Source organism: Rhinichthys klamathensis, unplaced genomic scaffold, assembly GCF_029890125.1.
Source record: "Rhinichthys klamathensis goyatoka isolate OS25496 unplaced genomic scaffold, OSU_Roscu_1.1 h1tg000176l_1, whole genome shotgun sequence".
Taxonomy (NCBI): Eukaryota; Metazoa; Chordata; class Actinopteri; order Cypriniformes; family Leuciscidae; genus Rhinichthys; species Rhinichthys klamathensis.
The window spans coordinates 11,048,836-11,110,000 of record NW_026606705.1 but is presented as its reverse complement, the minus strand read 5'-3'; the positions used below and the strand labels follow the sequence as shown (position 1 = coordinate 11,110,000).

The window sequence follows — 61,165 nt, the reverse complement described above, 5'->3', positions numbered from 1 at the left end:
GCCTAAAGTTTAATGTTCTGTTTCATGCTCTGTTTTTAAAATGCAAGAACGCATCCTGTGTGTTGTTTGGAACCAAATGATGCCAAAAAATGCTGCTCGCGCCTTAAGATTCACGTTTGTCCTAAGACATTCTGCCCCATAATGCTTTATTGGTATGCAGCTCACAATGTTTTGAGACACCGCCAGTGTGTTTGGCGTAATACTGGGATGTAGCAGCAGCACTACTCGCGTAATAAATCAGCGTTGTTTAATATCATGGGCGGGAGCTTCGCTTCTCCCACGCTACTCACACACACACTCACACACAGTTATTCCAACGCTCTGGAAAACACTGCTGGAGAACAAGAGCAACAATGTGGACTACAGCTCTTACGTTATGTAAGTTTTGTTTATCAGTAGGCTATTCTTCCATTAATAAATACAACCGCCACTGGTTTTCATTTGATACAGCTTATGTTTGACTAAGAGTTTGATTTTGTCCAAGATTTATTATTGTTTTTAACATTACCAGATGTTTTGGATTTTGGGTTCTGTAAGGTAGGCTACCAGTACATGGAGTACAAAGTTGTTTACAGTGCTTAAAAGTTCTTAACAGGATTCAAAACAAATTTTAGTTCCAACCTGAAACTTTATCTCACTCATTATCTTTTTTTTTTTTTTTTTCTAAAGTAGAAAAGAAGGGAAAGAAAGGTCCAGTATGCGGTAGATTTGTAAAGTGTGTGGTCCAAAATCAGTATTCAACAATGTAAACTTTTTAAGGTTTGGTGTTGCATAGTGTCAAGTTTGATGTCTTGGGTTCTTATAAGTATTCAAACTATTTATAGTTCTAATTTGAAACTTTGTTTGTCTTATTATTTCTAATTTTAAGTATAAAAGTAGAGGAAGAATGGTTCAGTATGCAGTATTTGTGAAATTTTATTTGGTCCAAAATCAGTATCCATTATAAATGTATTTATATAGTGTCAGGTATAGTGTTTAAAGATTTATGTGCGTCTCATCCGTTTTCCTGCCTGCCACATTTAACTCTCCATCAGGTCAATAAGCGTTCCCATGTGATATTCATTTCAATAACTAGGAACAGACTCTACTAGAAGCCAAAATGATTAACCATGCATAGTTCACAAAATGTTTCAGTGATGTAATAGTTTACACATTAAAATGAAATAGAATGGATGAGTTACATAACTATCTTACTGTTCTATCTATCTATCTATCTATCTATCTATCTATCTATCTATCTATCTATCTATCTATCTATCTATCTATCTATCTCGATCCATCGATCTAGACTTTAATGTAAGTGACTGTAGAAATATTCACAGAGGCAATATGTATGACAACTGACCTCAGTCTGCCCTATAAATGAACTTTCATTGTACTGTATTTTAGCATAATGTGATAATACCTATATGATTCCCGTAGCCATTGCTTTGCACACCCTGGCACAATCACCTGATCACAATGACAAGTGCGCAGAGGGGAGCTGTTACCCCTCTACGGGTGATTTGCTGATAGGGAGAGCACATCGGCTTACTGCTTCCTCCACCTGCGGACTGGATGGACCGGAGACATTCTGCATCGTGAGCCATTTGCAGGTAATGCAACAAACCTACATCATGTACTATAAAAGACAAACATGCAAATATATCACAAACCCATGATATGTTAAATTGGTTTAAATACAAAATACTGATAAAATACTATATATATATATTGTTAAATACAAAACACTGATTAAAAAAAACAATATATATATATATGCACAATATAATGATAATGTGAATAATAATGTGAACTCATGTGATGCTTAAACTTTTCTGTTATATACACCCAGATTTTTTAATATAAATATACTTGTTTTCTTCAGTTATTTTCTCTGTCTATCGTACATGACTTATATACAAAAATGTTATTATAATAAATATGAATGATTGTATTACAATGAAGTGAATCACAATTGAAAATAATGAGAAAAACACAAAGTAAAACATCCAAACGCATTGCAGTAATGATCGTTTTGGGGTAAGGAAATCTGATTGGCATGAAATAAATGTTACAATATCTTTCATCAAAGTTATACATGAATTTTGAACAATACCCGTTCTTGTCTTAGGACAACTTTGATTAACTTTTTTGATCCGCTTTAAATTTGACTAATTTATATATATATATATCTTTTTCAGTTATTTTCTCCATGTCGTACACATGCCGTATATAACCTAAAAACATCTGTGTGATTTGATCATAATCTTTCCATATGTTGTTGGGTGGGTAACACAGCATTCGTTTTGTCTTCCCACATTCACTGTCTGATGAACAATCGAATCACTGTGTGAAGAGTATGTGGTGGGAGGATAAAGGACCCTGTCAGATGTTCCAGACCCCTTTAGGCCACTGTTTTGCACTTTACACTATCTGTGTGGCCATCAGAATAAAAGTCTGACTGTAAAAATGCCAACAAGTGATATGCTTGTGATTTAAACTATGTGTAGGCTAGATAGGATCTGGAACTCAACCGTCCAACACATCTAGCATACGCAATTTTGGTTATCTGGATTTGTAAATATTAGATGCTATCAAACCTTAAAATTTAGGAAATAGTTTACACAAAAAGGAAAACATCTACTCAGCTTTATGACATTACAAATCCTTATGACTTTCTTTCTTCTGTGGAGTGCAGAAGGAGATGTTTTGCCCTGGTTGCTCTTTTCCTTATAATGAAAAGTATCCAATGTATCATTAATTAGTCCATGGGTTCATGCGCTATATTTCTTTTGAAGTCATACAATATAGGTTTTTGTGAGAAAAGGACCAAAATTTAAGTCAAAATCTTGCCCTCTGCCATTGATTTCAAATCTCATTTACACTTAAGCATACTCAAACTTGTAAACAGACTTATAATTATGAATAATATTTCAGAGCTTCAGTGGGAGGGAATGTCATCAGTATCAATATCACAGCAAAATACAGACATGGTTGAAAGACTTTCACTTCCATTTTCACTTTCATTGAAAAGAAAATGACCAGGAAATTCTGAAACCTTTTCTGCTTATGTTGTTATGCGTGACCAAGTTAGTTAGATTTAGCCTGTGTGAGTTTTGCCGTGCACACATGTGTTTATGTTGGTGAGTAATGCCCATGAGAGGGTGATAAAAACAGGTGCACATCAAGAAAAAATCTGGATTCCTGCTGTCCGCATAAATGCGTTTTTCATTCCGCCAACCCCCAAAAGACTCTATATGTCTCACATGCTCCAATAACATCTGCATCTCGATCTCTGTCCATTGTCAGGAGAAGAAGAACTGTTTTGAATGCGATTCCCGACGGATGTACAATGAGGTCACCTCCCCCAACAGCCACACCATCGAGAATGTGGTGACAGCCTTCACTCCCAACCGCCTCAAAACCTGGTGGCAGTCCGAGAACGGTGAGTTCTCGCACAACAATAAGAACAATCACAAATAATCTCATCGGTATTTCAGTTTTTTCTCCTACACAGATTCCTCAGATTTTCATATGTCTCTTTTAGACATTTACAAGTGATTTCAACAATGTCTCAAACTAAGCTCAGATGTTCAAAGATAGTTGCATTCAAAAGTTGGATCTCATATGAAATAAAATATTTCTCATCAAATTCTTCCAAGGCCAAATTAACTGAGCTTTGCTATTCACGTTTTCATGGCTCTGTATTCTGACTGTATGCCAGCAGTTGTCTCATTTGTGTGTATTTTTACCAGGAATTTTAAGAGGGAACACCTGATACAAAGTTGATACTTTAAGGGATACTGTAGTTCACCCAAAAATGAAAATTCTATTTTATATCTATATTTTGAGAAATGTCTGTGTTTTTTGAACATGTGTAGTCAATGGTCACCAAAATTGTTTCCTTACCAACATTCTTCCAAAATATTACCATAATGTTACCAAAATGTATTCTTTTGTGTTCCAAAGAAGAAAGAAATGCATAAAGATTTGGAATGACATGAGAGTGAGTAAATGATCATTAATTTGATAAATGAAACATAAATCTCCTGAGCTATCAAGGATCAATAACATTTTCAACTGTCACTCAAATACTCGGAAAACTAATAATATACGCATTTATATGTCACAATTCTCATATCATTGGTCCCAAAAAAACCTACTGTGTCTCATGGCAGGAATTTGGGTAGACAAATAGAGAAAGGAATGGAGAAAAAGGAAAAGAAATAGTTCAACCCTGACAGGAAGTAGTGGGAATGAGAAAGTGAGAGCTGGGATGAATGCAGCCGCTGGGCGTGGGAAACAGCTGGCCTGCTCTCTCCCTAGCGACTGGCTTCCACAACACTCACGCTACCAGACTCAATCCATGGGTGTGGCATGGCATCACTAATTTAGGGAATTTATGATTTTGGATGCTTTATTTGGCATAGTGCTGCACTTTTGTCACGCCCTTGTTCCCTGTGAATGTCAAAAAGAAAATGTGATTTTTTTTTTTATACTGTTTCAAGGATGTTTGTTGTGATTTTAAATATAAAAGCACTGTGAATTCACATGAATGTTTTTTGGTCAACAGTGGTGATAGTTTATTAAAGGGGTCATATAATGCCATTTTCATACAAGTTAATTTGATTCTTTAGGGTCTAAATGAAAAGTTTGTAAAATACTTTATTTAAAATTCTCATTCTCATTATTGTAAGAAAACACTAATTTTACCTGGTCAAAAACAGCTCTGTTTTCAGCACGCCGTTTCAGTGCATATGCCTTTAAATGGATATGCCTCGCTCACTCTGCCCCTCTGTTCTGCGGGCGTTTTGATACAACGCACGTGGAGTGTTGCCTTGACAACAGTTGAGGGTATATTTTGGAGAGAGAATGGCAGCGGGAGTCTCTGAGGACACATCTGTGTCAGTTTGAACCAGAGTCAGACCCGGTGTTGTGCCTAATTTCGACTCCCTGCCAAATTATTACCCCCCTCGTTGAAGTCAGTACCTGATTGCCTAATCCCAACCCCGCCCCTAATCCTACCCCCTCCCCCACAACTAATCCTAAACCTACCAATGCTAGGGGGGTAATAATTTGGCGGGGGCGTCGTACATAGAAAACATGCCGTAATGTACCCTGAGTGTAAACCTTAGCCGCATTCATCGTGAAGCGTGCAAGCGATTTGCAAAGATTAATATAAAGGTTAATAAAACTTTACACTCACTTCTTCTGGAGGTGCAGCAGGGACACGAATAGTTGGTACCGATTCTTTTTTCGGGAGCAGCTTCTTAGCAAAACCAGCTTTATACTGATCCTCGTTTATAAAGCAGTCTGGTGAGAAATGATTCGCGCAAACATGAAAGCATTGACGTTGCTCGTGGGGAATATTCCCTTCGAAAACAAAACTCTGCCACTGCGTCTTCAGCGGTTCGGATTTAGGAACATCAAAATGACTGCTGTGTTCGTTATTACACCCAAGAACAGAACACCACAATCGCTTAGACGCCATTCTGCTCCAGCGTATCAACAATGGCGGACTATGATGACAGCTCGCTCAGGGCGAGGATGTGTTGAAACGCTGCTGTCAATCAACAATCGTGGGAGGGGCGTCCGACCGTCCGACAGGCTCGATTTGAGGCAGGGGAAAACATATAAGGAGATTAAAACAAAAACACTGGATATATTTTTATCATTATATGATGGTTGTGTACAGGCACTGCCAACACACATTTCAGTACAATCAACTTGAAAAAGTGCATGTACCATTATATGGACCACTTGTAAGTCAAGTACTTGACCACAATGTAAGTCAAGTTTCTTGCACTTGTATTTATTTCGGTTTTCATGACCGTTTTCCAGTATCTGATTAATAGAATTAAAGAGATTTTCTTTTTGCTACTGTACCTTTAAGAACATGATATGTAGATTACCTCTGTGTATGGAGCTCTAAAGGGACATGGTAATTGAAAAAAATGCCATATCTTCTCAGCTTTTGCAAAACTTTTGCGTTCCCTAGAGAACGTTGTGTTCGCTACCAAAATTTCTGCGTTCCCTAAGAAACTTTACGTTCGCTTGCAAAACTGTGGTGATGGAAATGATATGAGGTGGGAGGAAAAAATATTATATAGTTTTATCCTAATATGTATATTAGGGGTGTAATAATATATTGTATCACTATATAGCGCAATACAAAAATGCAACAATATGTAATCGTGGATAGTGACAATATGTATTGTGTATTGTTCACCCAAGATAAAATTGTGTGAGGAAGAAAAATTCAAGTTTACAGAGTTTTAGTGTCAGTACTAAAATAAACGTCTATATATAATGTTGATTATAATGTATAATAATGCAATGGGGGAATATTTGTGGGTGCTGATAATGCCAAATATCTTATGTTATTACCACCAGTAAAAAGTGGCATTATTTTAAATATATCTAGTCAGTGACAGAGCGCAAGCATATTCGTCTAAAATAATTCTGTATTTTCAGCTTCAGAATCATGAATATTTTTAGTCTGGTGTCACCACTGTCCCGTGCATTGGGTTACCAGCACCAAGTCCAAGCCTATTCATTTCCATCCAAAATGTAATATCGAATTTAGCATTTTAATCAACAGTACATTTTTTGTAAAACTTGTATCATATGTCTCGCAATAATATCGTATCGTGAGTTTAGTATCGTGATATGTATCGAATCGTGACATGAGGGTATCGTTACACCCCTAATGTATATAAATGTCCATTCGCCGCAGGGCCCCCTCAAGCTCCAGTTGCAGCGCCCTAGGGTGGCCCTGTTTATAGTGAATTTATAACAGCCAAGGGTCCATGTAGCTTACATTGAATAAGAAATGAATGTTGCGACTGTTAAAAATGTGCTTACTATATATATATATATATATATATACATTGTGCCCAGTATGTGTGTAGTATGAAGGTATGAATGCAATTTGAATGTACTACAACCTCCATGTTGTCATTGACATGTGACATACAGCATCATGGGTTGCCAGTGTCTATTGGATGCACACTTTAGAATCTCGGCAGAAGTAATAGATCCGTTACATTTCGCCTGCTGTTTTAAAAATACTACAAATTCTGACACTACTAATTTCATGTAATGTTTTGCACCTACAGTATACTAGCGAAGCAAACATATCCCGGTACAGGAATAATCTTTTTGGACTCAGGAGGAAGTTTTGACTTCTGAAACTTACAGTATGTTTACATAAGACAGTGAACTCTTTTGTTTCAAAAGATCAAGGAAATTTCTTTTTCATTAAACCACACCCTGTCTTTGATATTTTGAGTGAGGAAACTATTCGTGCCAGATTGCTTGGAGTAAAAAAAGATTTATTTCTATGCTTTTCTAAAACTGTATTAAAAATGAGTAATTTTGTTGGAGCCGATAGTCTTGTGGGCAGCGTTCCAGCATGTAGCCATTTGCGCCCCGTTCATTTCTTTCCTCGCTCATTTATCCATTCCTCTCCATCAGGAGTTGAAAATGTGACCATTGAGCTGGATTTAGAGGCCGAATTCCACTTCACACACCTCATCATGACCTTTAAGGTGAGATAGACACTCTCTCTCACACACACAAACTCACAGAACTAGAACACAGTCTTGTGGAATTTTGAACATATGTGTAGATATGTTTGAAGTGTTTTCCTTTGAATCCAGGGCTGCGTCTCCCAAAGGCATCGTAAAAAGATTGTAGAAACCTTTGGCACCAGTTGTGTCTTGATGTACTTCAGCTTTCTGCTTTTGGGAAACTTTTGCGGGGTTTTGCCTCGGTAAATGTAAACTTTTTGCTGTTTTCCGCAGACCTTTCGGCCCGCAGCCATGCTGATTGAACGTTCTGCAGATTTTGGGCGGAGCTGGCAGGTGTACCGATACTACGCTTTCAACTGCTCTGAATCCTTTCCGCACATCCCTCGGAGGCCAATCAAAAATGTGGATGATGTCATTTGTGACAGCCGCTATTCTGGCATTGAGCCATCAACAGAGGGAGAGGTGTGTGATATACATTCATATAGACAAATATACATATAAAACAAAGTTCTGTCATGAAACTCTTGCAGGCTGATAGGTCCTTAACTCAATCTTCTCGCAATCACATCATTCTCAATAGGGCACGGCTGATTGGTTCCTGCTGTATCTGTAGCCAATGAGCTCGCTAAGGGTAACTCATGTACGCTATATTGTACAGCAGCTACTTGCTCACATTAGCGTGTTGTGTATGTTTTGGCAGTAGCAAGTCCCGTACTTGCTCTGCAGCAGCAGTGTAGCAGATCTATTCCACCAAGACCAAACATATCAACATTGTCACAACCATTACCATGCCAAAAACTCAGAGAGCTGTCATGACAGAAGTGCTTATACATACTATTTAAACAGTATCTAGATACTTATATATACAATCCTGAGTCACTGTTCTTGTGTACTTGTGAACAGGTAATTTTTAAGGTACTTGATCCTGCATTTAGGTTTCCTGACCCTTACAACCCACATACTCAGAGTAAGTAATTAGCACATCACCACAGCAAATCTCTTGACCAGTTGAAAGCTTTGTGGTGCTATTTGTGCCTGGCAATTTCACTGAATATCCCATTTTTAAATTATCATTTTATTTGAAACTTTCACACAAAAACAAAGGTTCCACCTCAGTCCCAAAGTACCAATGAATATGGGCTCAACCCCAATAGACATTTGGGGCCCGTATATGTCCCCTCCCCAAAATTCTTAATAGTGGTCTACAAAATAGGGGTTTTCATTGGCCAAATTTATGTATAGACTTTATAAAAGAAAAGTCCAACATTTTATTTATCATTATTAGCCCTTAACTCTACAGTGCTATAAACTGTGCAACCTAGTGATAAGGCAGTGGTTCCCAACACTGCACATATTTGAGGTCTGGGAGTACTCCAGGACCAGAAACTCTGAGCCAAGGGGACATGGTGATGGATAAATACGAGATTGGAGAAAAAATTATATTTCAATGGTTTTGCGCTTACTTGCAAAACTTTTCAATTCCCCCAAAAAACGTTGTTTTCTCGCAAAAGTTTTTTCCTCCCACCTTATATTAATTCCATCACCAGTTTAGCAAAAAAGGTTTTTCTCGGGAGAACTCAAAAGCATTGAAATATACATTTCCCTCCCATCTTATTATTTTCCCAATCACCATTAGGGGCCCCGTATAGACTTCATGTAGCTCCGCCCCTTTTCAGCATTGCGCTCATTGTGTTCTGTTTTCCGGTTTGTATTTCCACAGCATGAAGGGAAGATCTTACGGATTTATGAATAAACCGCTCGTTTTAAAATCTTCCCGGTCTACTGACATTTGTGATGACATCCGCTCCAATCATTACAATTCTCATGATAACTTTTCGTTAACTCTACAATAAGTAAATCCACTTTATCAGCTAATTACTCTTCAACAGCGATGTCATAGAAATATACAGGGTCAAGTTCAAAGACAAAATTCTAAAGATGGTCTATAGAACAATAAATTGGTATATTTCATTCACATAATTTAATTTGAATAGGCAACTGACCAAATTTGCTTTTACAGCAAATTTTTCAATGTGCTTTGCTTTCTGAAAATAAACACTACACTATAAATTTTCCTGTAACAGCCTTGAACGATCTATAGCTTATCTAGGCTAAAATAAGTGTAAACATAATGAAAAACTGGGGGAAATGACATAACAGGGTTGAACACAGGGTCAAAGTCAAAGAAAGATTCAGGCATTTTTCAGGAAAACACATTAAGCATTTTATATAAAACTCATTTTTAATACCAGGAACATTTTGGTTGATTTTCTAACCCATTAAGATTTAATAGTGATATCTGGACTGGTGTTCAACTGAAAAGCACATTTCAAAATGTAAACATTCATTTTATTGAAGAAAAAGAAAACCGTTTTATTTTCATAACACACTAAACAGAATTAACCTGATTAAATAATGTGACTATATCCTGTAAATATTTTGAAGACACAAATGTGGCACAAATGGCATCATTTTCTATGAATGACTGACTGTTAATCAAGTGGGAAATTTAAAGAAATAAAACTGTTGTCTTTGAGTATGTGTATATTTGTTTTTGTCTGACTACTGATATATCTTTGTTCATACAGACCTAATGAAGATCACAAATCTGCGCGTACGGATGGAAAAGTTGCACACTCTAGGTGATAATCAGTTTGATGACCGAGAGGAAGTGAGAGAGACATATTATTACGCTCTCTATGACATGGTCGTCCGTGGCAACTGTTTCTGCTATGGCCACGCCTCCAAGTGTGCACCAGTCGGCAATGAGGCAGGGGTTGATGGCATGGTAAGTAAATGCAACAACAACATTCACAAACCAATCAGTCACACTGCTCACCTGTGTGTGTGTGTGTGTGTGTGTGTGTGTGTGTGTGTGTGTGTGTGCGCGCGCAGGTTCACGGTCATTGCATGTGTAATCACCACACTACTGGACTTAATTGTGAGGAGTGTGAGGACTTTTACCAAGATCTGCCCTGGAGACCAGCAGTGGGCCGAGAGACAAACGCATGCAAGAGTATGTCAAACAGCCCACAGTTAATCACAAAAAAATAATTAGATCAATTATAATAATTATATTTATTATATTATATTATTCAGAAGCCATTCTGAATATTATTCACTAATGTGGTGTTTTTATCTTTCTCATTCTCTCAGGATGTGAGTGTAATCATCACTCACATTCCTGTCACTTTGACATGGCGGTGTATCTGTCATCGGGAAACAGGAGTGGAGGAGTATGTGACGACTGTCAGCACAACACACAGGGCCAATGGTGTGAGAACTGCAAACCCTTCTACTACAAGCACTCTCACAGAGACATCAGAGACCCCAGGATCTGCGCGCGTGAGTGTGTTTAACCCTCTCAAAATGGATACATTTAAATCTGTTCCTATGCAGAAAGGATGCTGTAAAGTGTTACTTGAAGCAATGTTACATGATAAATGAAACATGATAAATCTGTGTTTGTGTTTGGTGAACGTGATTTCACCAAGTACAACATGTTCCTGGATCAACTTTTTTTTTGATCGTGGAACAACATTCCAACCAATCAGATTTGAGGAACAAGTTTACGGTGCTTCTACTTCATCAGTGTTATCCACCTATCTGATATTAGGGAAAACTTATGGGTATGGGTAGGGTTAGGGATAGGGATAGGACTAAATTTTCAGACAGGAATGTTGTCCCAGTATCAACTAAATATGTTGAGTCTTACTTGGTTTGTCTTTAGCCTGTGACTGTGACCCACGTGGTTCTCTGAACGAAGGCTTATGTGACAGCGCTACGGATGTCCTAAGAGATATGATTGCTGGCCAGTGTCGCTGCAAATCTAATGTGGAGGGACAACGTTGTGACCACTGTAAAAAGGGACACTATGGCCTCAGCGATGACCCATTAGGCTGTCGGCGTGCGTAAACACACACACATATACACACAAACAGCTTGTTTCATGTTCTTTCAAGGCTTTGACCTCTGAAAGACTTCCTGTTTTCTGGAGTCAGTGTGTATGATCATGTTTGTCTTTCTTTTGTGTGTGAACCCAGCATGCAGCTGTAATCCTCTAGGCACACTCTCCGCAGGAAGTTCCTGTGATATTCAGACAGGAAGCTGTTACTGCAAACGTCTTGCGACTGGACAAAATTGTGAGAAGTGTCTGGTAAGAGAGCATTATAAGTATGTGTGTTTTGGGTTTGGGTTTTTGTGCTTGTGCATAACACAGTTTTCCCTTTCAGCCTCAGCACTGGGGTCTCAGTAATGATATGGATGGCTGCAGACCATGTGACTGTGACATAGGTGGCGCTTTGAATAATAAGTAAGTACCCATATTGGATTTGTTATTAGATTTGTATTAGATCATGTCATTTAATTTAAACATTTTTTATTACAAATTAATTTATACAGGCCAACATAAATATTCTTCCATATATTTTGTTTGCTCTGTAGTTGTTCTCAGCAAACAGGGCAGTGCGCTTGTAAGGAGCATATGTTTGGTAGGCGTTGTGACCAAGTGCATTCTGGGTACTACTTCGCAGCACTGGATCACTACATTTATGAAGCTGAGGATGCTTCCTTTGGACCGGTAGGTGTCCAAATGAATGAATGTGAAATTTAACAAGAATATTCTTATAAAGAAATAAAGTGCAAAAATGTACTTAGATAATTTACATAAAAATAGTTTTGTACTAATTGAACCATGAATGAATTAAGGACAATTTATGTCTTTTGCTTTTATGAAAAAACTGAATAAGAAAATGTATGTAAAAAAAATAGTTTTATGAAAGATGTACACTGAAATTTACTTTGCTCATTCTGCTGTTCTGATACCCAATGAGTGTTTAAGTTCTTCACGGTAACATGTAACAGAACCAAATTTATTGGTACGTGTAAATGCGAGTCTTTATTGATTGTATGCAGGCAGTAAAAGTGGTTCAAAGACCATTACCTCTGGATCGTAAACCCTCCTGGACGGGTACAGGATTTGTCAATGTGCCAGAGAGTGAAACACTGAGATTCAACATTTACAATTTCCCACGATCAATGGAATACAACTTAATGATCCGCTATGAACCACTGGTAATAAACACGCATACAATATTCAATTTATAACTTACATACATGGTCACAAACATGCAAGCACATGTATTTAATGCATTTATTGTAGTTGCCAGATGAATGGGAGCAGGTTGCAGTAAACATAGAGCGGCCCAGAGCCAGTTACCCAACAGCACACTGCACTTCTACACACAATGATGAACAGACCATCTCACTGCACCCTGGATCCAGGTAAGGTTGCATTAGCGTGTGTGCAGTGTTTTGTTTTGTTTATTGTGTACCTGACTCCTGATTGTGTGTTTGTGTGTTTCAGATATGTAGTTCTGCCTAGTTCAGTGTGTTTGGAGAAGGGTCAGAACTACACAGTGAAAATTAGCTTCCCACAGTACTCATCATACAGCTATCACTCTTCTCCTCACACACTTGTTGATTCAGTAAGGTTATTTAATTTTCACTTGAAAATTCCAAGTAAATTTCAGAAATAATTACAAGTAACGCATTAAATTAAACATGACATTTGGAAAAAAAAAAGACTGAAAAAGTATCTTTCTAATAATGTTTTATTTACAATTATGAACAATATTTTTTTACAGTGCATGAATATAACATAAGGCAACTAACATTCGCAATTACACACATTTCTACTTATGCAAATAAACGTTTCCTTTAGCTCTCAACCATCTAACACAGCGGTTTGTTGCTATAATCATGCCTAATGTCTTGAACCTTTTACTTCTTCTAATTTCTGTAGATAGTGCTTCTGCCAGAGGTGCAAGACCTGGATCTATTTTGTGAGGGAGCCCAGCAGCAGGAGGACTGGGAGATGTTCAAGAAATACAGATGTATGGAACGGAGCCAGAGTGTTAATAAAATCCCCTTGACGGATATTTGCAGAAACTACATCTTCAGTGTGTCGGCACTACTACACAATGGAGCTCTGGGTGAGACAGTCAGAAGAATAACAAATGTTGCGAAATTTATTTAAGTCCTCCTGTGGTGAAAATCAAGCTTTTAAAGTTGTTTATATGTCTATGTGGTGTTTTAATATGCTTTAAGACAAACTGTGTGCAAATTCATCATAAGTCAACACCATTGCTGAGTATTTTCATTGCTTAAATATGTAATTATTTAATATTATAATTAAATATTTTGGTGATGAAAGATGAGTTTTAAAGGATAAAATGATTGACTACAGAGGGACTTTAAAACTAAGCATGAAATTGTCTAAATAGTTTGAGAAGGCATTGCTTGATTAGGCAGCGAAGCTTTTGGTGGCAGTCATTGCTAGTTAGTTCGATGATGCTGGTGGTGCAGAAATTGCACACTATAATTTTAAAAGTACATTCTTTATCATCAAAAGCAAGTACATACTTTTTGTCCTTAACACAAGGTTGCCAATCAAGCATATTTTTGCTGCCTATCTGATTAAAACCCAATTGTCTCTCAATTATTTATCACTGGCAGAGTGTAGGTGTGACCCACGAGGTTCTCTGAGCACAGTGTGTGACGTTAACGGTGGGCAGTGTCAGTGTCGGCCCAATGTTTCAGGGAGGAACTGCGACGCCTGTGCCCCGGCCACCTACCAGTTTGGACCCTCGGGATGCAGACGTTAGTGAACACTACACATATGCACAACAACGCAACACCAACATATACATTTAGCATTGAATAACATTAACGGCGTAGCTTTCCGATCACTTTCTCATCAGCGTGTGACTGTAACCCGCTGGGCTCTCAGAATCTTTTCTGCCACCCCACCACGGGCCAGTGTTTATGTGTGCCAGGGGCATATGGGCGCCAGTGTGGCAACTGTAAGCCCAACCACTGGGGCTTTCCTCACTGCAACCCCTGCTCCTGTAACGGGAACAGCGAACAGTGCCACCCGCTTACGGGCGAGTGTCTGAACTGCAGGGGTCACACCACAGGCCACAACTGTGATAGGTAAGAGAGGATAACATTGTTTAACAAGTTTGACACATTATTTTGCATACGCTACACTTCACCATGTGCTCTACTTCTTGAGTTATTAAAAAATAAAAACACTTGTGTTTCCTGAAACCCTCTGTTCCAGGTGTGAAAGTGGTTATCACCGTAACGCATTGATGGGCTTCAGAGAGCCGTGTCGCCCTTGTATGTGCCCTAGCGGACCTGGAAGCGGAATGCAGTTTGCTGAGAGCTGTTACCAAAACCCCAACTCTCTCCAAATGGTCTGTGTCTGCAGCTCAGGCTACAAAGGTAAATGCATCAGTTGGAGAAATGAACAAAACAGAAACAATTTCTTAAATTTCTCACATAAAACACTTCTCACTCCTACTCCACGTTCTAGGACCTAAGTGTGAGGAATGTGCCTCTGGTTATCATGGTAACCCTCAGGTACCAGGAGGGCGGTGCAACCCATGTCAGTGTAACGGAAATATTAACATGCAGGACCCCGAATCATGCGACACCCACACTGGTGCCTGTCTCAAATGCCTGTTTCACACCGATGGCAATGCGTGCCAGCACTGTAGACGTGGTTACTATGGAGACGCCCGTACACAGAAGTGCAGGAGTGAGTATGCAGTGTAAACAAGCGCATTACTGCGCTGCATCTGATTGGCTGCATGTATGCGCATGCAGTGTGTGTATTTGTGTTTAAAAATCCATCCATTCTTCCATGCTCTTTTTAGTATACTCTTGTTGTCCTTTCCTCCATGACGTCCTTTCTTCGGCGAAACACAAAAGATCTTTTTGAAGAACGTTTTTGTCCATACAATGAAAGTCAATGGGGTCCAAAACAACATTGGACTCCACTGACTTGAGATATTTTTCTAAATATTTTTGTTTGTGTTCCACTGAAGAAATTTTAATTTTCAACCTAGTTGACAGTTTAGCAACGTAGTTATACACTTCACGTATGCATTTTATTTTATTTTTTTAATAACCGCAAGGCCTTTTTTGTATCGTTTTGTATTCAGGATGTATGTGCCATCTTGTGGGAACTTCCAGGCACAGCTGTGTTGATGGCCTGTGTGAGTGTGACAGGGTTAGCGGGCAGTGCCCATGTCTGCCTGGTGTGGAGGGTCAGACCTGTGACCGTTGTGCCCCCAACACATGGAACATCAACAGTGGCAAAGGATGCCAACATTGCCAGTGCCACCCAGAACACTCGTATAGTTCCTCCTGCGACCTGGTATAAACACAAAAACCTACATTTTTCACAAGTTCATGACAAAATCAATCATAAATCACGTTGAATTATCCACTTGTCTCAGCTGTCAGGTCAGTGTTCCTGTAAGGCTGGTTTTGGAGGCAGGACATGTGAGGAGTGCAGGGAACTGTTCTGGGGAAATCCTGAGGTCCAGTGTCACGGTGAGTTTGCACTGCGTCATCGAAACTGGCCCGCGCCGTGGGTCATGTGAGTGGAGTCCGAATACTGCTGCACTAATATTTGTGCACAATGCAGTTCAGTTGAGCATTTTTACCCTTAATTTCTTGGTGCACGTGTACGTCGCACTACATCCTAAATAGCAGAGTTTTCTTCAACATATTTTAACAGTACAGTGCATAAAAGTGAAGATGAAAATAAATATACCAAAATACGGACAAATAAAATCCCTAACAGCTACAACTTTCCTTTTCATTTCTATTTTGATTCTGTTTCTCAGGAAATGTTTCCTTGAACACATTAAATGGAAACAATGGTTTATTCGCAAATAGATTTTTGGTGATATAGCGAAAAATTAAATCTGCAACTTAAATTTCTCATGCATTTGTTAACATGACCTGAATGCCAAGTGGAGATTTCTGAACAGACTTCAAACCAATTTGTCATTTCTTTGAAAATTACGACTTTGTTCTCTTGAACAAACTAAATGGAAATGCTGATTTTTTCACAAATTGTTCCTCCGATACAAGGTTAAAATGTTACCGGACAATCTTTCTGTGGTACGCTGACAAAGTTTCCCTTGTGAGATTCGGCTTCTACAAACAAAAGAGCGCAAATAAACTCCCAGAATGTTTGGAAACTGGTTGGAAAGTATATACAAAAGTGTTTATTTCTGCCAGTGTGATTTATGCAATTCTCTCTGATATTCTTCAGAGACCCAGAGTTTATTTGAATAAGGGTCTGCTGTTACTTTAAAGCATAAGTGTGTGTGATTGTGTCTTTCCTTGCTTTTTATCTTTCTTGTGGACTTAAGTAAGCACTTATGTGAAACATCATATGCTTCAAGTGAATTTGAATGGTTTGGGAATAATATCTGCGTTTACATGCACAATCTTTGATTCGGTCAAATAAACACCTTAATCTATGTTCTTTTGGCAGAGGGACAGTTTAGACGAAACCTGAAATAAACCTAAAATTGAATGTTTATGTTTCGAGGTCAAGAGCCAAGAAGATTCCAGTATAAAGATAAACAAGCTCTAATCATCCCAAAAAGAAAAAAACATTAAACTTAAAATGTAACTTAAAATGTAAACAAAAAATCGCAGTTAAAAGCAGCTGTTTTCCCTGGGTTTTTTCTACCTTATATATCATGCGTGGCAATAAACAGATGTTTTCTCACACATTCCAGCACACACACACACGCATACAAAAATTCACTGTTCCTTCCAGCACTCACATCCAAGATTTTAAATCATATGAAGAATTTTGGCACCATTTAATTTTTTTAATCAATTGTGCATGTTTGTGTTCCAGCATGCGACTGTGACCCACGAGGCATTGCCACTCAACAGTGCAATAAGATGTCTGGCGAGTGTGTGTGCGTAGAGGGCGTGGCCGGGCGAAGGTGTGACTCGTGTGGGCGTGGCTACGTGGGGACCTTTCCTGATTGCGAGGCGTGTCATCGGTGTTTTCACGAATGGGATGTAAATGTGGGAGAAGTGACCAATCAAACGCAGAGACTGGTGAATACAGTAGAGGAAATGAAAGAGACGGGCGTGGCTACGCCCTATAAAGACATCATATCAAGTCTGGAGGATGAAACCAGACAGCTCAGAGAGATACTAGACGATGACAAGGTTCAACAAACTCTCACAAACACACAGAGGATGCTGCAGCAAGCTAAGTATGTATAACATATCCACATGCTCATTGTTTTCCTTTTTATATACTCTCTTCTCTCTTTTAAAGTGAATTTATTCATCCTCATGTCATTCCAAACACATATGAGTGCAACAGTCTGGTTCTAGAAGTAAAAATCCCATTCTTTTTCTCCATAAGGAACATTATTTTTTACAACTTTTACAACATTAAAGACAGTTTTAAAATCTTTATGGGAAAAAAGCTTCTGGTACTAACTTCACTGGACAAACTGGGCCACTGTTGCGCTCTATATGCATCTCTGTAAAGAAGTTGTTTTGTAGAATGTTCACGCTGCTCTTTTCCATACAGTGAAAGTATTTATGGTGACAGCATCATAAAAGCCATCATCATAGGTCATATATACAACATTATTAAAAAATATTGTCAGATACATATATTTGTAGCCAAAAATGAAGGCTTGAGGGTTTAACCTGGACCACCTTGTAGTGCTGTGACAGTGTGAAGAAATTACAATTAAATAATATTATTCTAATATTAAATGTATTATTATAATTATAATAATAATTTATTTAATTAATGTTCTATTTATTTAATTAATATTTTAATACATTTTTATTTATTGCTATTTGAATTATTCAATCAATATTTTATAATTAGCCTGCATGTCTGACATTTAAAAAAAATAGTCTTGAAATCCGCTTTCTTTTTACACTTCTTCTAGCAAGAATGCAAGAATGAATCTTATGTAAACACCTACCAAGATTGGGGTCAGGTAAACCCAAAACCAATCAGACATCCCACCAACTAGTTGGTTTTAAAAATACATATAAAGCTGCTCATACTTAAAATGAACACACCATTCATATTCATTCCAACAACAAAAACAACAACAACAGTGTGAATGGAAAATGGACTGAGTCCCAGTCACAAATTTCTTTCAAGACCAGGGACAGTGTGAATGCTAAGTTCTTTTTCACACCGTTTACTTTGATACACTTGGATTTCTTTCTCCTGATCTTAGTGAGACAGCATCAGTTCTGAGAAAGTCTATGGACCGATCTGAAACAGATCTGGAGAAAGTGTCTGCTGACCATCAGGAGGCCGTGGAGAACCTTGAACGTCTGACCAAAGAGGCCCAAAACCTACAAGAGATCTCCTCTGACAAACAGCGGCGAGTTCTGAACATTAAAAATTCAGACGCCAGAGGTGAGTCGAGCACACAAACATACTGGTTTAAATTCAACACACACATGGTGTGTCAGAAGTGTGTGTCGATCATCTCCCGTAGGTGCGGCTGACAGCATCGGAGAGTATTACAGGGAATCTGGCGGGGCGGAGCTTCGTGTCAATCGAGCCGTCTCTGACTCGAGAAGTACGGTCAATGAGTCTGCCAGGCTGAGGAAAGCTGCAGAAGCCAAACTAGACGCCACAGAGAAAGAGTTTAACCTCAAACATCTGCTGCATATACAGAGGCTGGACAAAATCGGATCTGAAATGGACTCCACAGACCTTTCACGACTAAGCCGTCAGGTAAATAGAAGACGTTTTTAAAAAATGAGTAGTCAGTTGGTTACTTGAATGGCTAATCAGTTGGTTAAGCCAGTGGTTCTCTTAAACACAGTTCTCTTAAACACAAAATCCAAACAATGTGCTCATTATTTGAACGTATTAAAGCTATATTCTCCTGGGTTTTAATATCAGATGTGTAAATGTGTGTGTAGGTGTGCGGAGGGGTGTCAGGTCTTGATGGTTGCGGTGACTGTGGTGGTCTAGGCTGTGTGAGCGAGGATGGCGTGACCCGGTGTGGTGGAGAAGGATGTGAGACTATTGTGAGCCAATCTCAAGAGGCCTTGAAGAAAGCCAAAAACATAGACCAAGAGGTCCTGCACGCTTTAAAAGAGGTGGACAAGCTAAACAAGATGGTAGGTATTCACAACAATATTAATTATCATAACTTACTAATTTATTTTAATTCATGTACCCCATATATACACATTATCATTCAAAAGTTTGGGGTCAGTAAGAATTTTTATTTTTATTTGCAAGAAATTTGTATTTTCATTCAGCAAAGACACATTAAGTTGATCAAAAGTGACAATAAAGACTTTTACATCATTGCAAAAAAAAAAACCTGTTTTCAAATCAATGCTGTTCTTTAGAACCTTCTATTCATCAAATAATCCTGAAATAAATGTATCTTGGTTTTCACAAAAATATTAAGCAGCACAACTGTTTTCAACATTGATTATAGTAAGAAATGTTTCTTGAGCAGCAAATCATCATATTAGAATGATTTCTGAAGGATTTCTGAAAAGTCAGCTTTGCATCACAGGAGTAAAATGGTTAAGCATATTCAAATAGAAAACAGTTATATTAAAATGTAATAATGTTTATTTTGCAATGCGTGCTGTCTGGTAGGTGTCAGATGCTCGAGGACGTGCAGATGAGGCTAAGCTCAGTGCTCAGGGAGTGTTACTGAGAGCCAATCAGAGCAAAGCACGAGTGGAACAGACCAATGATGAGCTCAGAGACCTCATTCAGCAAATACGAGACTTCCTCACAAGTATGAAATGTTACATATAGTAAACACTCACACATTAGATGAGTTTAGAATACTAACAATATTTTCTTCAAAACACTTGTATATACGTAGATCTGCATGAAATGTCCTACTACGTTTGTCAGAACTCAGTTTATACCCACCCGGTTTGTCTTTTTGTTACCTACCATTGCTTATTAGATATAGGAGCATGGCATATCATATACATTTATTATTATGCAGTGTCTCAAATATAGTGGAAATCTAAATTTTGATGCTAGAAACTTGAATGCGATTGTCTGTGTAGACGAAACTGATCCGAAGCGTATAGAGGAAGTATCTGATGAGGTGATGAGATTGAGTTTGCCAGTGTCACCTGGAGCTCTAAAGAACATGACCGTAGAGATCAACCAACATGTGGCCAGACTGACCAGTGTGGATGATATTCTTACCCAGACGGCAGACAAGGCCCTCGCTGCAGAGAGACTCCTGCAACAAGCACAGGCTGCCAAGTGAGTAACTTCTGATATTAAACTTTAGAAAAACACTTTTAAAACTCACTAGTTTATTTAGTTTGCCCACTAACAATGTCCAACGGGGGGATATAAAGCGGGTTCTCAACCTTTTTGACTTCTTTCTTTGAGAAAACGGACGTCGAGGCCTCCTATCTAATCTGATTTGTACTTTTGGTACTTCTGGAATAAAAATAATAATAATAAATATTAAATGTAGTAAAATAAAAAGAAAACATAACATTCAGTGAAAATATGTATATGTATGTATATATATATATATATAAAATTGCATCACTGGAGAATTGTCGTTCTTTAAAACAGAAATTATATTTAAAGAATTGTCAAAATTACAGCTTTTATTGCATATAACGCACAAATATTGTGAAAATAGTGATTTTTCTTTTGTGTTTTCTCACAGCATATGTCTCATTTTTCATCTCAAGCTTGCGCTTCATTGGCACTGTTGTCTAGTTGGTAACCAAGTAGTACACTAATTTAACAACGTTTTTGTGGCAAAATTGTTGGTTGTGGCGGTACAACTAAGGAACATTCATAATTTGTGTAAAAATTATGTCAATGATTTTCACACAGTAATATTAAAATAGTCATATTGCACTCTTTGTTTATATTATCATAGGTTTAAAAAATAATAATAATAATTGGGTCTGAGGCAAGGCAAAAATATTTAAATCTCAGTATAAAAGGCATTTGAAAAGTAGAAAAATACATGTCGGTAAGGTAAAAAAAATTAAAACGTTCAAATCTGTCACCTGTACTGTAATAAAATCAATCCATGCAATAAAAAAGGCCCATAGTTGAAGAAATAACCATAAAAACAGGATCCCTTTTTTACATATATTATGCGGTGTGTGTGTGACAGTGAGAGAGCTACAGCACTGAAACAGGCCACTGATGAGGTGAAGCAAACTCAAGAGGATACCGAGCGCGCTCAGACTGCTGCCAGCGGAAAACTGAAAGAGGTCAAGAGTGACATGACCCAAACAAAAGAACAAATCACCGCTGTGAGTATACATATCTTTAAAAAATCCTTATGTGCCTTCTGTAATTTTATTGATTCTTTTTAATGAAATCTTTGTCTATATAGGTACAATCAAACACTGAAGCGACGGAGTTCAAACTGAGTAGCAGCACAGTAAGATTTTTGGATCTTGAGAGAGACGTCAACGAACTCCAACAGAAAACTGTAGAAACGTCCAGCGGTGCAAATCAAACTCACAGACAAACTGACGACATCACAGCGGAAATTGAGCACACTGAACGGGTAACTGTCTTTTGACTGTGATGTTCTGTTCATTTATTCAAAAAATACTTTCAAAGGAAATTTACACATACGATGACTGTACCTCTTCTATGTTGAAAATGTTTTTATTTATGGGGGGGGGGGGGGGGGGGGGGTGAAGATAAAGATAATATCTTATAATCTTCAATTATATAACTGCTTATATTAACTTATATTAATATAAAATTTGAAAATACTGTGGTCACCAACTAACATAGAAAAAAAGTAAATAATGACAAGGCAAGGTTAGTAGAGGTTAGATAGATATCATGTAGTATAACTCTCCCAAAACTTGAAAGAATTATGAAATATTAATTAACACCATGATATTTGTGAAAGACTTTTTTTGTGAAAAAGATTTGTGAAAAAAATCTTTAAGATTAGTGCTGTCAAATCGATTAATCGCATCTAACATTAAAGTTTTGTTTATATAATATACACTCACCGGCCACTTTATTAGGTACCCCATGCTAGTAACGGGTTGGACCCCCTTTTGCCTTCAGAACTGCCTCAATTCTTCGTGGCATAGATTCAACAAGGTGCTGGAAGCATTCCTCAGGGAGTTTGGTCCATATTGACATGATGGCATCACACAGTTGCCGCAGATTTGTCGGCTGCACATCCATGATGCGAATCTCCCGTTCCACCACATCCCAAAGATGCTCTATTGGGTTGAGATCTGGTGACTGTGGAGGCCATTTTAGTACAGTGAACTCATTGTCATGTTCAAGAAACCAATTTGAAATGATTAGAGCTTTGTGACATGGTGGAAGTAGCCATCAGAGGATGGGTACATGGTGGCCATAAAGGGATGGACATGGTCAGAAACAATGCTCAGGTAGGCCGTGGCATTTAAACGATGCCCAATTGGCACTAAGGGGCCTAAAGTGTGCCAGGAAAACATCCCCCACACCATTACACCACCACCACCAGCCTGCACAGTGGTAACAAGGCATGATGGTTCCATGTTCTCATTCTGTTTACGCCAAATTCTGACTCTAACATCTGAATGTCTCAACAGAAATCGAGACTCATCAGACCAGGCAACATTTTTCCAGTCTTCAACTGTTCAATTTTGGTGAGCTCTTGCAAATTGTAGCCTCTTTTTCCTATTTGTAGTGGAGATGAGTGGTACCCGGTGGAGTCTTCTGCTGTTGTAGCCCATCCGCCTCAAGGTTGTGCGTGTTGTGGCTTCACAAATGCTTTGCTGCATACCTCGGTTGTAACGAGTGGTTATTTCAGTCACTGTTGCCCTTCTATCAGCTCGAACCAGTCTGGCCATTCTCCTCTGACCTCTGGCATCAACAAGGCATTTCCGCCCACAGAACTGCCGCTCAAATCACCTTTCTTCCCCATACTGATGCTCGGTTTGAACTGCAGGAGATTGTCTTGACCATGTCTACATGCCTAAATGCACTGAGTTGCCGCCATGTGATTGGCTGCTTAGAAATTAAGTGTTAACGAGCAGTTGGACAGGTGTACCTAATAAAGTGGCCGGTGAGTGTATGTACCTATATGTAGATGTGTGTGTACACACACCTATTTATGTATGCATATATATTATATATGCATGTGTGTATATATTTAAACACACAGACACAAGCACACAATATATATATATATGTATATATATACTACACATATATAAATATAATAATATATATTTGCACATGTATCATATAAAAAACTGTGATTAATTGCGATTGATTTGACAGCAATTATTAAGATGTACTGTATATGCTGTAAGGAAAATGTATTACTTTTAATCATCATTAACCACAGGCATGTTAAACTGTTATTTTTCTTGAAAATAGCATATGATTATAGCTATATAAATAAAGAGAATATAGCAGGTTTTTCTAAACCTTTGGTTACTTCCTTTGATTTATTTTTTAAATCGGGAACACTCTTATACATCATGGACTCTTAGACACTTTGAAATAAGCGTGCTTGTGTATTTTTGTGTATTTTAGGAGATTGACTCACTGCAACCTAAGTACCAGCTGGTCAGCGGTCTGATAGATCCAAAAGCAGCAGGTGTGATTGATGCACGTCAGAAGGCCGAGCAACTACGACAAGAAGCAAAAGATCTATTAATAGACTCCACCACCAAACTACAGAGACTAAGAGGTAACAGTGCTCGAATATGAGATTACAGATTTAACTATGATTCCATCCTGATGTTTCTTTCTCTTTATCTCTTCCAGAGCTGGAGAGATCATTTGTGATAAACCAGCACACTCTGCTGGAGAAAGCTCAGGAACTGGATGGGCTGGAGAATGAGGCCAGAGATGTTCTGCAAGAACTCAGTCGGAAAGTCACCATCTACAGCACTTGCGCTTAACGACCAAGAAAGCTCAGATTATAATCAGTCGAAAACCATGTAAATGCACTTTTGTATTGTCTAAAATAAGTTACTAACTGCACGAATGCAATTCATCTAAGAAATTACAATGAAAAGCAATATAAGATTTTACTAAGACCACTTAATATATTATGCCCTTTCTGAACTATGAAAAAGTTTATGTCGTCCTATATATGATATTAGAAATCCTGCAGGGTGCAATAATAATACAGCTATCTCAACAAACATTCCTCTGAAACGAGAGGAAGCTCCTCCATTGTGGACAGCAAATCAGGTTGGATTTCAACTGTCGACGACAGGTCGCCTGTCTCGTATGCTTTCCATCTGCCCATCTTCAACAGTCCAGACATCTAGTCAGAAACTACATTTCCCAGCATCCCTACTGTCCCTCACCTGCACTCGCTCAGCCATCACCCACACTCCAATCAGCACCCGGGTAAAAGCACACACCTCACAGTCACTTTTTGTCTGGTTTCCAATACGGATTACGCACTATTATCTGTGAAGTCTCCTTGTAATTCTCCAGCGATCTCCTGTAAGCAATTTATTGGAACATTATACTTACCTCTGTCTACTCACCCTACACCCAGTCGTGGGCAGTCTGTGAGAGAGGCAGGGGCAGTCGTGGGATAATGGTTAGCGAGTCCGACTGGTAATCCAAAGTTTGCTGGTTCGATTCACACTTGAGCAAGGCACCTAACCCCCAATCGCTCCCCGGGCGTCACAATGGTGTGTCACGGTTTGCAGTGTGTGCACTACTACTAATGTTTGTGCACTAACTTGGATGGGTTAAATGCAGGACAAATTCTGAGGATGGGTTACCATAATTGGCCTTCACATCATGTCACTGTCACCCTACACCTGCCAAGCAAGAGGTGTGTGCTCTCTCTACTCTTCACGCTCCAGTCACCACCAGTCCTCTGTTACCCTGGTAAAAAAAAAAAGAGAGACTATTATTCAGTATTCATCTGCTCCTCATTATTCGGACTGCTTCATTACTCACCTGATTAACTGTGCATATCATCTGTCAATAAATACCTGTTTGGGTTGAACTAACTCCCTGTCTCCGTGTCTGGTATTCCCTGACAGTGACATGTCAAAATGAAAATGCCATCAGATTATCTGATCGCTAAGCAATAAACCACTGTTTTCATTTCATAAAACTGGAAATGGCAATATGATAAACTAATATACATTATATAGAGCAAACAAGATTATGACCACCTGCCTAATATGCTGTTGGGTCCTCAACATGCAAAACAGCGCCGACCCGCCAATGCATGAACTCTACAAGACCCCTGAAGGTGTGTGTGGTATCTGGCACCAAGACTTTAGCAGCAGATCCTTCAAGTCCTGCAGGTTGTGAGGTGGAACCGCTGTGGGATCAAACTTGTTGGTCCAGCACATCCCACAGATTTGGAGGCCAGGGGGCACCTTGAACTCTTCATCATGTTCATCAAACCATTGAACAATGTGTGCTCTGTGGCAGGGTGCATTATCCTGCTGAAAGAGGACACTGTTGGTCTGTACCTGATCTGTAACAATATTTAGGTAGATAGGTATACAAATAAATGTGAATTGAATTGAATTGAGAGGAGAGGGGAGGGGGGCAAAAAAAACCTATGGATATATAGGAATAAATATATATTAGTTCTTTAATAATACAAAAACTACTTAAAGTTAATGATAGAAAATAAGCTGGATTCAACTGCATAAATTAGGTGGTGACGCAATCTTCTCTAACGGTCGGTTTCATCGATGATGATGATGATGTCGCAGTCGTTCAATCATGTTGTTGCTGAGAGTAGCTAACATAGAGACGGAGAAACCAACCCTAAAAGTCAAGAAAACAGGAGTGTGAATGGCTAATTCTACATAAAAAGAAATAGTCTTGACTGAAAACGTTTAACCAGTTTTGGAGTAGCTAAGCAGCGACGCTATTCTACCAACAGGTATAACGTTAGTAGTTTTTTAACCGTTTTCAGCGGTCTATCCAAGTTACACAAAACGTAACGTTACAGTATAGTTTTCGTATTTTTAGCCGGGACTCCTGTTAAATATAATGGCGTGGATTGTCATTCCGCTTAGTTTATTATTTTACTGATACGGAGTCCGACGATATATTAATTGAAGCTTTTTTCCATAGTTTCATATCGGAGTTCATCGTGCTCCGTTTCCTTCATCAACCACAAGAGGGCGACAAGCATCTGAAAGTGAAGCACAAGCGTCATCGCTGTAGTCTCGCAAAGGATTATCTTTCAGGTAACTAATATCAGAGAATGTCTAATACAGGGTTTGCTAATATCAAACAGCACAGATAGAGATGTAGAAAAGAAAAGAAAAGAAACGAACATAGCTAACTTACATTTTCACAAAAAATAGTATCTTAGTTCACAACAAATGGTTCCACCATATGAGAGATTAGTTTCATGTGGTTGAATAAAGACAGAATCATAAAATAGAGAAACTGAGGAGATTTATTTTTTAGGTTTTGACGATAATTAAAACCAGACCAGTTTCCTACCGGATGGACACAGAAGCATGTATAAAACAAATAAAATCACTTTTCCCATGCTTAGAGAAAAAAAGGCCTCCAAAACTCTAATTTTACACAACCACTTAGTTCAGGTTCATGGGTAAATTCAGATGTTGTGGCTTGTATAATTTTCAGTCAAAACCACAGGCAGGCACACGCACACTCAAAAGGGACAGTTGTAGTAATGCTTAAATCAGTTTGCATTGTGGGAATCATTAAAGCTTACAAGCTACTTAAAAATATATAAAAATAGTAATTCTAACTTCCACAAAGAACAGTTCAGAATGCATTACATAAACTTAACATTTGTTTCCTTCTGTTGTTCTATAACCCCCAAGGCATTTCTATTAGCAAACAAAAAGAAAGTGTTTGTTTCCATCTTTTGTGGTCAGTACAGAGCACCGCTGATCAGACTAAAGAACAATAATAATTAAAAAACAAAAACAGATTCTCAAACTTTTTAACTGTTTAAAGTGTCGGTGAAAAGAACTTCAGGCCATTTCATTAGTACAAATAATGCAAGAAAACGTAATCTTAGTAAACGAATGAAACTCACAAAGCATGTCAAAAACATGTCTGGTTTGTATTTCACCCTAAATTCCAAAATATATATATTTTTTTGCATAAAGAAAATCAAGCCCTTTAAGACAATTACATGCTCTGCATTCTAGCATTATTTATAATTAATCACATTTCTCCAAAAATCTCATTACTGCAATAAAATCTCATTCTCATAATTAAAATGAAAAACATTGTCCTATATTAAAATTACTGTAAATTGTTTCCAGATTCACATTCTTCGCAGTAATAAGAACCTAATGAGAATCAAGAATAATGACAAGTAGTCAGAAGTAAAACACCCATAAAAACATAATTATGACAGTCAGTGCAAAAAAAAATTAAAGAATATCTGGTCCCTAAATAGTCTTAATTTTCTTTATGCTATATATATATATATATTTCTTATGATTGTGGGACGAAATATGACCCAGATTTGTTTTTGTGAGCACAAACATGCCATCGCCACCTAGGAAAGCACATAAAATGTGTAGAAAAGGTGGTAAACCTTTACTTTTAAGACACAGCTGACGAATGGAAACATGTTATTCGAAAGTATAACAATACAGTCACTGAGATGGACCCGTTTATGCTACAGTACATCATGAATACTATCTCGTTCACTTACACACAAACACAAAATGGACCAAAAGTCTATGTTAAAGCCATTGTCTTATGAGTCACATTGTGAAGGGAAGATCCCCGGAGGAGCACTTTATCTGACGCGAACGTCACTGAACACGCATGTTTTACGTCCCTCATCTAGGCAGTAGCATTCGTTCTATTGCGCACTGCAAGTGCTCCCAGTTGCTCCAGCCATACACCAGTAGACAAACGCATACGAAAGTCCCGAAAACATGTAGACGACTTCTCATTAGTGGAGCGGAAAACTTAGCAGCCGTGGAGACGCACACCAAGATCACAGTGACGATGGCCAGCATGATGTTAATGCATTTTCCCAGCAGCACTTTGGCGTCGGCACCTTCCAACTGCAAGACCTGCTGCTGCTGCTGCTGCAACTCCAACTTACTCACTCGCGTCTGACAAACTTCCAAAGCATCCTGCAAAGAGGGAAAGACAGAGATGCAACAATTCCAGTTGTCAAATCTGATTGGCTAAGCAGCGTTCCAAGATTGCTGATATTTAATAAAACTGTTCTATATTCACTCCAGGTTTCCAGCTGCTCTTTAACCAGGGGAGGAAATTGCTGTCGCTGCACTTAAAGTCTGTTTTGTAAAGCTTGATGCTCTGGCTTCTTTTGGATTCTTTTGTTGAAGGAAACATCTATAAACTAAATGGCCAAATTATGTTTAAAAGGTAAGTGTTTAACCAAAATCAATAAAATCACACTTTGCGATCATCAGCATCCCAACCTGGTATGCTCTATGGTCATTATCAACATAGTTCAGTGATTCTGTGTTTCCCAAAACCATAGTTCCAATGTAAGTTTGCAAACAAAAACACAAAGTCGTATGGTTTGAACTACAGCTCTTGATTTGTGATTAGAAACAGATTCTTGTTTCTCATGCTAACATGCTATACAATCTATACATTTCATTATCTCTCTCACTATATATACACACTGCCCAGCCAAAAAAAAGTCGGTTTGGATTTAAATTGGCAAATGCTTATGAATCTATGATTGGGTTATTATTGCAGTGATTATTATTTTTCTAGCATGTTATATGTTTGTCAACAGTTTTTCTAACCCTAATTAATGGAGTGTGTAGCTTTTCATGTAGGAAGACGCATCATGGCCATATTCTAGGATGACAAAGCCAAGATGCATCAGGCTCAAATTGTGAAAGAATGGTTGGGAGGGAGCATGAAGAATCATTTTCACACATGAATTAGCACCTCTGAGTCCAGACCTTAAGCTCATTGAAAGTCTTTGGGATGTGCTGGAGGAGACTTTACAGAGTGCTGGACTCTTGCATTGCCAATACAAGATCTTGACCAAAAATAACATCACAACATTTATTTCCATCAAGAGGTGTATCAATTTTTGGTAAAGATCTTGTATTCCATCAATTAGGGTTAGAAGAACTGATGCAAACAAACATATAACATGCTAGAAACATAAATAATAAATAATGATCCAATAATTGACTCTTAAGCATTTACCAAGCAGTTTGTGTATGTGTGTATGCATATAATATATACATATATAAATAATGTAATCTCGAACCGATTAATTATGTGAAGTTATTACCCCACCACTTGCATGACGTTCTATATTGTTGGTTTGAACGACAGATATGCAACTAAGCCACTACAGTTTCTAGCTAGACTAGCTAGATCATTTCTCCAACGATGCATCACATACTACGGTAGTACTGTAGGTGGCAGCAAAAACGCAGCCCAGCTTGACATCTCAACTTTGCCTCAATCAATGACGTGAGTTTGGGACGGGATTATATGCACAGCCACAGCCAATAGCAAATAAAGGGACTGTTTGAGAAACCTGTTTGAAAATCCGTTTAGTACAACGAGAGGCACAGAAATAGCCTCTCACTTAAAAGTGATGTGGACTCACTTACGTCTTGCGGGAAGCAGAACAAAGCTCCCAATTTCTGGACTGGGTCACCCTAGAGAGGGTGTGTGTAATTTTATCATCAGCACAGTAAGCGTGCCGTGCAGCCCTTCTTTTTTTTTTTTTTACATATTGGTTGGTCCACAGTGTGGCAACACTGATAGAGATACCCGCAACTAGTTAGAAATATTACAAAAACATGTTTATCTGTCATAACTTTTGGAGAGAAATAGCACAGACACTGGACAAAGATAAAGCTTTCTAGGGCTCACGTGTCAGCTGTGCACACTATCGAATGAAGTGTACTTTCAAAGGCTATGCATTCAGCTCTGCTTGCGTACACTAAGCATTCACATCAAAACTGAAGTATCGGGGGTTACCGTTGAACCTGTAGTGTTTTGTAGTACAGTTACTATATGTGGAGTAAGATTTTACTGTGGGTTGTTGTGGTTGTGGCTGGTTTTGACTAAAGCTCAAATTAACATGGAAAAGATCATTTCATTGATTTATCACGTTGTGGCTGGATAGGACAAGGAATAACACTAGGCTGGTATTCCTTATGAGCGCTGTACATAACTTTAGGATAGTACATGTCATTGCATGTGTGTGTCTGTTTTTACCTGTATATCTCTGGCTCGTTCATAGGCCTGATAGGCCATTTTTTCCTCAATGCTGGCTAGTTCCTGTTTGAGATTTGCAGTCTCATTTTGATGAAGCTCAGTGAGGTCATTCAGTTGATCTTCCAATCGCTCACACCTTACAGAGGAACAACATGAATATTAATTTTGAGATTTGTGAAATATTACATTTAACAGTACTTTTAAATTATAGTGTTTTTAAAGAAGAACTTTAAAGTGAGATGACGGTGAAGGTAAAAAAAATTCTAATTTAAAAATATGATAAATGAGCATACTAAATATCCATTGTCGAACATTACTGATAAATTAAACTAGTATTATTTTTAATATCGCTAATATTTGCCAATAACCGATATGCTACAGATGTATTGTGTATCCCTATTAATACTATATTGACACATCGCAGTTGTGTTAAACATTAACATGTTTGCATTAGAAAATAGAGTATGAAAGACAATTAACCTGAACCGCTCCTCTTGTAGTGTTTGTGTAATATTCTCAAATTCACATTTAAACTGGGTCTTCAGAGTGTCAATGTCGTCTGCCAGTAGATTCTGAGCTTCCCTCAACTCCCTTATCTCCTCCCAGGCTTCCACCAGCCGGCTGCTGCTTTCCCCTTGGCCTCCTACTCTCGCAGACCCGCTGTGCTGCCCTGTCGCACCCGATCCAGTCACATGACCATTACTCTCAATCGACACCGATGTCCCTGTGGAGCACTCGTCATCACTCGGGTATTTGGGTTTAGGGGTTAGCGTGGCGCTGCCGCTCAGAGTTCGGGCTCCCCCTTCCGCCTGCAGCCCGCTTCCCGTCTCCATGGAGCTCTTTAGCTGTGCTATGTTGTCCGCGCTACCAAACTTGTTGCGAATGAGGTTTGCTATCTCTCGAGGCTTGCTGAAGAAGAACGGCGGCGACAGCGAAACTCCTGGGCCAACAGTTCTGACTTTGTCTAAATGTACGTGGCGCCCACTTCCCGTGACCACGCTTTCCTTGAGGTTGTCTTTGGGCATCTCGTTTTCTTTGGAGTGTGTGGGCGTGTGCTTGGTCCCATTCGAGATGTCACACTCCTTCATCTTGCGTTGGTACTGCTCTAGCTTCTTCTGCAGCTGAACAATATTGTGTGCCGTTTTCTGGTTCTTTTTCTCAAACACGTGTTTGATGCGGCCGCTCTGCTGCTTGTCGGCGCTGTTAATGAGTTTGAGATACTCTGCCACGTTTTCATCCTGTAAGTTTTGCTCAATTCGCAGCTGCTCTTTCACTTTTAGCACTTTCTGCTGCAGGGTGTCCAGACCAGAACGTGATCGTGGGGTGTCCCGTACCGCCAGATCAGAATCCAGGTCTAAACACGTCTCAGAACCACCTCTGCGCATGACCGTCGGCACACTAAGTGTGTACACGTCACCGCCTCTCTCCGCCTGAAAGGAAACAGAGAGAGAATACAATTTTAAACTTTAAAAAGGATACAATGAAAATGTGCCTATAAAAAGTGCTTGTATTCAGTTCCATATATTTCATATTAAACTTTTGGTTGTATAGAAAAATGTTTTAGTATTTTTTTATATACTATTATAGTATTTAGTCATATTTTGAATTAGCATTTGTTTTATTAATATTTATTAATATTTTGAATTAGCTTTTTGTGTTTAGTTTACTTTTTTAAAAATGGCCATTTTAATTTCTTTATATTTCAATTTTCTCTTTCAGTTTTAATAATTGTAGTACTTCAACTTACTTTATTTCAGTTAGTAAGTTTTTCATCTAATATTTATATTTTATTTCAGCTTAATTTCAATGAACGAATTAAAAAAAAAAATAGTTTGTTATTTTTTTTTATTAGCGCCATTAAGTTTTAACATGCCTGCACCTTGTGTTTTCACTTGTATGAAAAAAAAGATAAATATCTGCACATTTCAATTAATTAAAAGGTATAACATTTTTGATTATCTATTGGAGACACCATATGTCTAAAGGTAGTCAATTCAAAGAAAAAGCTTTAATAAATATTGTAGCCAGCCAATAGATGACAAAGGCACAAAGGTGGAGAAAATCCAGAAAAACATGGCCATGAAACTGCCTCAGGAACCAAAAGGATGCATAGTTTATTAGAACAGGAAATAAGCCAAGGAGCCAATTTTTCTTTTTTAATCACAGTCACATGACATCACTGCTCAGAACTGAAAACTGGAAGGAAAAAAAAACACAAGCAACATAACGGTTCAAGATTTCTCAAATATAACGACCTTGGATTAAGAAAATGGTTCTTCTTTTTACCATAATAGTAAAGATTTAGGTCAGCATTTTTTGGCCTGAAATAAGCTGTGGACCAACTGGAGTGTAAAGAATCAGATTAAGCCAGAAAATAAAACTCTTGGAATGAGGAAATGAATGAAGCTCTTCATAAGGTCACTTTATGAACCTGTGCAATAGGCTGGCAATAATAAGCCATCCCTATAGTCCTGAAGGACATAAAATGCATTCAGGCAAAAGGGGTAGTTCATCCAAAAATTAAAATTCAATCATAATTTACAGGTCAATTCATCTCAAGTGGTCCAGTGGACCTGAAATTTGTTCATGCACATTTCTTACTTTGATACCCACCACAAGAGGTGTGAACCCTTCAAATTGACCCAAAATTTGCATTCACATTTACTGTCATTCTGCAAATTTCCCTAAGTGAAATCCAGTCATTTCAAAAAGAATCCACACAATTTGAAATTTTTCGTTAGGGTGAAAGATTTCCCCACACAGTTTCCACATAGGGTTCAAATTGGTCACGCACATTTGCTGTGTTGACCAAAAGAAAGATGCTTGGTTTGCTGTTGACAATAGACCTGTTCACAAAATTTTGCTAATGTGACCACACCTTAAAAATGGAAATTGAATCAATTTTGATCACTACATTTGGACTTCAGTTTTTGTTCCAAAGAGCACGGACCATCCTAATCCGAGATATTGAGGTTCCCATAAACATCTGTAGAAGCAATAGCCTATTTGTAGACAGTTGCCATGGTTAAACCAAGTAAAATAAAAAACTGGTGGTTTTGCAATACCAATAAATAGACGTGAATCGTTTAAAAAAGAAAAATGGAACAATTAAAAAAGAATCCAACTTTACAATTTATGGATCACTTGAAATGGACTGACCCTTATTCATCCACGTCAGACTCATACGATTCTTTTTCTTCCTTGCAACACAAAAGGAGATATTTACTATAGCAGAATGTCTTAGGTGCCGAAACTGATGCCGATTTAAACTGTCAAGTTGTTCCCAACAGACTAAAAAGGCACCATAAAAGTAGTCAATACCACTGTTTTTCTTTTAAAGCGATTTAATAGCTTTAGAATTGAAATGGTTATTCATTCTTTTAATCTTTTCAATTCTAAAAATGTATTCTTCTGCAGTAGATCTAAAGAAAATATCTCCCTGGCAACTCAAATCAGTACAAAAATAGTGCTTTCACTTATTAAAAAGCATGAATTAGATTTCTAAGCTAAGGTAGAGATTAATATTTTTAGCTAATATGAAAAATAATAAATTATAACAGCACGTTGTTTTTTTATTTTTGGGTGAATTATCCTTTTCAATTTCCCTGAATCAATTTTCTCTTCTACAAAACTATGAGGATTGTTATTTTTAATCAGGCCATTCCCCAGCCTTACTAAGAGCTACATTCAGCATCACAACACGTACAAACCCGCTAACAAGAGACAGATGGAGGCTGTAATTTATGAAGTTATGAGCCATCAGTATGGCTTTAGAAAAGCTCGTTTTCAGAGCAGAATACTTATCATCAGCTCTTATGGGTGAATTATCCGTGTATGCTTATATAAAAATGTCAGATATTTACAATGAAATCAAATTTGTCGGTTACCATGGCAGCTAGCCATCAAGCGGTAACAGGCCGACAGAGATCACGGACATGGGCTTTTATGACTCGACTGCAGTGGAAGAGAGGGAAGATAAGACAAGTAAATGCAGACCACAAGGAGCAAATACTCCATCTACTCAAGCATTAATGGCACAGTTCATGAATCGGAAGAGATTTTTCCATAAAATACATCCAATGAATCATAATTTGGGTTCAAGCATATGACAACGCTTAATGCTTTTATTTTAACAGACATTTTAACACTCAAACATCATTTTGGCAAAAAGCTCTTTGGTTTAATCTGCGGTGATGGTGACGACAAAAGGCATTTTGCAAACTCATCAAATGTAAGACATCAGTTCACTTAGTATCATTTCACTATTTTGGCCTTAACAATAAAGATGGTACAGAGTTTCGGGACAGTTGACTGGAGCTGTGTTGCAATGTTACAATCTCAGGTTCATTGATCATTTTTTAAAGGTGCTCTAAAGCATAAAAATACCATAATATTTTTGCATCTGAAAAACTTCAGTGTCGGAATGTCTGTTTTTGTTTTGGTCTGTGTGATTCCGCCCACTGACAACTTACCAATTAGTATTTTGACACCCCGGGTTGCCAGTTGGAGGAAAACACAGCATATTCCAGCCATGGAAGCAAGCAAACAAACTGATTCATAGATCGTAGATTCTACCCAACCTTAAAAGCCTTGGTTTCCATTTAAAAAGCTCTAGAACCAGAGGCATATTAAAACGCAGATACATCAACTTGGCTCGTTGCCTTTCATTGTCAATTGCACTCACTCCTGTAGCATGTCCTCAAACTGGCACCCAGCGTGAGCATCAAGTCTGAGAAGGAGGGGGCAGGGGAAACAACCCATTTTCAACCCATTTCAATCACTAGTTGTCAATATTACATACGGCACCTTCAAGGCCTCAAACATTTTTGTAATGCGTCGAAAATGGTTCTTGAATTCTCAGAATTTGTGTCACCTAGGTAACTACAAGAAATCTTAAAATATAAATACTCAATACTTTAACTCCAAGGCTAGCATGATAATGAATCTGTTAATAGCAAACAGCTGAATTGGGCCGTACATATTTTATCACTAGTGAAATGAACATGGCTTTTCTCGTTGAATGGCGTTTAATGATTAATGCTTGTAAAAAGGCTCTATCATGTTTGCCTGTGTCATTGAAGCACCTCTGATCCTCTTCTGACTTTGAGCAGACTGTATCAGTGTCTTCAGGGCAGAAAAGGTCTCTGGAGAACTAGGTCAAACAGATCAAACATGTAACAGGCCGTCTGCTCATATAACCTTCCTTACTCTCTCCCCTTCCTGTGATATACACACCTGGCATCTGACTTACACATACATAACTGAAACTAACAGAATCTCTATCTGCTCTTACAAAGCGAACCTGTTAGTTTACGATTTAAAAGTACTTCAGTTTTCTCTAACTGAGGTTTACACCGCTGCTACAAAATAAACAAGGAATGTGTGTACTGACTGAGATTGTATAATCCAACCCTGGATTATTTCTCGATCGAGAGAGAGAGAGAGAGAGAGAGGTTAAGATAAAAAGATTAGTTACCATGTGGCTCGTAGAAGTGACCTCACAGCAGGCCAATCATGAGAAGAGCTCTCAGCCTTCGTGTAGAGAACAATTCTGTACACAGAAGACTTATAAAAACGACTTATAAACCCTTGTGTATGTGTGTGTGACGCTTGTTCACATGCTTTTACATAATGCTGAGGTCTACGGAAATAATACTGTTGAAATGAAACCATCAACATGAAATTGAAATCAAAACTTCTAATGGTATTTTCTGTATGTCACAAACAAGCGACCATGAAAAGCAGAATTTATTGTTTGCGTTCAACTGAGAAGTGTTCGAGTGCCAGATGGAGAGAATGAGGAAATGAAAAAAGACAGCAGAGTAAAAAAGAAAAAAGAAAAAGAAAAGACTAAAAAAAAAAATGCTGAGATGCCAGTTTCTTACACAATGCTTAAACTACATCCCAATGCAGCTGGATACACACGACTTGACGTATAACACACACAGCACACACAGAACGAGAGTGTTGATCTAAGATCAGTTTTCCGCCCTCATAGGAGAGTCAGTGTTTTCTAAACTCAAATCTAATGTGGAATCAAACAATCAAAGGCCTGGGCTCTGTCGGAATGAAACAGGTTTTTCTATTGGCAATCCCCCAAGATAAATGATAAGACTGCTTTAACTGCACACACAGACTATGACTAGTATGCATACTTTTCAGGTTTTCCTTCATAAATCTGGTTTTCCAGCATCCTACATACTGAACAAAAAAAAAATACTGTTTGTAATATTTGAATGCTTCTTTAAAATAATTTATTAAAATTATAATAAAAACACCACAGTAAAAAGTATTTTTTTGAATAAATAAAAATGAAACGTCATGCATATCGGTTTATTATAATTTCATTGTAGACAATCAGTCAGATGTGATTGCCTATAAGTAAAAAGTTAAAAATAAGCAATCATATAATACAACATTAAAGATACAGATACAAACAGTGCTTTAAGTTCAAGAACTGTTTTTTCCCCGTTGTTGTTGTTGTTGTTTGATACATATTTTGAACTTTTAAAACTACCTATGGACAGTTTTGTGGGTGTGGGAATGGTGGGTATTGAGTGAGATGCACAGCCTTATTATCTAGTCTTCACACATCTAAAATGATAATATATATTATTTTAATTGTTAGGTTATTAGATAGTCTATCTGTGTACTAGCTAGCTATTTAGCTTTAATAACATGATCACTTAGGGTGGGCAATATGACTTAAATCTTATAGGCTAAGCAAACCACAGCAAAACATATACTTGCCTATAAGTAAAAAGTTAAAAAGAAGTAATCATATAATATACAACATTAAAGATACAGTGCTTTAAGTTTAAGTACTGTTTTTCCCTGTTGTTGTTGGATTAACATTTATTATTCTCACAAACAAAAATCCTGAAAAGATCTATTCACTCGCTCTCTTTCTGACTTCTTTTCCAAGTCCCCCTGAGTAAAAGATTGATTTTCTCTCTATAACTTCATTGAGAACGAGGCACACACCAGGCATCTGACGAGAGAGAGCTGTGCAGCTGTTAGCGTGTGTGTGTGTTGGCTAAACTCTAATCCAGTCAAAAGAGCCCTGCTTTAGAGTTAATGTCATAAAACCAATAGCAAAACCACACATACAAAAACAACTCGAATCCTTTTTCCAAGCGACGTGCACCAAGCAAAAACCTGGTTTTATATGTGCTCGTATTGAGTGCTGGGAAAGTGTGGAATTTAAGAAGTTCCCAATGTCCGTCTATGTGGCCAACTGCATTTCTTGGTTTCTCTGCTTCTTGACTTTTGTTCTCCAACTCTGGAATGTGCCACAGGAAACAGTTATGTTGTAATGAGGAAGCCATAAAAAAAACAAAGCTTTCTAGAAGTTCACTCTATAGTTTAACAGGAAGAAACATTACTAATGCAATACATGTCATACAATTACAGTAAAACCCCATCATTTTTCATCTAGTCTGAATTCAGAATGGGCCTGAAGCTGATTTGCAGATTGACATTTTATAAACAATCACTGGTCTTTAACACAAGGAGCCCAAATCAGCATAATGTTTGACTTTCTTCAATACATACCTATTGATATGTACACTCACCTAAAGGATTATTAGGAACACCATACTAATACTGTGTTTGACCCCCTTTCGCCTTCAGAACTGCCTTAATTCTACGTGGCATTGATTCAACAAGGTGCTGAAAGCATTCTTTAGAAATGTTGGCCCATATTGATAGGATAGCATCTTGCAGTTGATGGAGATTTGTGGGATGCACATCCAGGGCATGAAGCTCCCGTTCCACCACATCCCAAAGATGCTCTATTGGGTTGAGATCTGGTGACTGTGGGGGCCATTTTAGTACAGTGAACTCATTGTCATGTTCAAGAAACCAATTTGAAATGATTCGAGCTGTGACATGGTGCATTATCCTGCTGGAAGTAGCCATCAGAGGATGGGTACATGGTGGCCATAAAGGGATGGACATGGTCAGAAACAATGCTCAGATAGGCCGTGGCATTTAAACGAAGCCCAATTGGCACTAAGGGGCCTAAAGTGTGCCAAGAAAACATCCCCCACACCATTACACCACCACCACCAGCCTGCACAGTGGTAACAAGGCATGATGGGTCCATGTTCTCATTCTGTTTACGCCAAATTCTGACTCTACCATCTGAAGGTCTCAACAGAAATCGAGACTCATCAGACCAGGCAACATTTTTCCAGTCTTCAACTGTCCAATTTTGGTGAGCTCTTGCATATTGTAGCCTTTTTTTCCTATTTGTAGTGGAGATGAGTGGTACCCGGTGGGGTCTTCTGCTGTTGTAGCCCATCCGCCTCATGGTTGTGCGTGTTGTGGCTTCACAAATGCTTTGCTGCATACCTCGGTTGTAACGAGTGGTTATTTCAGTCAAAGTTGCTCTTCTATCAGCTTGAATCTGTCGGCCCATTCTCCTCTGACCTCTAGCATCAACAAGGCATTTTCGCCCACAGGACTGCCGCATACTGGATGTTTTTCCCTTTTCACACCATTCTTTGTAAACCCTAGAAACGGTTGTGCGTGAAAATCCCAGTAACTGAGCAGATTGTGAAATACTCAGACCGGCCCGTCTGGCACCAACAACCATGCCACGCTCAAAATTGCTTAAATCACCTTTCTTTCCCATTCTGACATTCAGTTTGGAGTTCAGGAGATTGTCTTGACCAGGACCATACTCCTAAATGCATTGAAGCAACTGCCATGTGATTTGTTGATTAGATAATTGCATTAATGAGAAATTGAACAGGTTTTCCTAATAATCCTTTAGGTGAGTGTATATGCACACTACAATAATAGCAACTTCTAGCGTTTAGAAATTAAATTATCTATCCTACTTCATCTATATTATCTCACCGCCACTGGGTGGGTCGAGAGTCTGAGGACCGAATAGGTGTTGTTAACAAGTAAATGTGGGTGTTATGGTTTAATGTATTCAAAACTATCATTTGCTCTGCAGTAATTTGCTGAGGCATTTCATATGTTATATTGTGATAAAAAGAATGATCGAGGAATACTAAGAAGGTTGATGTCGAACTTTAAAAAAATGAATGAGGAGGAGGGGTAGCAAATGGCGTCCCGGGTCACTAAAGACCCGAGGTATGCGTTTAAGGGTTAAAAAAAAATAAAAATAATAATGATAACAAAACAAGCCGCTCAGTTTCAATAAATTGTTTAGATGGTTTTCAGTTCTGAAACTTGCATTCAGACTTCATGTGCCTATTTTTGGCTGTACTTTGGCTCACTTCATGCCCCAAGCAAGATAAGACATGAGGTAAAAAAAAAAAAACTTTAAAAAAACTATGGTAGGTTCAATTGAGATTTAAACTTTTTTTTCTTGATTGGGGCACGAAGTGTGCCAAAACACAGCCAAAAATAGGCACATGACCTGTCAGACCGCAAGTTTCAGAACTGAAAACTATCTGAACATTTTACTGAAACTGAGCAGCTCGTTTTGTAAGCATTGGTTTTTTAAAAGTAAAAGTAAACCACTCTGTGATCATTCATGCATTTTTTATTGTACGCAAAACAGCAGCGTTGACATTTTGTTACATGGGAGAGTGGGTAGATTATAAAATTGTCAGTTTACAGTAAAAGATCTGCAGAATGTGTGAATCGATTGGACTGACCAAATTTTGACACATATAGATATGATTTTTGCCAGTGTTTTAGAAAGCACTGTTTTTGCAATAAAAATTCAGCTTAGTAGTGTGCAAGAACTGAAAAGCTACTTTGCTCAAAAACCATGCCCCCTCAGTTTAAATGGGCATGACTCATCTACTTAAAGCAAGTTTGTCTCTTTTATATCAAATAAATTTTTTTTTTTTTTTTTTTTAAATGTAACCCCTTTAAAACACCACTGACACCATGCGCCAGTTCTTTCACATATTTTACATTTATAGATATTTTATTTTAATTTAAAGAATATTTAATAAAAACAAAGAATGAGGAACTTGCACTATATCAAAAAAGAAATATTAAACAGTTTGACTCTCTCCCACATGCAGTGCTTACTTAAACTAGCACACTGGTTAATAGGTCAGTTCATCTCATATCAAGATCAGGCACTGAAACCAACAAGGTTTCTCCAAACTATGCTCAAATCAATAAAATAGATCATTTTAGCTGCCTTTAACTGTACAATAAGAACAACGTAAAATAAAAGAGGCATGTGGTTCTCTGATTAAACTGTAATTACAAAAGACTAAAGCTTTTTGAGATAATAACTGTGCCTTAAATTTGTGTAAACGCAAACATGCCACAAGCCATTCGTTATCACACTGTTGTTACTTATAACACGCATATCTGCACAAAGACACATAAATACTCGGGTGTGTCTAGCATGCAGGTCCTGCCGAAACTTGCTCTGTCTGCTTGTCATGTGACTTAGAAACTCAAGGGCCAGGGGGCAAAAACATGTGGACTGGATAGGCAGGCGAACTCGTGAAACCTTTGCTATATGCCATTATTAAACCAAGTGACATTAAAAGATATGTTCTGGATTCAATACATCTGTGACTACAATTCTGGCTTCAGTTTGTAAAAACAACTATAAATTGTATTTACAGTAATGCACTTACAAAAAGTATTTAGCCCTATTTGGACGGGACCAGTTTTCTAAACAACGTTTGAGTTACAATTCTTATCACTTGACGTCTGTGATTTCATGTACCTATTCGGACGGGACTAACATATCCGTGTTTATTACAGAAGTGGGAGTGTGTGTGTTTTCTAGACGTGGCAGTTACAGAAGGTCATGAGCTTTAAATTCATTATTTGTTGATATGATTTTAATGTTTTATAAATAAATAAAAAACCTGTTTAAGTAAACTTCATGAATTTATAGCAGTGGCTGTTTATAATAAGTGAACAGAGAAATCTAGACAAGTAGGCTATCTTACTCTTACCTGGCACTGATATTAAAATGGGCAGTCTTTGCAGTTTCCACGATTTGGCCCTATTTATTAATTGTACAGTACAGGTTATTTTTCGTCAGATACCATCCATATTGAAAAGAAATTAAAGCATGCCGAAGATTGGTAGCTCAAAAACACATGAGGAGGAGAATTTGGATAATGCAACATCAGTAATCACAGACATTCGCATTCAGACAGGATTAGATTTTTCAGAGGACTGTTGAGTTTGCCAAAAAACAGTAGGTAATTTTCTCTGGAATTTTTACTGAGGTTGTGTGAGAAAAACACAGACCTGGCAGATTCAGATGGGATCAAAATTGCAAAGTGATTTGTGAAACAAGAATTTCTGTAACGACCCCCTGGAAAACTAGTCCCGGCTGAATAGGGCTTATGAGGCAAGACATTCAAAAAGGATTTAACTGCAAAATAGTTTTTAGTCAAAAAAAAAGAAGAAGAAAAACATTTATGAGTATGCCAAATAAGTGTCCACGATAAAGGGAGGGGGAAAAAAAGAGTTTACAACACATGTGCCAAGTTCTTAGAAAAGGAATTTTGTATTCATGCTAGTTTTGTATGGCTCTGAAAACCGTATATATAGTTTTCAATAATTTAAAAAGATTTTTCAAGGTTTTTTCTACAAATTTAATGAATTATTATTCTTTAAATTGCCTTCCCTTGTCATAAAAAGGTGAAATTAAATACTTTACTGGTGGTTACATCACATCCTTGCAAGTATTGTATTATATGGCCACAGAGAGTTTAACTGTCACCATCCCGTATACGGGATATCTAACTTTACTTCGCTATATTACTATTAAATCCTAATCTAATTATGACAAACTATATATCGTTGGAAAGGTCTAAGACTGCTAAATAGATATTTGACTGCTGTTTTAGACTACAAATTATGTAGGAAGAGTAACCGATGATTTTTTTTACAAGAGTGCACCTCAAAAAAATCTGCATCATAACAGGAGTTCTGACTAGAGCCCGACCGATATATCGGCGAGCCGATATTATCGGCCGATATTAGGCATTTTCCAAACTATCGGTATCGGCATTTATAATGGCCGATAAATGAATATTTTAAAAAATGCGGGTGCGGTGATTCATGTAAGGGTGGCGCTGCCAATAAAGCACCTAAAAGGTGTCACAAAGAACTGGCAAAAGTAATGATTATGAATACAACAAATATAGCAAGGAGACATTTTAATTGTTTATTAATAAACAAGTGTTTTCAGTCAGTGTCAGCCAAAGATGAAGTTGACGATGCTGACTCGCGATCTTCAGTGAACGCGCGCCAGAGAGAAATGCACATTTCATTCGATTACATAAGTCTGTCTGTCTTTCGTTTTGAATTGTTCTGTTTAAAAGTAGACATTTCAATATAGATATATTTCAATTCTCAGGTCTATACGCTGAGTTTCGGTTCATGAGACGAGCTCCAGTTCACCCGCAGGCGCCTCCGTGTCGAGATTATCTATCGTCTGCTATATTTACTTCTTAAATCCAGGCAAATGGTTGATGAAACATTGATTAAAATTAAGATACAATTAATACAAAACGAAATTCACTTTGAAACGAAAGGTTTTGTGCTTTCTGTTTGATGTCTATGTGAAAGTTTCAAAGCATATTTTAGTGCCGCTTTCAGAGCGCTCACGTCCTAGTGCTGAACTGTCGCGTCTGTAACATTGTTTTTTCCTCATAAATGCGAACACGAAAAATAAAATAAAATGAATATTTTATGTAGCCTGTGGAGACTGAGAGCCAACCCTTCTTCATCCGGTGGGTAGTAGCCTACTTGTGATTTGCGCAGTGTAATTCACAGAATTGATTTCTCTGCTACCAGCCTCTGCACGTATTGTGTGAGCTTGTAACTATTGCAAGCGCGCAGCTGAGAAGTCCTGATTATTTTGTCTGCTATATTTACTTCTTATTTATTAAAATCCAGGCAATTGGTTGATGAAACATTGATTAAAATGCGTGGCGCGAGCGATCTCCGACAGTAAACTGATTCTGCTTTGTCTCGGGTAAACAGCTGTTGCGACGCGAGCAGTAACGGCCGCGTCCGGTGTAGACACGGTGTTAAAGCTCATTCTGCCTATAACGCTACGTTACAACATCAAGCAATATTCCAATAATTTATATAATTATAACACTTTATATAGGGCCATTTTGCATTAAGAGTAGCCTAGTTTCACGTTTAGTACATTTTGCTTACTAATTATTTAAAATACTATAAAAGTACTGTACATATGTAATTAAAAACGTTTTCATTATGATATAATTTTACTTTAGTAAAAAGATTTAGGTTCTTCCTCCACTGGTAGAGATTAGAGGAATTAAGACTAAAAATAGAAGATAATAAGGTTTTGTCAGTGACACTTTTTATATATTTATTGATACAAGTTATGACTAAATTAAAAGACAAAGTCGTTAGTGAAGATTATGCAACAGTATTTAGAATATAATATAATATAACATGCAATGCAAACTAGTTTGGTTACAGCTCAGCTGTATAATTCTCATTCTATCATTCCCCCTGCCTCCATTACATATCTGTGTCACACAAGTGTTTGATCACCACATTTGAGTGATCATTGCAAAACGTGTTTATAAAATATATTTATTCTGTTTATACTGTGTAAAGTACCCATCAAAAGTTTGTACACACCAATAGGAAAGTGTCCAAACTTTTGACTGGTATACTGTACTATAATACACATAAATAATATTGCTACTGTAATATACACATAAATAATATCGGCCGATATATCGGTATCAGGCTTTTTTTACTCCCTAATATTGGTATGGGCCCCCAAAAATCCATATCGGTCGGGCTCTAGTTCTGACCTTTGTCACAAAAAGTTGACGCACACACCTTTAATAATTGAAACTTTGGTTTTCTTGCTAAAAGTTCATAATAAAACATATAATCTAGTATTTTTGAATAAAAAATTATAATATAATATTATCCTCTAAAAAGTATAATATGTATATTATCCTCTAAAATATAATATCTTTTTTATCGCCTTTTTTTATTATATCACATATTTTAGTAGTTATCATAAATTAGGTATCATTTGAAAGCTTACGAACTCAGAACTCATCCTGTGAAAACCGTTTTGAAATTGAACGTTGCGTTACCATAGAAACGGACGGTACTCTAAAATATTTTATCAGGCTCCTCCCCTTTTTGGCATCATTATATTTCATACTTTATGATCAAAACCTTTTCTAATCTTGACAAAACACATTGTCAGAAAGGTCCGAGTCTCAAGGTTCCAAATTTTGTGACAGAATTTATATTTGGACAGAAACTTATTAATTTGTTAAGGCAGAATGTTTACAACTAAATTCAATGGAATGTATGTCACCCGGTGGCTATTTCTGGTACTACGCCTAAACAAAATCTCATGGGAGCTTCAATTTTTGTGATATCAACTTCAAATTTGGAACACAACTTGGTTAGATATATGGCTTTGATTTTATAGTAATTTTAGAGTAAAAAATATTTTGTAAAATATGTATTTTATATAAAATAAAAATATATAGTACAGTATATTTGATTTACTGTAAATTTAAACTTCCATAACTTTTTCATACTTTCATTTTTTGAAGTGTTTTAACTTAAGCAATAATCTGAAGACCAAAAGCATTCTTGAATTACAACCATTTAAGTTTGAATAGTGCATTTTAACCCCCATTCTCAAAAAGGGGGGTGACAGCTAAGGGGTTAAAGGCTTTATCTTCACACGCACATACAATAATTAGCAAGCACTTTGATTACAGATCTACAACTTTTACCATTATCATTATTGTCATTTTATTTCTTCGATTGTTGTGTACGTATGCATGCATGCATGCATGTATATATATATATATATATATATATATAGGTATATGTATTTTGTATACATAATTGTATATATCTATTTGCATTTTTTTAATTGTTATTTATTGATTCATTTTTAATTCTATTTTCTATTTCTGTTAAGCTTTTGTACATGTTGGGGTGGGAAGAATATTGTTCTTGTGCCTTTTTTTGGACAAAATGTATAAAAATAGAATTGAAAAAAAACACACCTGGCTACACTCATAATTCAATTCACACAAGACATAAGGTTTTTGTATAAATAGTGCAAGCGTGTTCACACTGACAATTCCAAATAGAAAAAGTGCACTTAAAATATCCAGATGATGCACTTAAATGAAGTGTGAATGTTGGACACTTCATGCACTCAACTGTCGCAGCTTTAATTATGCAGCGGAGGGGGAGGGGCTATCAGACTCAGATGATGAATGACAACATAACCATATTAAGTTCATACACTACACGGATGAGTACATGGTGTATGAGTACCTCAACTATATTTTTGCATTTATTCCAGTGGAATGTTTTGCCCTGTATACTTCCATTGCAAGTGCATTACTAAAGCCCACTTTTGTTTATTTTTACAAACTCACTGATGCGTCACAATTGCTTTCAGTGGTAATCAACATCGTCACAGATGCTGCATAGGACTTCAATTATATCAAACCCGGAACATTCCTTTCATTTGTTTTCCTCCAGTAAACACAATGGAAGTCTCTTCCAATACAGGGGAAGATATCCACCCTCATCCACAAATCAGAGCATTCTGGGGCACAGCCAGTTCCACAATCTTATTTGTGACACACACACACACACAATAGTACAGCTATGGCCACATAGTACAAAGTGTCACCAAAGGGACACTAATAACCGAGTGAGACTAATACTCTTAAGTGTGTCAACACTGCAAGGATTTGGCATGTGGACAGCACCAGTGATGGGAGCGTTCTTTTTTTGGGGGGGAACATTGCATCAGTCCAATATCCAGACCAGACATGCTCCACATGCTGGTGAGGGTTATAGGTTACAGAACAGAACATCACACCACAATGTCCTCAGAAGAACAACTGCATTCTCAAATGCTTGCGTGCGCATGGTAGCTATATTTTGGGGGCAAAAATTGTCCCCCAGAAGTTAGGTAAATATGAGAAAACCTCCCTTTAGAGATGTCTTCAAAGACTAAAAAAAATTTCCCATTCAACGACATGACTTGCGGCTTAACCACCTTAGTACTATGCCTTGTTGGAGAGATTAACTAGCTGATATTTGATCCACAAAACTTCATCTGTCAACCAGCTAGATCATTTTATTTTTGCAAACAATGAAAATGCATGTACAAGCAATAGAAGTGTAATTTGTCCTTTTGTAGATAAATCAGTAAACATGTTTATGTTTGTGCTTTTTAATATGTGTCTCAAAGTAGCAAAACACAATGTTTAGCCTCACTTGAGCATTGTCATATGAACTCAATGTATGGTTCAATTTGATCTGTCATTTAATCAATACTTCATGGCTTCGTCCAATGGGGTGATCCATAAACACAGCTTGACTAACGCAACACGCTATGATACATCAAACAGTACACGCAAAGCAATTCAGTTACGAAAGGCTAATCGAATGTGTTTTACGTTCTCTCTCCATTAACGCCGGGGTTAATAATGCACTGGCGTACACATTCAGAACAATCAATTAAGCCTATCAGCAACTTCCATTCACTAAATCACTTCTGCGTAAATGTTTAAACAAATGGACTGACGCAGTGATGCTAATGCGCTCATTTTCTTCACTTAGAAGGAAACAAACACTCTCGAGGTTTACAATGACAAACCAACATGTTCTTTTTCTAAGCAGGGACTAGTCGCATTAAAAAAAACAATGTGGCAAGCACATTGTCTTAGTGCCAGGGGTCAGGGGGGTTAACACAGGCGCGCACTCACACACTGAACACAGAAGCACTTGTTCTGCTTACAACAGCCCAACTCAAGACCCAAGCACATGCCCCAGCACGCCACCATCACCCCAGTTTTCAAACGCATTAACAATGTGGTTTAGGCGTGTGTGCAAGAGATACTTGGGATTTTGATTTCCATGAATTAGAATGGTAAAGTTCGCCATTAACTCATTTCATTATGAGGAAACACCAGTGTAACCGGTCTAACTGGGGTTAAGTTTCACTATTATTTGATACAATGGCATTTGAACACACTCTTTGGGGAGAGACACGGTAGTAGTAAAAATATTGCAGACGTACTTTATGACTGAGCTGATTTTTCTGATGTTTATATCAGACCTAGTCACAGAAACTCTGTTGGATAAAAAGAAACGAATAAAATAGCAGAATCCCATCTGACCTTTTTAGGACTGGCTCAAATTTATGATAAAAAAATTCCATCAGCATTCCTTTTAGATTTCTTTTTTTTTTATGAGGAATGCTTGAGCAACATGCACAGATTATGCCAATAACTGAAATTCTCAGACATGTATCGTTCAAAAGTTTGGGGTCGGTAAGATTTTTTTTAAATAAAATATTGTAAAATATTATTACAATTTAAAATTTCTGTCTTAATGTATTTTAAAATGTAATTTATTCATGTGAAGGCATCCATTACTCCTCTAATATGCTGACTATTATTATCAATGCTGAAAACAGCTGTGCTGCTTAATATATTTGTGGACACGGACACATTTTTTCAGGATTCTTTTGATGAGTAGAAAGTTCAACGTGCCATTTGTCTAAAAGTAACATGCTGTGAAATGTCAGTTGAAAGGTAAATATTATCGTTTGTATCGCCCACGAAAATAACATTTGAATTAAACCACTGTTTTGCCAACAGTCCTAATGTTTTAGCAATAAATAAATGTTCTGATGTCAATGTTGTTGCCATTGTAAGGGTTACACTATATTGCTGTATATGCAGCATTAGCCTATAAATTGGACATTTAGATGCAATTATTAACAAAAGATCCTTACAACGTTTAAACGTGGTTTTACTACAGTAACCTCGTTGTAAAACCATAGCAATAATAACTATCCAAATAAAAAACATGATACCACTAATACCAAGGTAAAGATATTAAACCCGCGCTCCGTGAAGCAAAACCATTGTTTACAGCAAAACACTACTGGTTACTCCAGTATTACTATAGTGAAACTATATTGATATTTCGGGTTAGCACGAGACTGATAAAAAGGGAAAACAACATCTTAGATCATGAACCATAAATAGCAGAAACACATCAGATTAACTGATATCCACACATATGCACAGTCTGGGGGTTAGATAACACGCTGCATGGCTGGATTAAAAAGACTCAAGCATAACTACCATGTCGCAGTGTAAGAAAGAGTTCCTCTCGAGTTCAGGTAAAGTTCTCTCGGCGCTGGGCATAGTTCAGTTCACTTCGGTCCGGTCCGGTCAAACTGGACGCTCATGTGCGATTACGGCGGTCTAATTTGCTACATTGTGTCACGGGGTGCGGGGCGCCGCCGCGCGCTCTCGGTCCGTAGATTCCTCTTTGTAATCTGCGCGACACACACATTCACTCACTCAGTCCCTCAACCCTGGTGCACATATATCTAGAGAGAGAGAGACTGAGAGAGAGAGACAGAGAGAGAGAGAGAGGGGGCGGGCTCAAATTCGGCATTACGTCACAGCCATTTAGGGGAGGTACTACAAGTGGTAAAATGTTTTTTTGTTTCCATTTACCAAAATTAAATACGTAATTTTAAAGGACACATTGCGATTGTATTGCGATTTCACACTTAAAATATTCAGATGAGACATCTTATTAAATATGCACACATTTTCATATTATATATCATATATTATATAGTCTCAAAAAAATATTCCTGCAATCAAAAACTCATTCCATCCCTCCTTCTTTGTGTTTTCTTTAATATTTAATAAATCATACAGGTTTGTGAACAGGCGAGTGAAACGTGCTTTTTGGTTGAACTACTTTTAGGTAAAATCAAATTTTAGGCTTTGGTTCTTGTTATTGTTAACTAAAACTATTAAATAGAAATAGAAATTTAAATTTAACTTTTAAATTTTTAAATAAAGCTGAAATGAAATATAAATATTTGACGAAAAACGTAACTTTTGAAATAAATTGTTTAGAAAAAAATAATATTTTTACATTTTAAATTTTGCCTTGGCAATATGTTTAAGTAGAAGTACAAAAACTAAAACTGAAGTAAAAATAATTTAAACCTAAATAGAAAGATAAAAAAATAGCAAAAGGACAAAAGCACGTAAACCTAAAAAGTTGATTCCTAATAAATACTAGTGTTTATATGGTAATGCTTAACACTGGTTCTGTTTCAATGAAACATCAAATTAATATTTAAAAAGTAATATTTAAAAGCAATGTTTTTACTAAACAAACATATAATAAACATATAATATTACTAAAATGTGTTTGATTAATAAACCACATTTATTTACTCCTGTCGCATCTCATTTATATATTTTTTTATGAGAACACAAAATACAGATCTAATTCAAACGTTTCAACAAATAAAATATCCAGATTTTCTTTTCTTTTTTTTTACCCCAAACACAGTCTATTCCCTCATGCACTAACTAATACAAGCGTCTGACAAACTTGAGTATTAAAAAAATTTACAGTGTCTATTACTCTCAAGTAATTATTTATCTGACCTGGACAGAAGCAATTCTGCAATTTACAACACGTCACCTGATAGTCTCGAACCATATATAACCATCATATCTTACAGCATTAATGTTTCAGAGGAGAATCCTTTTCAAGCGAGTGCTGCATTTTTAAACATCTACTGGTCTGAAAGAGTCACATAGTGCTCATTCAGGGTGTGTCAAACCAGTCTCTGTCTGGCTCTCGCACACACACACACACACACACACACACACACACACACACACACACACACACACACACACACACACATTTGAATGCTTTTATTTGGATCTGAAAGACATTACAAAGAAAACAAGATCCAAATACTCTGGGAAGGGTCTTTGACAACACACACACACACACACACACACACACACACACACACACACACACACACACACACACACACACACACACACACACACACACACACACACACACACACACACACACACACACACAGAGAGAGAGAGAGAGTTGTCTATTAAGGTGAATGGTCAGTACCACAAGGTCAGAGCTATTGTTTATTGAATATGCCTGTGCCTTTTATCTGTTAACCTATACTGTTACATGGGTTAACAAACAAAGCTTTAAAATATCAGTTATGTACCTACATCATTTTAATGTTTAATAGTAATATTTAGCAAACTGCACTAATTATGATGAAATAATAAACCTCAGCTACTCTACTGAATGAGACAGTCACTAAGTGAAAGGGTTTAGTTTCCCAGGGGAACTGTTACAAATTATTCCCATCTGCCCTGCTGCGCTGCTAAATAATCACATTTTAGATGCACAAATCCTTGTAAGCACAGAGGTCTGGTGGGTGAGGGTCACAGAGGGGTCAGCAGGGTCAGAAACAGTGTTGTATGGGGGATGCTAGATACAAGGTTGTTTTTAGCATCGCTTTAGGGCATGAATAAAACAGTAAAGATGTTTGATTTATTTTATTTTCATATAATGGTGCAGTTATTACTAACTATGAGGTTATGGAAAACACTGGATGCTTGCATTATTCTAAAACATTCAAAAATGCTTCATATGAAAAATGATGTAAACAACCAGAGAGAGCCGTCTACCAAAGCAACAGCATCATAATACATTATGCGTTTTTCTCCCATATTCATATTAACTATAATAAAACAGTGGACTCTAAATAACTGGCACTCTTGCTTATGTTTTGTATGTGCACACATTCAAGTAATTAACACATTTGCAGTATGTATTTTTAGGTAGGACCCACATTAATACTATTCTGCTATTTATCTCACATCATATGTTTCATCATATGTGAACTTTTAAAAAGTTAGATTAGACTGCCAGAATTCAAAATACAAAAATATGTTGCCACAGGGATATTCTGGATATTATTTGCATATGCTCTGTGTGATTGCTAGTTTATACTTTCATGGCAAAAGTTTAGTACACCACGGCAACAGATATACCGTTTAAACATGTTAGTACACTTGTACTATAGTAGTAGTACGATACATTTTAAATTAAATAAAAATAAATAAATGAACTACATTTGCATTATGTTTCCTGTCAGCTGTGCAGGAGAATCAGCAATCAGCTTTCAAATCAATTCTTTGTCCAATTTGTGATTCCTGTCTAAGTAGATTTACGCTGCAGAAACAAGTCACATATTTTCTGACACATATTCCACTGTAGATGCTGAATATGTGCAATACCCATTTCATTTTTATTTTCTACAACAAATCTACAGCAAAAGACTTTCAGATGGAAAATAGTCACACACCTTTGCTGGACTATGACCAGCTCTCGGACATCTAATCTCTTGCAGTTTTCAAAACAAATGGAGAGCATAAAATATTCACCAGAAGAAGGGCCTACTTTATTTCAAGTGTGTGAAATAGCCCTGTTGGCAACACAAGTTGCACACACACACACACACACACACACACACACACACACACACACACACACACACACACACACACACACACACAGCTGATACCTTTTCACTTGATATTCTTCGAACTGAACAGACAATGTAATGAGATCTTCACACACACACACACACACACACACACAGAGAGAGAGAGAGAGAGAGAGAGAGAGAGAGAGAGAGAGAGAGAGAGAGAGAGAGAGACACACACACCTGCTTACACACACCTCTCCATGCACAAGCACCTTACACAATCATACCGGCACTTATCCTACTTGTAAGAGCTTGCACATACATTCATACCAGAGCGAATTGTGTCTGGAGTTCAGCCTTCCTGTCTAAAACAACAGATTGTGTGTATGTACAAACATGTAGACAGATTACATTAGCGTTAGGAACCAATTGAGAAGACCATTACCATGTGACGTCAACCCAGTGAACAGCAGTGACCCCCAACCACTGACCCTCAAAACCCGTTGGTCAATGCGACAGCAATTAGTGAGTTAGGTGTAGAAAGTTCAATGTCACGAAACTGTAACCACATAATTGGTCAATATTTAGTCTGCTTTCTTTTTTCAGTTTGTCACTCATAGCCTAATGTGCGACCTGTGCCACTGTATTATTATTAGATCTAGATTTAATGTTGTATGGTGTTAGGATTTCTTTGGCTTTTAGATTGTTGATATGTGGTTCCTAAAGTGTTCTGAGTGGTTGTTAGCATGTTGCTGTGTGGTTGCTAACATTTCCGTTTATGCATTTAGCAGACACTTTTATATTCAAAGCAACTGCTAAAGTGTTTTGAGTGGTTGTTAGCACGTTGTTAGCGCGTATGTTATTGTGGGTGCGTCTCAATCAGCTCCTAGGTCGTGAATCAGTATATTGTGTAAACGAATTCAGGCACTGGTAAGGACACTGGTGGCTCTATTTCCAGCGAAATGACAACGTCCTCATCGTACAATGTCACTACTGGTATTTATGAACAACAGCAGCACAGATATCTTTTTGACATGATTTGTTTATGTTGTTTAAAAGTAGGTTAAATACTTTGATTGTTGCATATCCTGCAACATTTCAGCTATAAATTAATAATAAATGTTTGCTATTATGTTCTTTTCCTGTCAAGCGATGTATGTTTAATTAGTCTTTTTTTTAAAACATCTATTGCGTCAATATGTGTATTAAGTTGATTATGTGTGTTTCATGCTTCAGAATTTCCGTTAACTTAGTGAGCATCGATGCCCGCTGGTTTTCACAGTGCATTGTGGGACTTTTTAGGGAGCAAACGTTTCACTGGAAGGATTTTGCGACCGAGACAGCCCTTAAAATGATCAGTGCCCTGACTACTGAACTAAAGCTAATTGAGACGCATCCTATGTGATTGCTAAAGTGTTCTGAGTAGGCCTACTTGTTAGCATGTTGTTGCTATATATTTGCTATAAGGTGTTCTGTGTGGTTATAGACCTTATTCACAGCAGCACCATCTTTTAATAAGAACGAAAGCGAGGCTGTGAGGGATAGACAAACATCTCTTCAGTGGGTTGTACTGTTATTTAATGTGTTTTTGGATTGTTCTGCTGATGAAACACTGCAAAAATATCTGTCTAAGAAATATCAGTAGATCAAAAAACCCAGACAGTATGAGCTGTGGAAAATAAGTGATCTAGGAGCTTTATTCAGCTTTTTACAGTGGATGCCATTGAAAACACGGTAAGTCTATCCCTTACCGCCTCGCTTTCATACCAGTCATGGCGCTCTTCTGAATAGGGTCTATTAGGGCATTCCTAAGGGGTTGCTGCTAGGGTGTTGGTTGGTTACTAGTTGGTTTCTTGTTTCTTTTTTTTGCCAGTACATCACCAGTGAATTATCGTTAGGATCTAGCCATTTGTGTTCATTCCAACATATGCATATGAGGGTTTTGAAGCAGGTTCTCTCGCCCAACCTCTGCTAGAGCAGAGCTGCATGCATTTTAATATCATGAGCTAAATCACTCATACAGACAGATGGTTTCAGTGACCTACAGACTGTATCTGCCAAACATAATTAAATGAATGAATCATCACATTTGCCCTAACATAAACTCACAACTGCTCCTGAGTTTGTGGATTTTGCTGAAATGCATTCAATTCAAAACGCCTACAGCATCAATCTTAAATAACTGTGTGTAAAACTGTAAAAAAAAGAACAATTACTAAAAGAAAAGCTTGCACCAAAACAAAAATATATAGAAATACAGACACTAGTGTGTTATAAAGCATTTATTTTATATAATTGGGTCAACTACGGGCACTTTTATGTCCCACAGAGGTTCACATGTTTTTGTTATTAAAGTTTAAAAATTTCTTCTTACTTTTTATATGCCTTCATTTTTAATTGTTCCTATAATCATATCCGTAGTGAAAAACCTATGTATTTAAAATACATTTATTTCATACTAAGTATAGTACAAATCTCTTGAGACTTACTGATATAAAATGTATAATTAAAATTTATTTGGAGTACTTCTTTATTGGACAATTGACATTTCTTAATATTAAGCCTAAAACGTGTTTTAATATCCCTATTAGTATGATCACTGTAAAATTTTAGTCTTTAAATGAAAGATATTTAAAGCATAGTTCCATTTTAGCACAATCAAATATACCTAAATATAAAATATACCATTAAATAACTTTTAAATATATAATTATATCTTTAGTTGTACCTCAGCACTACTTCCGAATAACTAAGTGTATTAAGTAAAACAATTTGTTGTTCCAATTTAGCAGACTTTCAGTATATTAATTCAGACCAACAGTACAATTGCAGGGTATTTATATTTAGTACATAAATATGTAAATAAACTAAATTTGTAGTATACTTAGCATAAAATATTTCAAATACATTTCGGTATATTTATATTTCACTAGGGATGTTTTAATCATATATTGTATGTCTAAATCGAATATACTATTGAAAAGTGTGAAATGTGTGTTTCAAAGGAATTTAATTTCTAAAATTCCAAAGTGTAGATTAAGTAAAACCTTTAAGAAAAACTTTAACCATAGCCCTAAAAGAAACCTTCCGGTATAGAAAATGTTAGTTAGATTTTGGTGACTTCACTTTTGTCCCCAAAGTAGGCTTTAGCTAAGTAAATATGTTGTTTCTGTTCTTAAATTACATTTCCTCCTCACCAACCCCCCCGTCACACACACACACAAACAAAACGTAATCCATGAGAATGCCCACGGCTGTTTCTGTCCAGCTGAAAACTAAAAACATTTAGTTCCACTAAAAACAAGCCAAAACAGAGTCTAACCGATTGATCTGCACTGATCACACAGAAACCACATGAAATTCACAGCACAATAAAATGAGGATTTGTAACAAGATAAAATGGAAAAAGAGGGGGCGGTTCAGTTAAAGTGCGGTTCCATTTTCATGTCACGCTGTGCATATTGTCCAGAATCAAGTCAGTGCTCTGCTTTCCTAAAGGGACATCTCACCCAAAAATAATTCTGTCATCGTTTACTCATCGTTTACCCGTTCTAAACATTCTCTGAACTTAACATGCCAAGTTTCAGTATGTATACACGCAATGACGCAAATTAGATATGACACCTCAGGAGTGGAAGATTTTCAGTTAATAATGACTTCAATTCCTTGTACAGCTTTAGATGACTTAAAATTCAGTGTGGGCTACTTTTTTTTTGTCCTTTAAAATTAAAGCGAATGGAGACTGGGGCTTTCCAGCTCCAAAACAGCAACAGTGAAATTGCAGTGGATACCAGTCATACCGCTCTCTTTCTCTCTCCCTCTATCTGCCTCCTTTTATTCAGTCTTCCATTTTATTGTCCTTAGTGCATATGCTAGTGCACTGTTCATTAGTCTCTCTAACAGTCCTACTTTGGCCTCTTTTATCCTTTCCCTTTTTTCTTATCAGTTAATTAGTGCTGTGAACTGCAAAAAAAAAGAAAAGAAAAAAAGAAACTAAAAAAGACAACGAGACTGAGACCTGATAGATAAAAGAAAGAAAAATGACCTTCGTCCTTTCAACTCTCTCAGCCCCCCTGCAGGACATGACATCACTACTGTGCAGTTTTGATCCTCTAAGGGTGAGATGAAAAGAGCTGGTATACGCACACACACAGGAATGCATCAGTTGGTCATACTTTCATCTCAGCCAATAACTGGTATCTCTTTCATGACACACGCCAGAGTTGGCGTCAAAAGCTCATCGCTTATGACCAAGACGCAAAGGAACTTTCCACCAAAAGTTATCATCAAATCCTCCTTTATTTATTTATACTGTATGAATTTCCTGCCCAAAGTTACGGAGCCCATGAAAGGACAAATTATATTTCAATGCTTTTGCATTTTCTTGCAAAACTTTTGCGTTCCCACAGAAACTTTGCATTTGCTCACAAAACTTTTATAGGTGGGAGAAAAAAACCTAATTTCAGTGCTAATTTCAAAAGTACTCAGGAGAACGCGAAAGTAATATTTTTTCCTTCCATCTCATAATTTTTTCCTTCACCATGTCGGCTTCTATGTTTGTCTCACGGACAGTGCGCAACAGTGGATAAAAAAAAGTCTGTAAAAACTGAAACAAAGATAAGTCATATCAGAACTTTTGCACCTTTCATGCAAAAATCACAACCTTTGCTGTGCCAGGCACTAAAAAACCAAAATAACACATTTCAGAGAAAAAAAAGCTGATTTTGTGAGATTTTTTTTTTATTCGTTATCTAATATCCTACTTTGATAGTTCTGGAACCCTACTGTTGCACTCTATTGTCTTCAAGATCAAGAGCACTGGAATAAAATCATGAAGATCTGACATGTCACGCAACCTTTCGCTCAATATCTCACACATAAACATCACACACAGTCTCTAGAGGATGTTTCACTGGAAGTCTTGCTGTCACATTATCAATGATTCATCTTCCTGACTACCATTCAGAAGTGAATTATTGATGAATATAGTCTGTGTTATGTGAAATGACCAAAGACTCTAGTCTAAATATATCTCTTCTTTAATTGATCAAATTCACTTTTACAGGTCAGTGGGACTGTAAATGCTGGACCACCAGATTTGCTGTGTTCCTTAAATATTGACAAACCAGTTGGGATTATAATACTTCTCTAAGTATTTATTGATTTTTTTGTTTTTTCACTACAGTGAAATTGACAAGTGAAAGTGAAGAAAAGAAAACAATCAACAACAGCTTGCAGTTATAAGATAAGTAATGACTCAATTATTTTCTGTGACAGCACAGATACTGTTGATAGAACGCAACCTGAAACATTTATTTAGGTACGTTACGTACAAAGAGCACAAAACAGTGTGCAATCTAACAGATCATAAACAGACTTGACACTGTGTCCCTTGCACTTCCTGTGACTGAGTGAGTCAGTGCGGGCTCTGGAAAGCAACTGTATGAAGTATTATGAACAGTTTGCTTCTAAAACTTACAATATGAGGACAACAGTGTAAAACCTGACATAGTACTGAATTTGTACTATAAATACTGTAACACACATCCGATACATTTACATTTAATCATTTGGCAGACTCTTTTATTCAAAGCGACTTGCAGATGAAGAGAGCAATAGAAGTAGTCAAATCAACAATAGGGGAACAATATGCAAATATCGTGACCAGTCTCGGCTATACCAGGGCAGTACATGTAGCAAGGATTTTTTTATATAATAGAATAATAATAATAGTATTGAGTCAAATGTATATATAGTCAATATATATAGCGAGTCGATATATCTTTCAAATTTGCTCAAAGATTGTTGAGTGTGTATTGTTCATCAGTTCTCTTTCAACAGGGAGTGGCTGAATTGGAAAAGCTATTTGTTTTGTACCTCTTCCTGTTGATGAAGCCTCAACCCCATCCTACATGCTTTGTCTTCCACTCATTACATCCTTCACTGCAGAAAAAATAGAGATGTGCTGTTAACCACTATCTGGGCCAGCGCTAAATTTATCACATTAGGTGCCTCAAAATAAGGACATATGGAATATCTTGTAACACGATGAAACATTACATTGAGATCCAGAATACATAGCATGTCTATTATATTCTGTGATACTAAAACATATTTGGCCATCACTACATTACTGGAATTATAAGCCATGAACAAGGCTAGACACACCACATTTTAAAACTTTAGATTTTTACATTTATGAAGTGAATATTAGCAGGGCCAATGATGCTAGGTTGTTCTGGCTGGCTACGGTGTTTGCTATGCAGCTGCTATTGCTATTGCTGTTACTATTGTTGCAACGTGGTTGAGTGTTCTGGATAGTTGCTATGGGGTTGCTAGGGTGTTATAGTTGGTTGCCAGGGTAAAATATGGTTGCCAGGCTATTCCAGGTGCTTTCTAGGAGTTCTACTATGAGGGGTGTTGCTAGGGTATTCTGGGTGGTTGCCAGGATGCTATATGGTAAGCCAAGTGTTTTAGTTGGTTTCTAGGGTATTACTATGCAGTTGCCCAGATGTTACGAGTAGTTGTCATGGTGTTGTTTGTGTGTTATGGGTGGATACCCAGTGTTCTGGGTAGTTGCCAGGGTGTTACTATGCGTTATTGGGGTAATATATGGCAATCTGGGTGTTCTAGGTGGTTTCTAGCGTGTTACTATGCAGTTGCCCAGATGTTATGAGTAGTTGCCAGAGTGTTGTTATTGTGTTATGGGTGGATACCGGTGTTTTGGGTAGTTGCCTGGGAGTTACTATGCATTGCCGGGGTAATATAAGGTGTTCTAGGTTGTTTCTAGGGTGTTACTATGCAGTTGTCCAGATGTTATGAGTAGTTGCCAGGGTGTTGTTTGTGTGTTCTGTGTGGATACCAGTGTAATAAATGGTTCCCAGAGTGTTCTGGGTAGTTGCCAGAGTATAACATGTTTGGGGTAATATTATGGTAACCTGGGTGTCCTGAGTGGTTTCTAGGTTTTACTATGCAATTGTTCAGATATCATGAGTAGTTGCCATGGTGCTGTTAGGGTCTTCTGAATGAATGCCAGGGTAATATGTGCCTGGGTGGTTTGGGTGATTTCTAGGTTTTTATTGGAGGTTGCCAGGGTGTTGCCTAGGGTGTTCTGGGTGGTTGCCAGAGCATTATCCATCCCAAATGTTCTGGGTGGTTTTTAGGGTGCTGATATGATTTGTTATGGTAATATATGGGTATCTGGGTGTTCCAGATTGTTTCTGGGTTTTATTATGTTGATGTTAAGAGTGCAATGAGAGGTTCCCAGGGTCTTGCTGGGGTGTTCTGGGTGGTTGCCAAGGCAATATGTTGTTGACCGATTGGTTTCCATTGTGTTACTATGTGCTTGTTAGAATATTATGAGTGGTTCCCAGGGTGTTGCTAGGGTGGCAGGTAATATATGGTTATCTGAGTGTTCCGGGAGGTTGCTAGGATAATATACAGTTGCCCAGGTGTTCTGTGTCATTGTTAGGGTGGCATTGGTGCCTGCCAATTTGTTGCTACGCAGTTGCGGGGGTGTTCCACATGGTTGCACAAAGTAATCTGAACATCTCAGCTCACAAATAGCACAGCATGAACAATAGCAATAGAAGAAGTTAACCGGTAATTGCAGAGAGACCGCTAATTACGAAAAAAAAAAAAAAGATGCTGCATTGAAAGTAATAAATATTCAGTGCATATGTAAAGCACGGCACATATGTAACTCAGAGACCTCACGTTTATCTGACATATGAATACACCCTATATACACTACACTAGCAGCTGCTTATTCATGGGGATATGAAAATTTAAACCACTTGGCAGTGTGAAATGACACCATGCTAATGTGCATATCCATAATTCATTACCTCAATCCATTTTGCAGTGAACACAGTGTGTGTGTGTGTGTGTGTGTGTGACCAAATGTCCCCACAAGGATAGTAAAACCTGAGATCACCTATATTGTGGGGACCAGCCAGGGGTCTCCACGAGGGAAATTGATTAATAAACATACTAAATGATGGTTATTTGAAAATGTAAAAATGCAGAACTTTTTCTGTGATGGGCAGGTTTGGGGGTAGGGTTAGTGTAAGGGGACAGAATATACAGTTTGTACAATACAAAAATCATTACATCTATGGGAAGTCCCCATAAAACATGAAAACACAAATGCTTGTGTGTGTGTGTGTATGTGTGTGTGTGTGTGTGTGTGTGTGTGTGTGTGTGTGTGTGTGTGTGTGTGTGTGTGTGTGTGTGAGAGAGAGAGAGAATTAAACACTGTGAAGTAGCTGTCTGTATGTTTTTCACAGATGAGTTACAAACAACTTTGTCCTATACTGTGTTAACCATAAGCTGATGGTGTCATGCATTGACCTCCTCTGCTGACAGTACAATTTATACTTTTTGTGAACATTTGTGGTTTTTAACAATTCTCAAATAAAACTGTTTTTGTATATATCTTCTGCACAGATGTATTATTACTATTTGTGTGAAACTGAAACTATAAATTGTGGCTGGCAGAGTTTACATTGTCACATTACTCTTGTGAACTTGTGAAAAGAGTGCTGTGGTGATACCATGGTAATTCAGTATAAAGCAAGGTACTCGATGATTAACATGTACCATTTACACAGAAGTCCAAGGTAGGCTACTGTAAAAAACAAAACAAAACAAAAAGTCGTCCAAAACACTAATAGCATGGTACTTTTTTAGGGCTTATTGGTAGAGAAATGTACACTTTCTGAGCAGGTTCTAAAAATATTTATGCTTTTTTGTTACTTTGGAGATGTCATAATAGTAAGTTGTCAAAAGATTTGAATGTGTTTGCCAATGACCTCGACTGAAACAATAACATTTAAATGGACAAATACACAGAGACAGTAAAATGCGGCGATTTGCTCTCAACCCTGTAGGAAGCAGCTATTATAGTCTGTCTGGTTTCAGTTTTCAACACGAACAATAAGGCCTATGCTTTGGTTTCGGTTGAGCAAAATCCGAAAAAATCCATGAAAACAGTGACCTCTGCTGTCCAACGTCTGACTCACCTACCTGACCAATCTCACCCTCGATTAGAAAAATAATACGGTTATGATATAATACCTAGTATGTGTATATGTGCATTGCCTGAGTTTGGCTGCTATAGGAATTAGATCCATCTATGAAGACCATGTCAGACTGATACACTGCTCAATGACCTGAGAAATACTGCAACTGTTCAATCAACCCTCAACATTGAATCACACAGGAGATGCTGTAACTTGTGTGTGACACCATACTGAACTGCTC

At 37.5% G+C, this 61,165-nt stretch overlaps 2 protein-coding genes across 3 annotated transcripts; one reads left to right on the top strand and one right to left on the bottom strand.

The window, feature by feature from the left end:
• The first annotated feature begins 1,394 nt into the window (after positions 1–1,394).
• Positions 1,395–24,820, top strand: lamb1b (laminin, beta 1b). Of its 2 annotated transcripts, XR_008807935.1 has the most exons (33): positions 1,395–1,595; positions 3,292–3,427; positions 7,459–7,532; positions 7,788–7,976; positions 8,418–8,481; positions 10,103–10,302; positions 10,410–10,530; positions 10,671–10,859; positions 11,245–11,421; positions 11,558–11,670; positions 11,747–11,826; positions 11,958–12,093; positions 12,429–12,587; positions 12,676–12,797; positions 12,880–13,000; positions 13,318–13,507; positions 14,031–14,174; positions 14,276–14,507; positions 14,638–14,801; positions 14,893–15,117; positions 15,524–15,738; positions 15,821–15,917; positions 17,248–17,617; positions 18,617–18,801; positions 18,884–19,125; positions 19,317–19,517; positions 20,014–20,158; positions 20,442–20,646; positions 21,530–21,671; positions 21,755–21,931; positions 23,923–24,079; positions 24,157–24,613; positions 24,661–24,820. XR_008807935.1 is itself a non-coding variant. In XM_056260441.1 (32 exons), the coding sequence occupies exons 1-32, from the start codon at positions 1,410–1,412 to the stop codon at positions 24,291–24,293; spliced, it is 5,295 nt and encodes a 1,764-aa protein (XP_056116416.1). In that variant the 5' UTR covers positions 1,395–1,409; the 3' UTR covers positions 24,294–24,820. The 2 variants fall into 2 exon arrangements, 1 of the variants encoding a protein (XP_056116416.1); XM_056260441.1 differs by having other exon boundaries at positions 24,157–24,820.
• A 2,989-nt stretch (positions 24,821–27,809) lies between these two features.
• On the bottom strand, positions 27,810–48,944 carry tmcc3 (transmembrane and coiled-coil domain family 3). The gene is made up of 4 exons (XM_056260440.1): positions 48,687–48,944; positions 31,042–31,991; positions 30,562–30,697; positions 27,810–28,469 (listed from the first exon to the last, which is right to left on the bottom strand). Exons 1-4 carry the CDS (start codon positions 48,747–48,749, stop codon positions 28,167–28,169), a joined length of 1,452 nt encoding a protein of 483 aa, XP_056116415.1. The 5' UTR covers positions 48,750–48,944; the 3' UTR covers positions 27,810–28,166.
• Positions 48,945–61,165: the final 12,221 nt, after the last annotated feature.

Coding starts and splice junctions, on each gene's coding strand:
- lamb1b (XM_056260441.1), top strand. CDS start 1,410: ATGATTCCCGTAGCCATTGCTTTGCACACCCTGGCACAATCACCTGAT. Junction 15,118..15,523: donor CCGTACACAGAAGTGCAGGA/GTGAGTATGCAG, acceptor TTTTGTATTCAG/GATGTATGTGCCATCTTGTG. Junction 24,080..24,156: donor CAAACTACAGAGACTAAGAG/GTAACAGTGCTC, acceptor TATCTCTTCCAG/AGCTGGAGAGATCATTTGTG.
- tmcc3 (XM_056260440.1), bottom strand. CDS start 48,749: ATGCCCAGCGCCGAGAGAACTTTACCTGAACTCGAGAGGAACTCTTTC. Junction 30,698..31,041: donor CTACAAGAGGAGCGGTTCAG/GTTAATTGTCTT, acceptor TTCCTCTGTAAG/GTGTGAGCGATTGGAAGATC. Junction 28,470..30,561: donor AACGAGCCAGAGATATACAG/GTAAAAACAGAC, acceptor CCCTCTTTGCAG/GATGCTTTGGAAGTTTGTCA.